At 34.0% G+C, this 67,276-nt stretch overlaps 1 long non-coding RNA gene across 1 annotated transcript; it reads right to left on the bottom strand.

Annotated features, from left to right (window-relative positions):
- Window positions 1-10,330: 10,330 nt before the first annotated feature.
- On the bottom strand, window positions 10,331-53,593 carry LOC141559405 (uncharacterized). The gene is made up of 3 exons (XR_012487385.1): window positions 53,512-53,593; window positions 51,716-51,798; window positions 10,331-10,650 (listed from the first exon to the last, which is right to left on the bottom strand). It is a non-coding gene; the product is annotated as an uncharacterized LOC141559405 (long non-coding RNA).
- Between the last annotated feature and the right edge of the window lie 13,683 nt (window positions 53,594-67,276).

Raw genomic sequence — 67,276 nt, 5'->3', positions numbered from 1 at the left:
TCACTCTGATCAAGCTTTTGGTAAACACATCTTTAAGGTATTTCATGGTTAATCTGCCACAACTCTGTAAACGGTATATGTTTACTTCTTCGGGTTTTCTTTCCTCTCAAAACTTTCTTTCATAGATTACTGCCTTCATTTGCTTTTCCTTTTTAAATGTTACATCTCATTTAATAAAAACTGACAAGGACAGAACAGTATGTTCTAAGTGGAACCCTACCAGAAAATTCTGTTACAACATAACTCCCATCATTATCACCTCCATGGTCTTATGGAGTTCCTGGTGGTTGTGTTTGACAAATGATTGTTTAACCCTTTGCCAGAGTTGGGAGTACTACAAAAGAAAGCACACTTTTCTTCTTGTGTTCCTTTGAATGAATGGAGATTCAAATATTCAATGTAAACACATATAATTCACATCAGAACACCAAATACATTAATTTCAATGCAATGTTGCATAATTCTTCCCTTTTGCCTAGGGCAATTCAGTTGCCAAGAGTTTGGCAATAATGTTAACAGAATATCTATATTTCTGAACTTTGCAAGCATGTGTTGCTCATGACAAATTTTACCCAGGCCTAAAGGTTCATTGTTATCCAGGGACTGGCATATTCATTAATATATTTTTACTAAGAATAGCTGTTACTAGGAAATTAACTCAGGTAGAAGTATATTAAAGGCAAGTCAGTATATAACTCCAAAATGTTCTGCAACCATCCTTGTTTTCAGTGAGGTCAGATTAGCTCCTAAATAGAAAAAGTGTTTCTCTAAGTTATATGATTGGAGTAAGAAGCCACAGAAACAAAAGGAGCTTTTAGCCACACAGAATAGAAAAGACCAGCTCTAATATATATATTTTTGCACATAATCTTTATTTTACAATAATGAACATTATACTCTAATAATGTATTATTAATGTTTACAAATTTATCTTCCCCTTTTGGTTGGTAAAATGGTAGCCTTTCCTGTTTATAAAAAAATGTAAGTTGACAAAATAAATTTCTACTTCATGTCTTTGATTAGAACTTTAGAATCTACTTCAGAGATTCTTAATTGTTTATATTAATATAGGTTATTTTAGGGCTATATCTATGTGAGTAATCAAGATAGATCATTTTATTAAGAAGTAGTATTTGGGAGAAAAAAGAGAGAAGACAGGACAGATAGAGAAAAACAAAGGGAAGAGAAGGAAAGAAGGGGGAGAGAAGGAAAGAAGAGGAAAAGGAAAGGAAGAATGGAAAGATGGGAGGGGAAAGGAACTGAAAGGAAAGGAAGAAATTAAACATTTGAAAAAACAGAAAGGAAGGAAAAGAGAGAGAATGAAGAAATGAGATAAGTAAGGAAAGGAAAGAAGTGAGGAAGGCAGGCATGCAGGAAAGAAGAGAGAAAAGAATAAAAAGAAGAATGAAGGAAATAAAGAAGGATGGTTTTTTTATGCCATGATTCTTTCCCCATTTGCTATGTCTCCATTTTTCCTAATAAATTCATTTAAGGATCAGGCATACAGCAGTTCTCTCTTGTGTTCTAATCCTATGCCATTTTCTTTGTGAAGACTAACTTGGTAGAATATTAACACCTCCCCTCCCCCCCAAAGCGATATCATGTGATCTCTCCATGGAATTTTGAAATTTGCCATTTCCTATCTGGCTGTACCCCTGGGATCACGGGACCCTTCCATCTGCCCTGCAGATGCACCCTTTCTTCAAACAAAATTTGAGCTAAAAAAAAAAATTGAGCTAAAGAGATAAAAATGTCTTAATTTTTGTCTCTCTGTTCTTCATTACTTGGCACAATGCTTGTCCTGTAGAACTCTCCCAATGCTTTTAAATTCATTCATTCACACTTACTAAAGAAAGCAGACAAAACACACACAGTTTTTCCTATGATATGTTCCCTCTAAGCTTAAAGCTTTATTCTACTTGGTTGTTGGTTTAGATATTTGGTCTCTAAACTAAGTCACTACAGTACAAAGACACAAAGAAGCACAGCACTATTATAGTTTTGAGTAGGGAAAGGTCATTGGGTGTGGGGAGTTCAAGGAAGACTTCACAGAGAATGTGGCAATTGAATTACACTGTGTATAGGACTTTAATAGAGTAGAGATGTAAGGATAAGCCTTCTTGGCATAAGAAATACCATGAGAAGAAACAAAAAAGTAGGAAAGTATAAATTGTCAATATTTAAAGAATCATAGAAAATGCATTAGTACAGTTTGGCTCCAGTGTAAGGTATTTCAAGGGATCAGTAGGGTAACCTGATTAGAAACATGACCATAGTTGAGTTGCAGAAGAGTCTGAATGCCAAGATAATGAAAATAAAAAGTATACTGTTATCAATGGAGAAGATTGAAGGTTTTGAGTACAGAGGTGGAATAATGGTATCTAGATTTATTTAATTAGTAAAATTACTTGTTCATATCTACTTTCACAAAGTCTCACTTTTCATGTCTCATTGTAGCATAGATATGACTCTGAGTCTTTGAAGGTTAGTCAACAGAACATGAGTTTTACATGTTTCCAGAATAGCCCTGGCAATAACAACAACAAAATTTTTTTTTAAGTTCAGGTTAGCTAAGCTTGACCCATAAACTGACCATTGTTAATCTTTGGTCACAGAACGATGAAATGACAATAAAAAAATAGTAGAAAATAGTTTTCAGTTCTCTAAGGGCTTTCTCTACTTCTTTGGTAATTGAAGAATGAAGGGAAAAAAGAGGAGAGGGTACTAACAAAGACAAAGTCTTCCGATTATCTTTAAATTCTCACTTAATTGCTATATAATGACTGTAAGATCTTTGTTCAATGGCCAACAAGTAAGCATACTGTTAGAGGTACAGAATTGTATCCATCTTGACCTCACTATAAATGAAAGCAGGATAATGATATCAGTAGCAAAAACATTAATAGTTAGCATTTATACTTTAAAGTCTGAAAAGGTATTTTTATGTATGACATCTCACTTGATCTTCACTACAATCCTGGAAAATAAGTGCTCTATTATCTCCATATGGACAGATGAGGAAACTGAGGCACGGTAGTGACTTATCCAGGGACACATAGCTTGCAAATCTTTAAGGAAGGAAGAACTTCCTCCCTAACTTATGTGCTCTATCCACTGTGCCATTTAGTTTTTAAACCTCATAAGACTGAATAAAGTTACAACTAAACAGAAATACAGCTCACTGCTTGTCTGAGGGGAGACAAATTAAAAAAAAAAAAGTTGGATCTATTTTTCATTCAAAAGGAACAAAAAATTATATTTAATGGAACATTTGGTCATTGCATTTTACAATGCTTATTACAAGTATTTGCACAATGATCACCATGAAAATCAATTTAAGAAGTTTAATACTTAATACTTTATGAAAACTCCTTCGGAAAAGAATAAGAAGTTCTTAAACATAGTAAATGAGAAACATCACAAAAACAAAATTGATTCCCTTTTGATAGATTGCTTCTGTTATTTACTACCTATGTGACCCTTGACAAGTCACTTAACTCTCCTAAGTTCAATTCTTTCTTGTAAAATGAAAAGGCTGGACTAGATGACTTCTGAAGTCCCTTGTAGCATTGATCATATAATTCTTATATATATTTTATATATAGGATAAGGAAGATGCCAAGGCTTAAAAATATTGAGAAAATAACTATGAGAAATGTATTTTTTTGTTCAGAAAAAGTTTAGAGATGAAGGTAGGAGATTGGATAGGTTTATCCCAGATGTTAGACATTTGGTTGTCTTGAAATAGCAGTTATGGGGATGGGAGCAAGAATGGATGGAGTCCTGGCTCTAAGCCCTGGAATCTCATGTGTCATATTGAAGACTTGGAGAAGCAGATCTGTTTGAGGATCTGTGAATGACAGTTCTTACTAATCACAATTTCATAGTCATGAGTTTTATTTTATTTTTTCAATTTCATGTAAAAACAAATTTTAACATTAAAAAATTTTTTTGAGTTCCAAAATCTTTCCCTTCTCTCTTCTTCTCCCTAATTGAGAAGACAAGCAATTTGATATGGTTTACATATATGCAATCATGTAAAACATATCCATATTACTCATTCTATAAAAGAAAACACAGACCTTCATTTCCCCTCCCCCCCAAAATCAAGAAAAATAAAATGCAAAAAAAGTATGCTTCAATATGCATTCAGACTCCATCAGGAAGTACATTTTCTAGAGATGGATATCTTTTTTTTTTCTTATCATAAGTCCTTCAGAGTTGTCTCAGATCATTGTTTCTGAGAATTTTGCTAAGTCACTTACAGTTGATCATCTAATAATATTGCTGTTACTGTGTAAATTGTTCTTCTGGTTCTAATTAATTCACTTAAAAAATTTTGTTGGCATGGTCCAGATATTAAAATTTTATTTATTTAAAGGAGAATTTTGTAATTGAATTTATATAAGCATTGCTTGTGCTTTTGTAGATTGACACCTAAATATTTTAAGTATTTGGTAATTATTTTATGTAGGATTTCCATTTTTAGTAATATCTTAGATTTTATTATTACATAGAAATGCTAATGGTTTTTGTGGATTTCTTTCATAGCCTGCAATTTTGCTGAATCTATTGTCTCAATTACCTTCTTTTCTGATTTGCAAAGATTTTCTAAGTAAGCCATCATATAATTCAAACTATCAAAAATAGTTTTGCCTGTACTTAGATCTTAATTGTCTTTCTCATCACTACTTATAGCATTATCCAATTGATGGACATTCCCTCTATTTCCAATATTGTGCCATGACAAAAAGAGCTACTACAAATATTTTTATTACTATAAATACTTTCCCCTTTTTATTTATTCCTTTTGGGATACAAATTTATGAGTGGTATTGTTGGATCAAGGAGTGTACACAGTTTTATAGCCCTTTGGGCCTAGATCCACATTATTCTCCAGAATGGTTGGATAAGTTTACAACTCTATGAAAAATGCACGAGTGTACCAATTTTTCACATTCCCTCCTGTCATTTTTGTTTTCTGTTTTGTTAGTGGAACTGATAGTTGTAAAATAATACCTCATGGTTAGTTTACTTTTCATTTCACTGATCAATAGTAATTTAGAATATTTTTATATGACTATAGTTTTAATTTTTTCATCTGAAAACTATTCATAAATTTTGATCTTTTATCAACTGAGGAATGACCTGTATTCTTAGAATGTGTGTGTGTGTGTGTGTGTGTGTGTGTGTGTGTGTGTGTGTGTGTCTGTATGACTTGGTAAGAGAAGCCATTCTCTTCTGCAAGATCAGGAAAGGGTCCCTTGTAAAGTATTTCTGATAAATTGATTGATTCCATTACCTGGAGGCTGAGATATCCAGAAGCTGCTGTCACCATTTCAGTCATCCACAAGACCTGCTGCTGACTTGCTGGGCATGGCTTGGACTGGACTGTGCTATATTCTCCTTGCAGTGAGATAAACTTTTCTTGTTGAAAAGTTTCTTTTAAGTTGTCTTGCATTGGAAAATTCTTCTATTCATTCTGGTACTCTAGAATCCATTTTGAGATACTATTTTAATATTGTTTGGAGGGAAATTTGTAAGAGCCTTGGCAAATCCTTGTCTCTATTCCACCATCTTGATTCTACCTCCTCCTATAGCTTTGGGTTTTGAGGAAGCGTTTGACTTGGCACTTGATGTTTGAATTGGGTTTGCTTTAAAATGGAATGATCTGTTTTAGTAGTAAGTAAATTCTCCCTTGATGGTAACATACAAACAGAAGGTAGATTTTTTTATGTGTGTGTCTTGGATTTATGTGCAGGTATGAGTTAGAAGAGATGACCTATGAGATCCTTTCCTACTTAGAGCTTTTGTGACTTCATAGCAAAGCTCAGACCAAGAACAATACCATTAAGCTAAAGCGAATAGGTAAATGTGCTATAGGGAGTATGGAAAACCAGAGTTAATTTATAAAAACCTTTATAAATTTTGAACCATTAACCTTTTCTCCCTAAGGTGTCATTTTAATTACTATGATAAGTTGTAGTATTTCATAGTGAAGGAATAAATGGAAAGATTGGGTAGATGACTACCTGAGAATTAGGAAATTTCAATAAATGAGAGAAAATAATGGTTTCTTGGCTTTTGTAGAAGCCACTGATGATCTATGGCCTGGGCTGCTTGCAGGAAAAAAGGAATGGGGTTATGAGGATCAAGAGGCCTATTGCCTCACGTGATACCACATATGGATATAAACAGTTTTGCTCTGATCTGCTTTCACACACCAGCAAAAAACCAATCTGGTCTCTGAGCCTTATTAATTTGGATTTAGACTGGGTTAATGCTTTTATGCTGCCAGAATCTGGAAAGGGTCCAAGATCATAGAAAAACATACTGTACAAAGCTACAGAATTTCAAGGACAATTTCCCCCCTCATAAATTCTTTAAGAAAGCATTCATTTCATACTGCATCTTTAATCTTCCTCTATATAAATAATTTAAAAAATAATTTACTGTCCCTAGGTAAGGTTTTGTTTTTGTTTTTGTTTGGCACATCTATGATACCACTTATACTTTTATGGGCTAATTGTCACCCAACTATTTTCTTTATTTTCTTTTTAATATGATATACATACATGCATACATACATACACACACATTAACAATTGGGAATTGTAGATAAAAATTCATTTCACTATCTTCAATTCATGATAATTAATTTAGATAAACTTTCCTAAATCTGAGAGGTAATCTCTTATCTATTCAGATTTATGGAAGTGTTTTGGCTTTTGGACCCAGTTAGATGGGCTTAAACCCTGAAGAAATCATGGAAGATTTTTTCACTCAGTACAATTGGATTTCTCATGTGAAGGTTGAGGCCATTGTTTCCAAACAAACCCAGTTCCCCAATTTCTGTAGAGAAAGACCTACAGTGTCTAGAAAGCTCTTTAAAGATTAAGTTTTTCTTATGAAATAGGAATCTTGGCTTTTCCTTTTGGAACTTCTTAAATAGAGGGGCCTCTTTAGTGGGAATGAATAAGGGGACAGGATTCTCAGTTTCTCTTGGATGCAATGCTGTTTTAGTAATGCTTAGAAACTGAACTTAGAGTATAGGTGCCCCTCTATGAGAGAAAGACAAAAAAACCCCTCTAGGGATAGTGGACCAGTGTGTCTGCACAAGTGCAAAGGCAGATCAGCTTGGGTGTTCACCAGAGGGAGGAGGGAGTAACATCTATTCTGGTTTATGTCTTGAATCTGTGAGGAAAATATCTAAATTCAAGAGATTCTTTAAGCAACTGGGCTCTTCCTCTTACAATTTGTTTTCCTTGTTAAAACAAAACAAAACAAAACAAAACATTGTTTTTGGTTCAGAAAGGCTTCTGCAATCCCTAAGACAGGCAACAACTTCTTAGAACTTTGTAAAATACTATTATCTTGTTAAAATTTAAAATCATGCATTTGGAAGTGTGAAAGAATCTTTATTACTAGCTTTTAATATAAAAAGTGCCTTTTTTCCCCTGACAGTCTAGAGTAAAAAGCAATGGAAAGATATTTGAAATGCATATTCAGGACCTCCTCAAGTCACTTTAGAATTTAGGACTTTGAATGTATCAATCATGCTTCATTAGATTTTCCAGGAACCATAAATATCAAAATGGGGGGGGGGGTGGGGAAATTTTAAGGGTGGTCATCTACTGAGTAATTCAATCAAATTACCTCATCCCACCTAAAGTAAGTGATAAAATACCCCATTATGCTAACCAATTTGGAATACTGTCTCAATGAAAACAAAAAACGGCATTCCAACTAAGTATGAAAAGGTTTTTTATCAATTTTGATGTCTCTAAGGAGCAATTACATGAACTGGAAGTGCTCTTAAGTTATTACATAGGAAGAGTGTTCAGATTGGCTGGTCAGGGACTGTGGACAATATTTTGAGGTTATTTTGGTCCAAGAGATATTCAAGATCAAGTAAAAGTCTGGAAAGAAGGGGACCTTGAGAATTTGGGCACTCCAAAGAACTTCCCAAATCCCCATCACATCATGGTCTCTGGAAAAACCAATTGTGATAGATTCATACTTCCAAATAAGTGAACATAAGCCACACCATATCTAAGAGGAATATTTTAAGGATTTCATCAAAAGAACTTCCAGGAGCTGTGTTACCCTGTTCCCACATAGGCTATCTAAACTCTCTTGCTATCTAACTTTCTCTTGCATTTTATGGGTATTTATAAGAGATTGTGCCATAGATTTTTTAGGGTAAAGTTTTGTATTAACTGTTCTTTATATCAACTTAATAAATACTTCTTTAAAAGCTACTAAAATCTAGCTGATTAAATGATATCAAATAATTATATTGGATAGAGCAGAGTAGAATGGAGGTTCAAGTCTTTAGCATTTTAATCAATGTACCCTAAGTCCTTAGAGGCTCTCTTAGAACCCTATAGAACTAGCTACCCTTTCTATATGACTCAAAGAATAAGAGCTAATGTTAAGATAGTAATTTTACATCATGTGCTGTATAAAGATCACAAGAGATAACATAATGTATATGAAATGTTTTTATAACTATAAAGTGATAGATAAATCTAAGCTATTATTTACAATTTCCATTAAAGGGCAGTGAATGTAAAAACTTAACAGTTGAAAATGACTAGTACATCTTTGTGTCTTTCTAGATTTTGCTTTTTTCTAGAACATTTTCCAAAATATTGACATCTTTTCATGGCTTTGCTTAATATTACATATGACTTGTGATATATGACATATTGGAAAGAGTGTTGGACTTTTTCAGAAAACTCAAATATTTAGTAATTCTGCAATCTTAGACAAGTTTCTTGATTTCTTTTAAGCCTCAATTTGTTCATATATAAAATAAGATAATAACATCTACTCTAACTTTTTCATGTTATTCATAACTTTTTTGTTATTGGAAGTAAAACCAATAATATATAATGGCAAATTATAGAAATGTCAACATTACTCTTCCTTCCCCTCCTATCATCATGTCATCATGGAGGCTTGCCCTAATATAAAATTTAGCCAAAAATGTATTTCCATTTCTTCTTCTTGCATGATTTACCCAGTCATAAGTGCCTACTTTCCAATCACTTGGCATTTATTTTACATAGACTTATATGTGTATGAATTGTCTAAGCCTATGTAATTCAAGTTCATTGAGGGCAAAGACTGTTTAATTTTTATGTTTTTATTTCCAGGCCTAGAAAAGTGTCATCCAAAAAGTTATTGCTTAAAAGATTTATTATTTGTTGATTTAAGTGCAGTCATATTTTTTTTCCTTGAAACAGGACATGATATCACCTTGCTTCATCTTATTTATTCATCAGCTTATATGCATCTAAATATGCATACAGGTGGATTTATTCATATGCTAATTCATTTGTTTATGTATTTTAATCTGAAAATTTTTAATAAGCTGTGTAGCCCCCCTGACCTTCTTGGAAATAATAGTATTTGTTAAACTGTGTGCTCTAAATGAAAGTACAGTACCTCCTTATTTATCTACTGTGAACTTTCTGAATAAACTGAAGCATACTATTGAATCATGAAAAAAGATTTCTGAATAAACTAAAGCATATTATTGAATCATGAAAAAAAATATCTTTTTCTACATCTTGTATGTGAAATCTTTCAGAAACGTATGATATAATTCTTTGGCTTCTTTAAAACAAGATTTTTAGTTTTCCTAATTTAGTTTTCATTGGTCCAAACTTAATGTCATTCAGACTTTAAGCTTCTTGGGACTCTATTCCCAATTCTATCATGATGGTGCCATGTGATCTCCAAAAAGTCATTTAACATCTATAATTATGATGGAATAATTTCTATAGGAAATGATGAAATCAATGATCTTAGAAAAATATGGAAAGGCTTGCATGAAATAATTAAAAAGGAAATGAACAAAACCAAGAGAATGCTATATACAGTAATAGCAATATTGTTTTAAGAATGTCTTTTAGGAAAAAAAAATCATTTTGATAATTATACTCAAATTAATTATAAATATATGACAAAAGATGCTATTGGCGGCCAGAAAAATACTTATAAACAGAAGTATATATAGAATAATTTTATATCTATCTATCTCTATCTCTATCTATCTATTTGTGTTTGATAGTCATTTGTAAGGCAGGGGAGGGGACAGGGGAGACAAAAAAAGAAATCTGAATAATTTTATTATAAATTTAAAAGGAATAGCAAGTTATACAAAATAGATTTTGCAGTTTCACATACAATCTTTTTAAAAATTATTATTATTATACTGTGTTATGGAAATGGTTGTTTTTTTATTCCATATATTAAAAATAGCATTTTTAAAAAGGAGAGTTATTCTAGGGAACAATGTGGCAAGGGGCTATAGGTAAACAAGACCAATGTGTATAGACTAGAGAACATCCAGTTTGGCATCATATTAGAATATAAGGAGAAAAATAAAAGAGAATACCTGAAAGGGAAGTTACTATCCAGATGGAAGAGAGGCATGGATGTCTGGCAAAGGCATCTGTCTGGGGCAACTGGGAACCAAGGCAGATTTTTGAACAGAGGAGTAATCTAATCTGATATATATTGGGAGGCTATGGGAAAGCCCACAGTGCTCAAGAAATACCCTTACCAATGTCGTCATCGTCATCACCATCATCATCATTAATGTCTGATTCAGATATTCTGCACAATAAATAAGCAATGCTAAGTTGGAAACAAAAACAAACAAAAACAAAAACAAAAAGTCAACATGAATGCACTCATATATAAGATGCAACAGTATTAGATCAGGGTTTATTAAAGGTTTTCCACTCATGACCTCTTTTCATTTGAAAAATTTTTACATGACCCTGGATATATTGATATATAAAATAGGTATACAAATCAAACATTTACTGATAAAAAAAATCATAATTTTTTAACCCCCACATTCATTATGAGATCCGGTTGTGAACCACAATTTTTAAGAAGCTGTGCCTTGGATGACCTTCCAAAGAATCTTTTATGAGTCTATGATTGTAAGATATTGTGCATGACAATGATGCTTTAAGGAGCTAATGACTACATGTAACTTTATTTGTTGGTAAACTAAATAATCCCTATATATATATATATATATATATATATATATATATATATATATATATATACTTTTGTGTTAATGGCTACAGGACTTAGAGCTATAAGGTACCTTATTCAGTCTCTCACTTCAAAAATGAGGAATATGTATAAGGAAAGATTTTTCTGACACAAAGTCCACTATTCTTTTCATTATATCATGCTGCCTCTGACCCTTGGATTTGTTTTTTTGTATTTTATTTGTCTTGTCCCACCCTGCCAAGATGTCAGCTGTCACTTCTGGCAACTGTGTGTGTCATCTGCCATCTCTTACTTCCTAAATTATTGTTCATAATCCCTTGTGGTCTGGAAAGTCAATAAATAAATTAGAATTGTCTAAATTATTGTAAGTTAGCCTTTGTGACAGATTCTGAATTGCTATGAATAATTACATAAAGTTTATTATCCATGGATTTTGTAACCTTAAAATTTGTGACTTAGGAATCTTTGGGGTCTCCTTTTTTGTGGATATAGCTAAAGATCTCAAATGAAGGACCTCAGAATAAGTAAAGCATTATTATATCCTAGTCCCAAAGATGGGAGAAGATAGACTTTTTTAAAATACATCAAGAGATTCATGGTCTCAGTGGACTAGGTATCCCAATTATCTTTTCTACACTGCAACTTTCCCCATCACGGTTTCCATATATTGTGGGTAGCGTTAAGAAATTAAATGGGTACTTTTGGGGAATTTTGTGGAAGCTAGAGATGACATATGAAGGCTAGCAGATGTCACAGAAAATGTTTAGAAACTCAGAAATGCATAAAATATATTTGTAATATTACAATTAATATGTTTTATCTTTCAATACCATAGTAATTCAGACATCTTCTCTGATGCAAAATTTTATACAGATTTTCCAGATCATGGAAAAGGCACCATATCTCTAAAAGAGGGAAAAGGACCCACATGTACAACAATGTTTCTAGCAGCTTTTTTTGTGTGTGGAGGCCAAGGATTGGAAAATGAGTAGATGCTCATCAATTGGGGAATGGCTGAATAATTTCTGGTATATGAAGGTAATGAAATATTATTACTTTATAAAAAATGTTGAACAGGCTAATATTAAAAGGTCCTGGAAAGATGTACATGAATTGATACTGAGTGAAACAAGCAGAACCAGGAAAACATTATATACAGCAACAACAAGAATGTGTGTTAATCATCTAAGATGGATTTGGTTCTTCTCAGTGGTTATGTGATTCAAGGCAATCCCAATAAACTTTAAATAGAAAACACTGTCTGTCCAGAAAGAGAACTGTGGAGAATGAATGTAAGTCAACACATGCTATGTTCACTTTTTTTCTTTTTTTTTTCTCTTGTGGTTTTTTTCCCTTTGTTCTGATGTTTGTCTGCCACATAATTCATAAGAAAATATGTAAAAAAAAAAATGAATGTACATGTATAGCAAAAAAAAAATGTTGTTTTTACATGTAATTGGGGAAAACAAAAATTAAAACAAACAAAAAAGAGGGATATGCAACTGAGGGATAGGATTGATAGCTCTTCTAACTACTCTTCTTTCCCTTGTACAACTCTACCCCAGCTTCTTTAGACAAAATGTTCTAAGGTATAGAACTTCTGTGGTTCTTCTTTTTTTTTTTTTTATGGAAAACTTTATTTTATTTATTTACTACATCCAATCATCTACTCCCAAATCTAAATCTTTCAATATAATGAATTTATTACAAGGTTACATATTTTTTTCAACTCATGCCCTAGCAGATTAGTATATATATTAGTATATATGCTTCTCAAAAAATTTTTTTTAATTATTATTTTTTTGTTAATTTTATAATTACAACATTTTTTGACAGTACATATGCATAGGTAATTTTTTCCAATATTATCCCTTGTACTTCCTTCTGTTCCGAATTTTTCCTCTCCTTCCCTCCACCCCCTCTCCTAGCTGGCAGGCGAACATACATATTAAATATGTTATAGTATATCCTAGGTACAATATATATGTGCAGAACCAAATTTTGTTGTTGTTGTTGTTGTTGCAAAGGAAGAATTGGATTTAGAAGGTAAAAATAAGCTGAGGACAAAAACAAAAAAATGCTAAGTTTACACTCATTTCCCAGTGTTCCTTCTCTGGGTATAGATGGTTCTGTCCATCATTGATCAATTGGAATTGGGTTAGCTCTTCTCTATGTTGAAAATATCCACTTCCATCAGAATATATCCTCATATAGTATTGTTGTTGAAGTGTAAAATGATCTCCTAGTTCTGCTCATTTCACTCAGCATCAATTGATGTAAATCTCTCCAAGACTCTCTGTATTTATCCTGCTGGTCATTTATTACAGAACAATAATATTCCATAACCTTCATATACCATAATTTACTCAACCATTCTCCAATTGATGGGCATCCGTTCATTTTCCAGTTTCTAGCCACTACAAAAAGGGCTGCCACAAACATTTTGGCACACACAGGTCCCTTTCCCTTCTTTAGTATTTCCTTGGGATATAAGCCCAGTAGTAGCACTGCTAGATCAAAGGGTATGCACAGTTTGATAACTTTTTGGGCATAATTCCAGATTGCTCTCCAGAATGGTTGGATTCTTTCACAACTCCACCAACAATGCATCAGTGTCCCAGTTTTCCCACAGCCCCTCCAACATTCATCATTATTTGTTCCTGTCATCTTAGCCAATCTGACAGGTGTGTAGTGGTATCTCAGAGTTGTCTTAGTTTGCATTTATCTGATCAATAGTGATTTGAAACACTCATATGAGTGGAAATAGTTTTAATTTCATCATCTGAAAATTGTCTGTTCATACCCTTTGACCATTTATCAATTGGAGAATGGCTTGATTTCTTATAAATTAGAGTCAGTTCTCTGTATATTTTGTAAATGAGGTCTTTATCAGAACCTTTAACTGTAAAAATGTTTTCCCAATTTGTTACTTCCCTTCTAATCTTGTTTGTACAAAAACTTCTTAATTTAATGTAATCAAAATTTTCTATTTTGTGATCAATAATGATCTCTAGTTCTCCTTTGGTCACAAATTCCTTCTTCCTCCACAAGTCTGAGAGGTAAACTATCCTATGTTCCTCTAATTTATTTATGATCTTGTTTTTTATGCCTAAATCATGGACCCATTTTGATCTTATCTTAGTATGTGGTGTTAAGTGTGGGTCCATGCCTAGTTTCTGCCATACTAATTTCCAGTTTTCCCAGCAGTTTTTGTCAAATAATGAATTCTTATTCCCAAAATTGGGATCTTTGGGTTTGTCAAACACTAGATTGCTATTTTTATTCACTAGCTTGTCCAGTGAACCTGACCTATTCCAATGATAACTTCTGTGGTTCTTGTCTCCAATATCTTTGGTTTTGGGTTCTTTCAGGGTTAGTGGGATGCCTGTCATCTTTTGTAGTTGCCTTGAATTAGAGATTCTCCTCTTTACTTTGAGATTCCTGTTCTGCTCCAAACTTTCTAATCTAATCCCTAGTCTCTGACTTTTTTTTTTAATCTGTGTGATATTGGTAAATCAGTCCACCTCTCTGACTTTCAGTTTTCTCATTTCTGAAAATGAGAAAATTCTATTTTTTAGATGGCCTCTGAAGTCCCTCCTAGGCTATGATGATAGATTGAATCAACTCCTTTTCTAATCCTACATGTACTAAATGATGTATTTTCCTCTACTTACACACATAATCATTGGTTGCATATTGCAAACTACTCATGCTTGTCATGTGCATTGCTTGGTATATAATAGGGAAGTAATTAATGCTAGACATCATCCTTGACATCTTTTACTATCTATCATTCTTCCCACATCCAATTGCTGTTAAAGTATATTGATTTTTTTCTTCGCAAAATAAACATAATCCCTTCTTTCTTCTGATACTGTCACCACTCTGTTGAAGGCCTTCAGAATTTCAAATCTGCACTCTTGCACTAGCCTGATAATAGGTCTCCCTGTAAGGAGTCTCTTCCTACTGCAAACCATGCTCAATTCAGACACCAAAGTGATTTTCCTAAAATGCAAGTTCAACCATGTCAAGCTCCTGCTCAATAAACTCATTTTGTTGTTGTTCAGTTGTTTTTCAATTGTGTCTGACTTTTCAGAATTCCGTTTAGGATTTTCTTGGCATGGATATTTGAATAGTTTGCCATTTCCTCATTTTATAGATGAGGCAAACAAATTTAAGTAGCATGCAAGGGCACACAACTAGTAAGTGTCTGAAGTCAGATTTGTATTTAGGAAGAAGAATCTTCCTGACTCCAGACTTGACATAGTATTCACTGAACCACCTAACCACCCCCAGCAAATACCAGTGATTCCCTATTTTCTCCAGAATCAAATGCAAAATTTTCTATTTGTCATTCAAAGTCCTTGTAACCTAGTTTTTCCCTATCTTTCCAGTCTTTTTACAAATTACTTCCTGCCACATACTCTGATCCAGTGACAATGACCTCCTTACAATTCAATGAATCAGTCACTCCACCTCTTATTTAAGTTTGTTGAAAATTCTGCTCAATTATGAAGAATCCAGGTTATCTCATCCTATTCAATCCTAAATCAAGCTCATTGTTCAGACATAGCACTCAGCCCAAGATATATGATCAAGAAGTCTAACTCACTGTACAACCACAGATCTCTCCCATTCATGTGGATATATATTGAAAATAAAAATCAACATGTATCATTTAGAATGAAGAATTTTTAAAGGCAAATAATAGCTAGTCCCAATTCTATGTCAATTCCATTCTGGAGATCTTTTAAGATATTGTTCTTGAATTTTCTTATCGTCAAATAAAGAGGATGGTCAACTTAAGTGTTTTCTTCATCTTCCATCCTTTTATGAAGAAAATGGAGCCCAGAGAGGCTAAACAATTAGCTTTTGATCACACAGCTAGTAAATAACAAGAGTTAGGACTTGAAAGGAGTTTCTTGAATCTAAGTCCAGTGTTCATTCTACTCAATTTCTGGTGCCAAGGTAATTTGTCTTCATACTTAAAGAATTGGGCTAACGTGAAATAACTAGAAAAAGAAAAACACACACACATATATACACAATGATTAAAATTAAGTAAATAGAAAAAGCAAGGGGAAAAGAAACTGAATTATTATATAATTGTATTGACACTGAACAACAGAGAAAATAAGCATTTATTGACTAGTATGTGCCAGGCATTGTCCCACACAATTTAAAAATATTATCTCATTTGATTCTTACCAAGAACTCTTGTGTTTTTTTTTAATTACATCATACAACCTCTGAATTGATTTGTGTATTCCTTTTAATGAATAAATTGAAATCTCCTCTATCTGCTTTTCTTATATAACTCCTCTATATCCTTCTAAATATTTGCTACAGTGAGGTGCACCTGAGTTAATATTTAGGATTCTCCTCACATTCAGGGACTACCAATGAAATTACTGAAATGTTTATCAGATGTCTCCCATTTTTTCTTTATGTTTGATGTTTTTCTGATAATATCTTTTCTCCTGATTCTTCATAATTTTTAATGTGTAAGCCTATCTACCATAGGTTTCTCCATTGCCCACTGTTTGATCCTCAAATTCAAATTTTCAGTAACTATAGTGATCCATTAGTTATATTTTCCCTAACCATGTAATATTTTCTCTTCCCTTTTCTCATCTATAATATAGAATTTCCCAATCATGAATGAAAAGTCACTTACTTTAACCATAACCTACATCCCTAAGAATGAAACAATCACAAGGAAATCAAAGAAAAAGTGGAATCGTATGCCTTGAGAACAAATTGCCCATTGTGTTTAATTCATCAACCTGATTTAAATTGTATCCATTTTTGGAGTATTAGTTCCATCATTCATGTGGTTACCTTTCTTAGATTATTTTTTTGAGAGGTGTGCTATTCATTCAGAGATGGGTGTGTATTTGAATTTTAAAGTAATTGTTCATGTTCTTTACATGATTCTTATACCATGGTTATTATGTTGTCTTTCAAGTGTTGAGGTTAACATTTTAAAATTTGAAATACGTGTATGTATATGTATATATGTATCAGTAGATATATACATATATTAAATATTATGTATATGTATGTAAGTACATACACACATACATATACACATATATATGTAATATATCAACATGATCTAGTGAATAGAGGGGAGGCAAAGTTGAAAGCCAAAAGGACCTGGATTCAAGTTCACTTCCGACAAATACTAGCTATATGATTCTGGGTAAGTAACTTCACTTCTCAGTATTCTAGGCAACTCTCTAAACTATTGACCTTTCTAGGTAGATTGAGCTTTTTCCATCTGAGAGTTCCCATTATCAATGAATCATAAGTCCAGGCCCTATTACTACATATGTAGATAGGTATATAAGTATTTTATTGAATTGTTCGCTTACATCTGGTTTCACTGTCTGAGACTTTTCTACTTAGTTTCTGAGTCTCTCTTCTACTCTTATAAACATTTTTTTTGGTAAAGGAATATTTATAAATTAGGGCATTCTATAAAATACCCCTTTCCCTTTGGTTTCTCTTAGTTCATTAATGCATTCAACAAAATTCACTTGAAAAGATTTATTATGGCATAGAAATTCATTCTCATACAAGGCAGTGAGAATTTCTCAAGGATTCCAAAGGTGTGGTTTGAGGCAAATTTTTTTTTTTGAAAGTACACAATACTAAGAAGGGATTTCTAAGAAAATTCTCCCACTCCTAAGTAATTTGATTCTGCTTCCTGCTTGGCTTGCTTATATGGGATTGTTCCTGCTGGGAACCACACAAGTTTCTCTAGACTCACATTCTCTAAGGAAATGGGAGAACTTATATGCATTAAAAAAAAAAAAAAAGGGAGAAGGAATTATACCTTGGTATTGTGGGAGAATGAGCTGACAATAAATATGACTGAATTTGCTTACCAGTCCCAAAACGTAGAAGGTGATCCTAGGCTTACAAACGGGGTCTAGATATCTTAATACTCTGAAATTTAAGTTGATTCATTATTGTATGTGTTGGTTCCAAATTATATAAATACATTTCCTAATCATCCTTAAACACAGTAAAGGACATTACTCAAGTACTTATCAAAAGTTATGAAAATTTGATTATATTGAATTGAGTAGATAAAGATTTAATTTAATTTAATATTTTCTGAACTAGTTATTGTGAGCAAAGTACTGTATTAGGTCCATGAGGATTATGAAGAGGGTTCCTGCCCTTAAGGAGCTTACTCTCTGATGATCCTAGATAAAATATAGAAAAGTGGAATAAAGATAAAATATAGGCTATTATAATTGAAAGGATGAAGAAATCATTTTTGATTGGATTGAGGAGGTACAGGTAGCATTGAGTAAGCCTTCATGGCAAATATTGCATATGAGCTGGACATTGAAAAACTCAAAGGATTTCAGTAGGATTGCATATAAAAAGACTGCCCTGGATGCCAAAAAATGAAATGAGTCTAGGGAATGTGCAGCTGTATGATTGCTAGGAAGAAGTGAAAAAGAAATCACCATTCCTATCTAGTTTCTTTGATTCTTATGTATCATAAATAGTAATACGAGAATGGAAAGAAATTAAAAGGAATGATCTCACTTTATTGAGAGGTTCTAGTATCACATGGAGAGAAAAGCAATTCAAAAGACAAATTAAATGCCTGAAGGCTTTTCTAGTGGCTGGCTAGAGTTTTCATTGCAAAAGAAATGAAATGGCCCCAGGCAATGGGATTGTCAGCCCTGAAACTTTTACATATATAGCCACAACCAAGAAAAAAGCTTCCCCCTAGCTGAAGACTAGCAGAGAAGAGCAGTGTGAGAAAGAAGCCACTTCACAGTTGAAGATCAGTCAATAGCAGCAGCAAATGACCAACTGTAGCTCGGCAGAAATTCCCAGCAAGTAGCAACCAAGAGGAGTGAAGTGTTCCCATCAGACTTCCTATGTCCTTCTATTGCATTGAAAGCATTGATGGCACTAAACAGGAATACCTTTATATTTCTGCCCCATCATGCATGTTTCCCCTACACATGTCTTTTACATAGATAGTTTAGTAACTGGTGTGAGAATATATTATTGTGTGTAAGGAAGTTCATTTTAATCACTCATCTTACTATGGCATTTAAATCAAATGGCTCTTCTTTTAAATAAATACATCTTTTGCTTGGCTAGTAACAAAGAATAACAAAGAATTTTGTAGCTATTGTTTTGAGTGGATACTTGTATGTATAATGCTTTTAACTTGAAGCAGCTTTCTGATGATCCAGATGCAAAAGGTACTCTAGGTTCTACCTAAGTAAAGACAGGTCTTGGGAAGTGGGAATGTATCAAATAGATTAAGAAATGAAAATAGACAGTTTTGCTAAAGCAGAGGGCTCTGAGAAAACATTAGCATAAGGTAAGGCCAGAAAGATTGGTAGAGATTCTGGAATATCTGACTATAGAACCTGGAATTTATTTGCTTAACCTTGTGGAGACACTAAAGGGTTTTATGGGCAGAATGATGTGACTTTAAAAAAAAAATTGTGTCAAGTTATGGATTATATTAGAAACACTAGTTGAGAGGTTATTACAAAATTAAAGGCAAGAGGAAATGAGGCTTTAAATTAAGGTGGGGGCAGTAGAGTTGAAAGGAAAGTGTAGAGGTAAAAAATAATTGGAGGTTACTCAATAATACTTTTCAAATAATTGAATCTATGAGGCAATGTCAAATATATTCCAATGTTTAAGCCTGGGGGCTAGTAATGTCATTCACAGAATTAGAGAAATAAAGACAAGAACTAGGGTTTTTTTTAGGGAAAGATAGCTTTGTTTTAGAAAAGTTGAATTTTTTTGAATTCTAAAGCATTTAAATATAAGTGCCTGTTTATCTAATCATCTACAATCTAACTCTATTCATATCCATATCTCTATTTATGGGGGGGGGGAATTTGATGGTACAGTGGATAAAACACTGAATCTAAAATCAGGATAGACTTGAGTTCAAATGTGGTCTCAGATATTTATTAGCTATGTGACCCTGTGCAAGTCATTTAACCCAGCTTACTTTAGTTTCCTTCCTCATCTGTAAAATGAGCTGGAGAAGGATATGGCAAACCACTCTAGTATATTTGCCAAAAAACTCCAAAAAAGCAAAAGCAAAAACAAACGAAGTCACAAAGAGTCAGACAAGACTGAAAGAATTGAACAAAAAATTTTAGTATTGATCTAGAAAGCCTAGACATATTGCTTTTCTTTTTTTTTCTTTCATTTTTTTCTACTTTTATTTTTCTCTTGAGAACCTATGTGTTTCTATCTATCTATGTACCTATAGATATATAAGAACAGGTACATATACACACACATGTATATATTTTGGGCATGTGTAATTAATAATTGAAAATGTGAGAATAGATAAATAACACTAAGGGAAAAGCTGTAAAAGAAAAAGATTGACTCCCTATTTTAGATCTCTCAATGATCGTTCCAAAACTTTGCTTCTTTTCTTAAGATACCAATGTTTCCCTATTTTACCCTCAAAAACAAAGACACTTAAATAAGTGATTCAACCTTATATTTCCTTGAGGAGATTGTTTAACAGACTTAAATCTTTAACTATTTTCTTCCATTCTTCATAAATTCTCAGCAATGTCATTCATCCATTTTTTACTCTTCTTTGGTCCCAGGAAAACTATTCCTTCACTATACTAAACTAATCTCTCTTTTTGATTCAATTCCCACTTTCTTCCTCTAAGACCTGCTCCTGTTTCTCCTTAATCTTACTTTTCCAAACAATGATTCCATCTATCTTCTCTCTTTCATTGCTAGACTTACTGATTCAGAGATTTGCCCGTATCTCCTGCCTTTACTTTCTTAGGGACCATTTTTTCTTCAACCCATATGGTTAGGCTTCTGCCTACTTAATTTATTCCTTCACTTTTTACATGTGGGCCATCATTAATAGTCTCTTGTAGCTTATGTATGCCTCCTTTGTCTTTCTGTCAATAAAAATAATTTAAGTTCTTTGTTTAGTCTTGATTGGAATGACTCAGTGGTAGATCTTTTGAACATTGGGTCTTGTCTTATTTAAATTTTGTAATAGTCAATATGCCACCCACATTTAAAGTTTGATTGACTCAAGTGAATCTTGTCACTTCTTGGCTCAATTTCATGTTTCCAGTATTTTTTCCCTCCAATCCAGTCTTTAGTTACCAAAGTAATTTTCTTAATATAAAGGTCAGACCATATCTTTTCACTGATCAGAAACATTCACGGTCTCCCTATTGTACTCAAGATAAAAATATGTACTCAGCTTAGTATGTAAAACTCTTCAACATCTAGCTACAAGCTACATTTCCAGACTTTGTTTTATGTCACCATCCCCATCTTCCAAGCAATTTATATTTTAGACAAACTGAAGTTTATTCTTTTAGCCTTCTCCCCAAGCCTAGGATTTACCATTTCATCTGTATTTATTGAAATCTGTCTTTTCCTTGAAAACCCAACTCAGGTACTATCTCCTCAGGATCTCTCATTTGCTTCTGTTGAATTAGATGATGAATTCTTACCTGTGCAGGCTATAACTCCCAAGTCAATTTTAAAGACCTTCAAGTCTTACACATATTATCTCTTGCTCATTACTTCAGATATATGATTTCACAGGATATGATTTCACAGGTATAAGATACTCCATATAAGAAAAATTTCCCCATTAATGCAAATTGACAACTAGTCTATAATTTAGAGTCTTAGAGATTTTATTGTAGTGACTAAGGAGGAAAATGACTCATTAAGATCATTCAGCAAGTATATTAGAAGTAGAAACTAGAATTCAGCTGAAGTACAAGTGATTTCCAGATCAGCTTTTTCTCTAGACCTGGCTACTTCTTGTCTTTCACATAGAGCTGGCATTTTTCATCCAATGTACTTATATTCTAAATGACGTGTTTGAAGACAATGTTTAAAAACTGTGAATTGATTGATGATCAATAACTTTGACAAATTGAATCCATGTCCATGTCTAGATCTTCATCAATCTGAAATTTTTCTCATCTAGATGCTTACTGATCAGCTAGTTTAATTTTTAATTGAACATTTACAATGTTCCTAGGACTGAGTTTATCCAATTGATACACATTTTTGCTGTTTCCCTCAGTCACATGATTAACCATAGGCTGGTTTCTGAAGTACTTGTATATTCACAATTCACTCATCTCTGTAAGGGTTGACTTAACTTGAAATTAAATATTCTAAAAAGTATAAGAGAACCAAAATATGGGAGTCAGGCTTATTTTTTGTTTGCCAAATTTGATTTTCTTAATGCCATTATCTCTGCCAATAGAGGATACAGTCAAATTGCTGGAACTAAGCAATACAGTGGACTATGTTAGGAAAGAAAAAAAAAAATTGACTTGGGCTTTGGAACACTCAGAGCAGCCCTGGAACTCTGTTTAGTAGAGGGCAGACATGGGTTACCACACCGCATAGCTCACAGTTCTAACTTCTACAGTGGGTTCCTCACTACTGCCAAACATTCTGGTGGTGCACAAAAACCTCTCTGGAGTCATGGCAGGTGAAGTACTGGTTGGGGAAATGATTTCATTAGGATACCTCCTCTTGGGAGCTAGTCTCTCAGAGCCAACAAGCCACAGATGGAAGGATTTAGATTTTATCTTGCTCATTTGTGGTGTTAATTCAGTGCAGAGCTTTAGGTATGGTAGAACTTTCCCTTAATTCCAAAATGGGAGTGAACTTTAGAGTTTATTACTGGAACATGTATGACCTCCATAGTTTTCAGGAAATATTCAGATATAAATTTTATACTTTCTTTTGAACATGTTTCCAGTGACAGCCGTATGATAGGTTAGCATTCTCCTATTTTTCCAGCTGAGTATAATCCTTTGGACTGGACTCCATCATGCTCTCAGGAAATTTCTTATTCTCTGAGATTGTATCAATTTTGATATACTTCTGCAATACCCTCAGTTTTCTCTGTCCCACTGTTGGAGGACTGATGGGGGGAGCAAGGAAATGTTTCCAAAGGCATCTCTTCGTTTCCCACCCAAATATGCTCCTTTGCACTAAACTACTTCATGCCCCCACATTAGTACTTTTCTTCCTTCTCTTCCCCTCATTTTCAAATTTTTTTTTGTGTTTTTTTTTCTTTCTTATATGTGTTTTTTCTCTTCATAGGATGTGCACTTCTTGAGGGCAAGAACTGTATTTCTTTTTCATATCTGTATCCCTAGTATTAGCAAACTACCTGGCACAAAAACAGGCACTTAAAGGTTTATTGTATGATTGGCATTGTGTCCCCTTTTAAAAGTCAGTGCCAAATGCTCCAGATTGGGGATATCAATCAAAGATAGGGTTGGAATGATGGTTTGGGTATTTACTAGGAAAATGTTGTATTATTGACAAGGATGATTTCCTTGTAGAAAAGTCTAAGTTGATATCTAAATGACCTATATTCTTCATTCAAAACAAAACAAAACAAAACATAACTGAGCATACTTTGGGGCAAGTCATTTGAATTATATTGAAATACTTCAATGAGTCATCATGGCATAAAGGTGATACTGGGTTCTTAAAGATTGTGCCAGTGGAACACAAGTGTTGGCAAGTCTTACTGAGTTGGAAGGGCTTCAAGTATGGGTCTTGTGATGGATTGTATGAGTGTGGTTGGAGGACTGGTCTAGCCAAATTAGAAACTCAACAACAGTTGGCTTTCTTCTGATGAATTTTTCAGGTTTAACAACTCAAGTCTCTTGTGTCAGTGTAGAAAGAACTCACACTAATGACATCAATACACTCTGAAATATAGTCTAATAAGAATATCAAGTATTTATCTTCATTTCTTAATTTATCACTCTTAATTCCTTAAGTTCCCTTAGCTAACACCAAAATAAAATAAGAAGAATCAGGGACAATAGACTGAAAATCAAGGTTCCTACATCTCACCTTCTCCATATATTTTCCCATGGAATATCTACTCCAAGACTAACTCTTTGGGTCTGAATTGGAAATCATCGTTCACAAATCCCCTTCTGATGCATCTACTATAATAATCAGCCAAAGGACACAATTATTCCAAAGAAAGAGGATTTAACAAAATGTCAGGATCAGAAAAGTAGCAAAACAAAAAACAAAACTCTCTTTAAAAAATCCCAAACAAACAAGCTTCCATAAACATGTGGAAAAAAAATGAACTCAAATAGGGAATACACATGAAGAGGCACACACATAGGAAACAGCCTGAGCACAAATGTGGATGGGCACCTCATGCCTTAGACTGGAGGGCTGCTTTTGTCTTCACATGGTTGTTCTTATAGAATCTGATCCACATTCATCTCATTGTCTCTACTAGGCTGGTTGTATAATCTCCAGTGGCTACTGTTCAGTAAGATGGAGGGCCTTGGCCAGCTGCTGTTCTGATCTAGTCTCTCAGGGTACAGCTCTGGTGAATATTGTCAAACTCCATTTCTTACTGGATGCCACTCAGCTATAACCTCTTGTTTCCAGCCAGCTTTTGACTCAGTTGAAGTTCTTGGTTATTTCTTCCTCTTAAAGTCCCTATGATGCCAGAGTGAGCTGGCTTTAAGTCAGAAAGACCTGGATTAAGTACTGCCTCTGACACATATTTACTATGTGACCCAGGACAAGTTAATTAACCTCTCAAGGTATACTCTCTCTGTCTCTGTCTCTCTGTCTTTCTCTGTCTCTCTCTGTCTCTCTGTCTCTCTGTCCTCTCTCAGTTGTAGTGAAGGTGCTGACCTTCTTTGGTAGTAGATATTTCTTCACATAAGTGTTTCCTATACTAATGAAATCACAGATATAAGTCTCTGTCCCTAGTGTTTCCCTGGGAAAAAGTGGGGACTGGCCTTTTTCTATTTTTTAGCTCTAGTCCCATAGACTTTTTCTAATTCTTTTTAAAAAGTCATAAAATATTTTCTAATGTACAAAACAAAATGATTCCATTAGCTTCTCATTTTCCCTCCTAGACTCTTGGTTCTGAAGTGTCTCATTTCTGAAAAATTGGATCTTTCTCACTAGATGATGTCATTAGTTATAATCATTTCTTGAAACATCTCTTCTTAACCTAGGTCTCTGGGTTAGAGGCCACACCTTTGCTTATAGTGAACATTTCATATACTTCCCAATTTTAACTTCTGAAGGCTAGACTGTGAACTAGGCAATGGTTATTTACATAATTCCTACTATGTAATGGAGGGTTTGAGATCCCTTTGTTTTGAACTCTCCATCGATATATTTTGTGCTCCTATATAAACAAGTGAATGGGGGAAAATGATAAAGAAATAACTAATCCCAGGGGAAAAGCTCATTTATCTTTTAGCTTCTCTAAATCTCAGTTTTTTCATCTGTAAATAGGAATAGGATCTATCTCATAGGGTTATTGTGAGAATCAATGAAATAACATGTAAAGAACTTTGTAAGCTTTAAAATGCTATAGTTGTTATTATTAGTGTTGTTCCATTTGCCTAACTGCATTTCTAACTGCTTAACAGCTTTCTTGTTTGATATGTTTATAATACAAAGCCTCAGAGGGACTTTGAGATATCTTTTATATTACTAAAATGAAATGCAATAGAGATAAATGTTAAATTCTATCATTGGGTCCAAAAAATCAATTATGCAAGAAGAGGATAGCTTAAGTACAGTTAGACAATATTTTATCTGTAAAGTCCTAGGAAATTTGAAGACTACAATCTCAAGTCAGCAATGTGGAATAATTATTAGAAAGATATAATTATAGGTTGTATCAATAAAAATGTGGTGGCTACAATAAGGATGATAATAGATCTTCGTTAACTTACGTTTTGGAACTACACCGGACACGAGACTTTAGGAACATGTTGATGGTTTTGAATACAACTGGAGTAGGTTGACAAAGATAGCAAAAATACTTGAAACTGTGTCATACAAAGATCAGTTTAAGGAACTTGGCTATTTATTCTGGAGAAGAGAAGCATCATGAGGGAATTGTTTCAAGTATCTAAAGGTCTGTCACATGGAAGAGAAATTAATTATACTTAATCTGTTTGTGTCCAGATGGCACAAATAGTACTGGTGGGTGGAAGTAGACAAAAGGCAAAACATTTTTTCAAAATGAGAATTGCCTGAGAATGGGGTAGTCTGTTTTAGGAAATAATAAATTCCCTATCACTAAATCTCTTCAAACAGTGGTTTGATATTACTTAAGCTTTATTAACTTAAAACTTCACTAAGACCTTTGAGCCATCCTGATACTACTTCAGACTACATTACCAACTGAATTCTAGGAAGGAAATAATTTATAAATATAGACATTTAGCTACCTTTTTCATTTATGGGATTACAAAATACATTATTTCATGTGATTTTCATATAATTTCTGTAGAGTAAATGTCAGGAGGTTCATTTTATTAATGAGGAGATAGAAGCTAATAGAAGTTAAGAGATGTCTTAAGATCTCATTGCTAATAAATATATGACTTGGGATTCAAAATCTAGTTTTCCTGACTCCAAGGCCAATCCTCTATGTAGCACAGCACCTAACTTGTCTTATAAAGCAAGTATGCTTATCATAGAAACATCATGGACTTTTTGTTCCAGAGTATGTTCATTATTTGGGGGTAAATCTTGATTTTCAATTTCTCTTCCTTGTAAAAATAATATCATTTACTGCTCCTTTTTAAGAGGAGGTAGGGAATGACTCACATTCTCATACTTTAAGTTTTACAAAGTATTATATCCACAATTATCCTTTGAGGTAGATAGTGCAAATATCATTTTGCAAATGAAGAAACTCAGTTTCAGGTAGATCAAGTGACTTCCCCAAAGCTCACAAGGTAGTTAGATTCTGAGTTGAGATTCAAATTCAGGTTTCATTATCTAGTCTAATCTCTTTACATTATGAACAAGGAAACTGAATTCCACATTCAGAATTCTTTCCTTCAAAGGGTGCCTCATAGTTCCATTGTTACGTAGTAAGCTAGGGAAGAAGGGGACTTATTGAGGTATAATTGTATAGCTGGATCAAAAGAGCTACACTTTTTGTAACTAATTAATATGAATAATGAGGCTGCATGTATAGTGGTTAGATATATTAGAATTTTCACTATTTGAAGATATATTGGTGTAAAATACAGTAATTAGTTCTATCCCAATGGAAATATGTGGTGGAAACTTGAATAATGCAACAACTTCATAAGATTCATATTAATCTGGAACCATCTGTAATTCCAAATTGTTTTTCACAATGATTTGAATCATTTTTAGTTTCACCAATAATACAAGGTGCTTATTTCCCATAGCACTTCTAATATTTGTCATTTTCTCTTTCTCATCTTTGCTAATCTAATGGATCTAAACTGGAACCTCATAAATCCTTTCATTTTCATTTTTCTAATTATTATTGAGTCAAAGAATTATTTCATAAGATTATATCTTTAGAACTGTCTATTTACATCCTTAGACTGTTTGTTGATTAGGGAATGGCTTACATTCTTCTAAATTTAAATTCATTCTTTTATATCTTGGAAACAAGATTTATATTAGAGAAACCTGTTTCAAAGATATTCTAAATTTATTCCTAACTCTAAAATCCTGTGAGTGTATGATTTGTACAAGACAAAAAAGGAAAAAAAATTACCAATAATCATGAATTTATTTACTCTAGTAAAGTATTGGCTTAGGAAAATATTGATTAAGCCAAACCTTGATGCATTACAGATTATTTTACCTTTACTGAAACTGGTTCATTTTAGTAGTAAAAATACAAAATGTGTTGCCAAGCATCAACTGGTACCTTTGTATGACATAGTGCAGACATTTTGACAAGGCAATTGTCTTTCTGGGGCAATTATTTTCCATCTATAATGCAATGCTTTATGTTTTACCATTATCTCAAACACTGGAAAGACTCTTGTTTTGCTAAACTGGATGTGATGAATCAGATTCTGAATAGGCTTAATACAGTTTCCTAGGTAGAGTTTGAAATGAATAAACAAATTAAGTAAGCTAATAGAGCTTCTATAAATGTTTTATACAAGTTTTGTTTATGTGATGAAAATCACATTTATAAATTCTTAAGTCTGCTTTTGTGAGGCATTAGAGTGTGAGAGAGTACAGAACCAGGGAGCAGGAGATCTAGGTTCTAGTTTAGGCTTTGACTACAACCAGTTCTCTGTGCTCTGGGGAAAATAATTTTCCCCTCTGGAATTCAGTTTCCTTGTTCATAATGTAAAGAGATTAGACTAGATAATGATAACATCTGTCATTTGCACCATTCTTTAAAGCTTGCATAACATCTAATATAAACAATCTCATTTGAGCCTCACTTCATTTGGAGTGGCAGAGGTAAGATACCTAGGGATATAAAAGAAGAAGAAAGAAGTAAATGGTCATGCTCTCAAGGAGATTACAGTCAAATGGGTGAGAGACAACAGAAGTATTTAGCATTGCTTGGGTGTAGTTTCTGAGAGTAGGGAGTAAGATTAAAGAGGATTGATAATTTTTTTTTGAACAAGGTGAGACTTAAGCTGAGACGTAAAAGAAGCCAAGAGGTAAAGATGAAGAGGAAGAACATTTCAGACATAAGTGACAACTAGTGAAATTTTGTGCAGAGAACATCAAGGAAGCTTGTGTCAGTTGGCTAAAGGAGATGAAGACCGGAAGGCTTGAAAAATAGGAGGGGAAAAGCTTATTAAAGTCATTAAAAGTCAAATAGAATTTGATACTGGGGGTTATGGGAGTTTATTCAAAGGAATATGGTTAGTGATATAGTTAGACTTGCATTTTAGGAAAATCAATGTGACAACTAAGTAGAGGATGAAACTAGAGGAAGGGGAGGCTTGAGCAAGGGCAACAAACCGGTAGGCTATTGAGATAGTTCAGGTATGAGGTGATAAGCCCCTGCCCCATGACTTGGCAATATCAGATTAGAGAAAGGAGCATGTTAATACCCTCAAGAGCAACTGGGAAAAGAGGAAGAGAGGAATATTTTTTGGGGAAAGATAATACATCAGTTTTGGATATGTTAAGGGACATCCAATTTGAGATTTCTAAAAGACATTTGGAAATGTAAGTCTAAAGGTAAGGAGAGATATTAGGGCTACACAAGTAGATCTGAGAAACATCAGTATACAGACAATAATAATTGAAACCATGGGAGTTCATAAAAGACCAACTGAAATAGTCAAGAAGGAGAAAGAAATAGATAGAGACGTGGGGGAACTCCCATTGAATAGAACTTTCCCATTAAAAACAACTAAAAACCAGAACCCAACACAATTTAATTTAGTTAATTCATCTGTCAGTATTTATTGAGTACCCATTATGTGCCAAGTACCCCTAAACTAAAGTACTACTAAGCTACAAAGTTACAAAGAAAGGCAAAACCAAACAAAAACCAGCCCTTACTCTCATAATATCATGGTCTGTGTACACTTAGGCTTATTCCTGGTGAGCCTTATTATATTGAGCCAAAAAAAAAAAAAAAGCTATAGGGGGAAAGGAAAAAAAAAAAAAAAAGGAATTCACCAAAATGATGAAGAGGGGGTGAGAAATGATGACTTTATAAGAGAAAGGTGTTTTTGTAGCACCTCTTATCAAATCAGGACAGGAAATGTTGCCTTCTTTGATGTGTTTTAGGCACTGGTAATAAGAAATGGAATCTGGGACAGATTGATAACATCTGTTCCTCTATTTCTGAACAGCACATCATACTCACTTATGACTGAAATGAGTTAATTGAACAGAAATCAATCTGTCAATATGCTCTTATTTTTTTTCGCCAGCAAGAAGCTCGGATTCTGTCACAAAGTCAGAAACAACAATGGCTGCCTCTTGAAATCAAGCCCCCAAAAGAAGTATAGAATTTGGAAGTGACACCTTCTTAGGACATAAGAATAACTGGTTAGCTTTGTCTGACCTTGGGATGTCGGAGAAGGAAATATCACTTTGATCAGAACTCTTATTCATATCCTTTTGCTCACATCCAATAGCCTACTACTCTGGAGGTAAGGTCAAGCAATGAAATCCCTTCAACTTTATACTGTTTAGAAGAACATGAACTTTTTTTTTTTTTTAATGAGAAACTACAGATGACAGGTCAGCAGCCTACAGGGTTACCTTCTCAGAGTTCTCTCGACAGTTCTTAGTGTACTTGACAGTTAGCCTACCTAGACAAATATATCATTCAATAATTATCTAGTCTCCTGAGGGTTTGGAAAGCAGAGGAGACACACGAGTAATGACTCAAATGCAAAGTTTTATAAAGGCAAAAGGGTGCCTAAATCCTATATTCCTTTTTTATTTTCCTTACCTTCTGGCTTTTCCTAATTTTTCTAAAAAAGAGGATAAGAGAAGTATATATTTTAGACAATTAGATTTCCTGGCTAAATCTAATAAACTGAATTGTTTAAAGCTTGTAGATTTATAGAAATCAAACATTTAGGGGAAAATCCATAAAAATGTGATGATAATGATATTAAAGAACATTTTAAATGGAGGGAGGGGGAAAGAGAAGTGAGGATTTGTGATCATTCAAGATCATGTTATTTTTTTAAAATTTGGGATGATAAATTTACCTCACTGTTTTACTGTTAATGATTGAGCTAGAAAAAAGCTCTGTTACTATGGCAAGTGTAATATCTCTGAGGAGAAACATCTAAATTGGTGTGACTTAGAGAAAACATGGCACTAACTCATGAACACATGGACAAAACTGCCACTTGGTATAAAGTAGGAAATGACATAGTAAATCAATTCCATATTCATTGAGTTAAATCACTTAGGTGGCTAGGCTCTATGAAGAATACAAAGGAGTTTAAAGCCCAGTCTCAGCTTACAATCACAGAGACTAGACAAGGACGCTTCAGAAAAATAACAACAAAATTTTTAAATAGAAGGCAAAGATATCAGTAGAAGAATTGTGATAACAAAAACTGAAGCATAGGGATAAAAATTAACAGAGCATTATACATACATAGATGTTTAATACACACATGCACATATATATATTATATATATACATATATAAAATACATACATATCCTATATGAATCTCACAACAATTCTAGTGAGATATAGTTATAATGTTATATAGTATCATGGAACATACTTGTGGGTATACACACATGTACACATGTGTATATATTGCATGCACATGTAGTGTGTATCTGTGTGTGAGTGCACATATGAATGTAATGTTATACCATTTTACAGGAGAAGATGCTTAGAGAATATAAGTGACTTTCAAATAATCACATAGCTTCTTGTTCTTTGCTCTCAAAGAGGAACAAAATGACATCAGAATATTAGAGTCAAGTTAGTGTGTCTTACTGTGGCCAATTAGACCAAGATGAGCTAAAATGCTCTGTCACAATCTAGACTAATAGTCCCTATGAACATTTGCGGTAGATTCTCTAAGTTTGTGCATCTTGAATTTCTTCTGAGCTAATACAATTCTATTTTGCTCATAGAACACAGCACCTTCTCTCATGAGGGCATGCTATGCTGAGTGGTCCTGTGACAGTGTCTCCCATTTCTCCAATTCTAAAATTCTGAAGATAGACCTTGAGAGTGTCCTTGTATTGCTTTTTCTGACCATCTTGTTAGCACTTGTTTTTTGTGAATTCTCCATAAAATAGTCTTTATGGCAAGTGTACATTACATTTGGCATTCAAACTATATATATATATATATATATATATATATATATATATATATATATTTTTTTTTTTTTTTTTTTCTTTTTGGGTTTATTTTATCCTTTTGATCTGTTTCTTCTCTTACTGTTATGACTAATCTGGAAATATAGCACCATGTAATCTATATCAAATTTCTTAGCATTTTAGGAAGAGGGAAAAGGAGAGAGAGTAATTTGGAACTCAAAATCTTGTAAAAATGAGTACTAAAAATTGTCTTCAAATGCAATTGTGAAAAAATATATTAACAATAAATTGTCTCAAGTGCTGTCTTTCATTGTTTAGTCTTTTCAAATATTTATGTATGTTCTCCTTAACAAGATTGAAAACCAAGAATGGGCTTTCAAGGTATTTCTGGACCTTTTTAAATAGTAACAATTATTTCATTTATTTATTCATTCATTGATTTGTTAGTTCCTTCCTTCATTTATTTGCTGATTGGTGGTCTGTCTTAGAGACAGAGTTTCTCTATCTCATGCAGGATGAAAGGCCATCCATGGGCCCCATTCTGTTGATGATGTACATAAAAACTTGGACCTATACTGATGGAACTCTTCCCAGAAATCAGCCAGGGTCAAGATACTCAAAAGTCTTTCTTCTTGGTCTTTTGAGGTCGCTGTCAGGAGATTAGATCTAGCAATCTCCGCACCTCCTCCACTCTCTCCACCACCAGGAGAATGCCCCATTTTCCTCCTTCTACTCCACCCACACAAGTCACTTCCCCTTTTTTGTCCCACCAATCAAGTCAGAACAGAATAGTTGGGGAAGGTCATCCTTCAAACATGTTAATAGAGAATTGTCCAATTGGCAATTAGTCTCATGTGCTCCATTATCCAAGTGCATTCGCTCAGTTCTAGCCCTTCACACTATATTGTTTCAGAACTCTTTTTTAATTTAATATTTTTATTTTTCCCAATTACATGTAAAATTTTTTTACATTTTTATTTGTTTTTAAAATTTTGAGTTCCAGATTCTCTCCTGTTCTTCTCTTCCCTCACTGAGAAAGCACATGTGAAGTTATGCAAAACATTTACATGTCATCTTGAAAAGGAAACATAGATCTCAGCCCCCCCCAAAAAAAAAAAAATCCTCAAGAAAAATAAAGTTAAAAAAAGGTATGTTTCAGTCTGTATTTTCTTTGGGTATAGATAGATTTTTTTTAAACTATGTTTTTCAGAGTAGTCTTGAATCACATTGTATTGCTGAGAATAGCAAAATCATTGACAGCTGATATTTCTACAATGTTACACAGTACATTTCACTTTGCTTGAATTCATAAAGGACTTTGCAGGTTTTTCTGAGACCATCTTACTTATCATTTTCCACAGAACAACAATATTCCATCATGACCACATACCACAGTCCATTCAGCCATTCCCCTAATTGATGGGCATCCCCTCAATTTCCAATTCTTTGCCCTGAGAAAAGAGCTGCTATAAACATATTTATACATATAGAAAACACTTTTGGAATATATATCAAGTAGTGGTATTGTTAGATCAAAGGATATTTATCATTTTATATCTGTTTAGGCATTTTGATCATTTATCAATTAGGGAATGGCTCTTATTTATTTATTTTTTAATTTAAATTCCCTACTTGTTTGAGTTAAGAGCCCTTCATCTGAGAAACTTGTTTCAAAATTATTTTCATAGTTACTATTGCTAACCGTATTCCCCCCCTATCTATCTTCTTGCTGATTTTCCTGGGCTGAGAGGTCTGGAAACCACAACTGCTGTCACTGATTCAGAGGTCCCAAACATAATCCTGGTTTTCTGGGGCTGGGGCTGTGGTGGTACAAAACACATGGGATTTCACTGGATTCTCACCCTGATGCAACAGACCTTTTTTGTTGTCTTCAGCTAGAAAAATTTTCTACTACATCTTTTTGTTTGAAGTCATTGTTTAAAGGTATTTGCAGTGCTTTAGGAGAGAGCTTGATGAATGCCTATCTTTGAGACAGATTGAACTGTTCAAAAAAGCATAAGCAACAACTTTGAGCAAAAATGATAATGAGGATAAAAGAGCTCAGAAATAATAAAAATAAAAGTATCCTTGATTTATTGCTTAAGAAATAATGATGATCAAGGCATTGATTCAAACAAGAGAAAAAATTGCTTAAACCCATAGATATTTACAACATATGGAATCTCTTTGAGAGGGAGAAAAATTGCCCAACATCTCTGAAGCAATTAAATATTGATGATGTGAACAATGGTCTTCCCTTTGAAATCTCTGGTGAAAATGCCTGGAAGCACAGGGTAGTGACAGTTTCTAGTTAGTTCCTGACTAAATGAGCCTGAGAGCATTGAAAACAGCAATTCTTGCTAATCTAGGACTTTCCTCTATTTATTATAAATACTCACCCTCTGTTATTCTCTTATAATGTGCTGTTGAAATTCAAAGACTTTGGCTCCTTCAAGTAATGAGATGCAAAAGATGTGTATATAAATATATTGACTTAAATTATAAAATCAAACTATATCCATATCTATGAAATTGGATGGAAGCATGGTGGGTCAAGTTCACTTAGGTTGTTCAGTGTGGTTGATCTAGTTGTGATGAATTTAAGGGAGACTGGGCAGATTAAACAGGCCATCCTGCTGTCTGATTTTGCTGCTCAAGATAGATATGGCCTAAATCTAAAATTACATTAAACTAAACAGTTCTCCAGTATTTATTAAGAAGGGTTAAGTGGAGGCAGCATTGTGGAGGCACAGTGGATAGTTCACTGCCCCTGACAGGTTCAGAATCTGAGAATCAAATTCAACATCAGTTACTAGATATGGAACCTTGAGTAAGTTGTTTAGTCTCTGTTTGCCTTACTCTAACAGAGAAGGAAATGGCAAAGAACTCCTGGACTTTTTTTTTTTTAAGTTTGATAATGAAATTTCATTGTAATTGGATTTCTTTGTAATCCCATTCAATCAATTTAATTTATTTTAAAACATTATTCTGAAAAAAGATCCAGAGATTTCACTATACCAACAAAAATCTGGAGAAATTAGAAATTTGTGATCTACTCCATCATCATCCCAGAATGCATCTTTAAATAAAGGGGTTCGAGCCCCAAATAAGATTAAGGGCCTCTGAATTAGAGAAGTCAGGATGAGGTGGTTCTGGGGACACAAATGCAAAAGTCTCTGCCCTCGAGGAATTTAGAGACTACAGGGGACATTCATTCATTCAATCAATTACCAGTTATTTATTTATTCAGTACCTATTAGTCAGGCACTGTCCTAGTCCCTAGGGATGCAAAGACATATATTAATTAACTTTTTTACCTTAAGAAGTTTCTACAGAAGGGAGAAAAGATGTATATTTGCAAATTTATACTCAATACACACACACACACACACACACACACACACACACACACACACACACAAGATCACCACACACAAAAATCCAACATGATTTTGGAGAGAGAAAGGAGACAATAACAACTAGGAGCTTAAACTATGATCCATAATATTAAAAAACTCATATACATTAGGAGACTAACTAAAAACAGTTATACAAACTTGTCCCTAGATTCTTATGAATTGCTTATGGCTAGATGATTGAGAAATGTGAACTGATGTTATGAGGAGTCATTCACTAAAGGCTATCACTGCCTAAAAGAGTCTGAAAACTGGTAATTACTAATAGGAGTTGGGGTGGGGGGAGATAGTGCTAAGCTCTGGGACTCTTATTATTCAGAGTTTTTTGCTCTGATCTTTCATTCCTGAAAGGTTATCCTATGTAGAAGATGGAAAAACCCTATCATTCAAGGAAAGGTAGAGATTGGATTCTTCTGTTATATTACTCAATGTGATGAGAATAACAATTTCCCCTGAGAAAATTTCCTCAGATTTGAAGACAGGAAGCTCTGGATGGAGGTTCAAGCCAGTTGCAGATATTTTAAAAAATAATGGGGCCCTCACATTTCCCATTGGGAGCATGTGGTAAAGGAAAAAAAGAATTATTATACAACAATTATTAGTGCAAAGAAAAAAAAAAGATGTTTCTGAGTCAAGATCAATAATTCACAGACTGGTGGTCTGAAGTTGTTTAGAAATTACATCAAAACCTCAGGAAAAACAAGTTATAAGAATGCAATTAATATAAATCACATACATTAAATTTGATGATATAGAGTACGGGAAAATGCTAAGTGGCATAATATTTTGGAGAAATTAAACATTAGAGAAATATTGATAAGGAGCATGATTTCATTTACAAAGATTAAGTATGGAAAAACTTTTATGCCTCTGAGTAGTAATATGCCATTTATCTTGAAAACTTAAAAAAATGTGCTCAGGAATCCCAGATAATAGAATAATTATATTATTCGAGAATCATACCACAAAAAAGAATGAAGGAATAAGAATTATGAAAAAACATAATCAATTAATAAATAAACACACATTTATCAAGAGCCTACTGTTGTTAGGCAACTAGATGGCTAAGTGAATGGAGAGCTGAGCTTATAGTCAGTAAGACGAGTTCAAATTTGGCCTTAGACATTTATGAGCTGTGTAACCCTGGCAAGTTGCTTAATTTCTGTTTATCTTAATCAACTGAAGAAGAAAATGGCATGGTCTTTGCCAAGAAAACACCTTGGACTATATGGTTCACAGGGTCATGAAGAGTTGGATATGATTGAACAATAAAAAACTAGTTATTTCTTGGAACTAGGAATTAAAAATACAATAATGAAAGCTAAATGGCAAGACACTAAATAGTAGTAACCAAGTTAACTTACAATTATATGGAAAATGTTGATTATTTTTTCCCTTTTATCCACTGAATAAAAAACAAGTAAGAAATAGAATTGTATGGAATGTCACAGAATTTTAAAGCTAGAAGGAACTTTAGAAATCATCAAGTACAAATGGTGCTTTCATTTCAATGACAACAAATTGAGGTCCAGAAAGATAAAAAGATTTTCTCAAGAAAATTCAGCTAGGTTGTGGAAGAGTTAGAATTATCATCCTAGTTTCATGATGTCTGGTCAGCATTTTTACTACTTTAACTCAAATCCTTCATTGCATTCCTGGCTCTACACTAAAGTAGGTAAGAAGTAAAAGTTAAGAATCTCTTTGGATTTTTAAATATTAGCTAGAAATTTGTCTAGCTTATCATCCATTCAGAATGATTTAAATCTAGGTATGTTTGGCCTGAACACTATGGCATTGACTCAAGGCCCTCTCAAGGTCCCTTTTAGGCCTAACTTTTAAACTTCATAACATCCCTCAAAGATATCTAGAAAACAGGTGTAAAGTGAGACAAAGACATGTAAATTATGTTCTTCAGGCAAATAATGAAAAAGAGGATGAAACTTCTCTTGCCTCACCTCTCAGGCTTTCAGACTATATTGATTAATCTATCTTTTAAACTAGGATTACATTGTTGCTTTATTGGTGTCTATTTCTGAACTGTTAATTTTATGACTCAAATGAGTTTAATGTATGCTTACTGTAACCACAAAGGTCTTATTGGTTATTTTATCATAATATAGTATCAGGGAAGAAATGTACTATTGTGGTAGAGAAAAAAAACAAAAGGGAATACGGTATTTTATTGAGAGTGCTCCCTTGCCTAGAAATCTTTGCCCATTTCAGGATCATGAATTTTAGAGGCTTGTTTCTCAGGCAACTCTAATGGTAATCAAGAATAAGATTGCATTATTTAATACTATTAAGAATATTTGGTAGGTAAATGATGAAAGTATTCTTTTTTAAAAAAATTAATTTATGTGTTAAAACAAGCATTTATGATATAGCACAATAAAAGATGGTTGTCCATGAAACTGCAAATCATCTATGGACAACTAGTTTTTTCTTTCAAATATATATCAAAATTTATCTTATACAATTCTTTTTCTTCTTTTTTTTTCTTTCCTTCTCCCTAGAGATGGCTACCATTATATATATATATATATATATATATATATATAATATATGTAAAATTATTCTGTACATACTTCTATTTATCAGTTCTTTCTCAATGCTGATAGCACCTTCATATGTTCTTTATAGTTAATTTGGGTATTTACAATAGACAAAATAAATTGTTCACTCAAAGTCATTCTTATAACAATATTGTTACTGCATACAATGTTTTCTTGGTTCTGCTCATTTTTTTCTTCATTGATTTATATAAGTTTTTTCATGTTTTTCTAAGATCATTGAGCTCATCTTTTCTTATAGCACACTAGTATTGCATCACAATCGGCCATTCCCCTGTTGTTGGGCCCTGCAATTTCCAATTCTTTGCCATTACAAAGAGAGCTGCTATAAATATTTTAGAATTTCTAGGTTCTTCTAATTTCCCTCTAATCATCTCTGGATGAAACAGTGGTATAGCTCTTTGAACATAATTCCAGAAGGCTTTCCAAAATGATTGGATCAGTCAGTAAGTGTTCTTTAGAGCAAAATGGCAATTCAAAGACTCACCTCTGACAATGTATCTCATATAGGTGTGGTAAAGCAACTCATGCATTTGGTGTAAGTCACCTAGTGCCAGAAATAGCAATTCTGCGCATGCACAACAAATATTTAACCAGGGAAAGCAAGTAATAGACATTGAATGTGAACCTAGAGCTTTTCTGTAAACTTCTGAGGACTCGCTGCCATGATGACTCAGCATTTTGGCTTGTCAGAGAAGACTATGTCCCAGTCAAGGTTACATTGTGAGTTAATAGTTACTTCAAGGCACATCTTATGAGACTTCACTGATATGATTACTTTCACCTATCAGTCAGAAAACAAAATCAATTCAAAGGTAATAATAATAATAATAACAATAATAATAATAATAAGATGTTGCCATAGATACAAAATTAACAAAACGTTTAATCTTTACTAGTCCGCGCCCCCCAAAAAAACCTGAAAAAAAACTCTTCTCTATTATATGACAAGGAAGAGACTTGGCTATTTCTTTCTTTCTTTCTTTTTTTTTTTTTAAATCTTAAAACATTTTAAAACACATTTCTTTTAGAAAACAAAGCCCTAACAAAGTTAGTGATCTCAGGATAGGGGGAAAAACAAACCCTTAAGAGGTTTTTGCATTGCAAAAAAGATTGAGAAAGGACATGAATTTTCAAATATTTTTCTAAATTAGAGGATTCCTCTCTAGATTGAGATTTTTTGCTTCAAGAGCCAAGCTAAACAGCTTGGAATGCAGAAAAGTCTCAGTTTCTACTAGTAGGAACTGCTATTAAATAGCTTTCAGGCTCAAGTGTATAAGGCAGGTTCTCTATCTGAGGCGTCACCTTGATTTCAGGTCAGATTTTTTCCTTCCTTCCTTCCTTCCTTCCTTCCTTCCTTCCTTCCTTCCTTCCTTCCTTCCTTCCTTCCTTCCTTCCTTCCTTCCTTCCTTCCTTCCTTCCTTCCTTCCTTCCTTCCTTCCTTCCTTCCTTCCTTCCTTCCTTCCTTCCTTCCTTCCTTCCTTCCTTCCTTCCTTCCTTCCTTCCTTCCTTCCTTCCTTCCTTCCTTCCTTCTTCCTTTTCTTCCTTCCTCCTTCCCTTCCTTCCTCCTTCCCTTCCTCCCTCTCTCTCTTTTCTTCCCTCCCTACTTCTCTCTCTCTCTTTCTTTCTTTCACTCTCTTTTTTTCCTTCCTTGTTTAATTTCATTTGAACCCAATTAACTTTTGTTTTTCAGACAGTTAATGAGTTTTATTAAAGACTTTGTATCAGGCACTGTACTAAACATAGGGGATGCAAAAAAAAATGTAAAAGAAAAATCAACAACAAATGAATAAAAAAACCTTAATCATATTCTTTGTCCTCAAGAAACCCACATACAAATGGCAGAGACAACATGCAAAACATGTATGGGGAAAATATACTTATATATAAAGCTTAATTTCAGAAATAAGGCCTCAAAACAGTGGATAAGTGGATCTAGATATATTTCTGCAGAAAGTGGAATTTGATTTGAGTGTGGGAAGAAGCCAGGAAAGCCTCTGAATACTGCACAGTATCTAAATGAGATATAAATCATTTAAAAGAGTTTGGTCTAAGTAGCCATATACTAAAAACCAAATGAATGAAGGTATATTTTACTAAATATGATATATTGTTGTATGTATATCCTAGCACTGAATGGTTCTTTCAGAATGTACATATATATATATGTGTGTGTGTGTGTGTGTGTGTGTGTGTGTGTGTGTGTGTGTATAATAGGTACTGCATATCCACAAAGAACTTAGCCCATAATTGAATAGATGAGCAATATTTTGGAAATTGCAATATTCCATTTTGGAAATTGCAATATTCTTAATTATTCCAAACTTTTTCTCGACATAAAAACAAAACCAAAATTATGTTTTGAACATTATTTTCTGATGATATTATATGTGTCAGAACCATGTTAATCAAAAATAAAATTAAAGATCAACCAAAGGTAACTGAGAGAAACATTGTGGGCATAAATGAAGTGCTACATATTACAAATGATGAAATTCATACATGAAACATGTAAACAATATAATCTGGAAAATAATGATCACCACTTGTTCCATGTTTGTTCCCTTGTAATACTAACATGTGTAAAATAATCACCAACATATTGAATGAGTTCTCTCCCCAAATAGCTTCCTCTCCCTGACCTTAAAGGGAGCATGTGAATTATGGCACAGGATTATAAAGTATGGATGAATTGTGATTTGCATTAGAGGGAGTACCATATGGATGAAACCATATATTCCTTGATGTATTTTGTCTCAAAGGATTGGAGTTATTAAATACTAGAAGTGAATTAAATGAGTAAGAAAGAATCCAGGAAAAGATCTGCAATGTCACTCTACATAGATGTGCTAACTCTAGCTGAGCCAAGTGTTTGGAGATAGGGAAATAACAGATATAAAATTGCATTATCTGTTGTTGGCCCTTTCTATGAATATTAAATATAGTTTTTATCCTTTGTATTATTACCCTGAACAATCACTAAATCTTGGCTTTAGACACAGTTTTCTCAAAATCAGATCATGTTTTTGTATTCTGATTGTGGGATTTGATATTTCCTGGCTCTTTCCTTTAAATTTTTCTATTGTGATTTGGATCCACCAAAACAATGGAATTCAAGAAGAATGCCTAAACAGAACTATAAAGAGGTTGTGATAAGTGATGTGTGATCATACTGAAGCCAGGAATGTGGGTTCATTCATGAAGTTTCTTTCCAACTCAATCACATCTACCATTATTTCCCAGTACTCCTTTCATTAGACTCCTTCTTTCTAATATGTATGTCCTCAGCATCACTCAATATTGGCTTCTAAGGATCCAGGTGTAATTGGGAATTTCATTCTGCATCTCCTACGCACATATAACAGCATACCCACATTCTGGTTTTAGGTTACCCTATAACTGTAATGTGTACTGTGGAAGACTGGCTCTGAGCTCAGGGGTAGTTATCAGAGCATTATCTCTTCCTCCCTTCCTTTTTAATTTTGACTGGGATAGATGAGTAGACATAGGTGAGTTGCAATCTACATCCAGATTTTTCCATTAACATCATGTTTTGTATCAGACTCATTCATTGTATTCACACAGCCCCAACCCCAGTTTAGGCCTTCTTTATTTCTTACCTAGACTGTCATTTTCATCCTTACATTTAAAATCTATTCTCTGGAATAGTAGGTATCTAATAAATCCTTCTTGTATCAAATTAAACAAGATATCCAAAATACACTAATGCTTATGGATATATACATTCATTTTCATAAAAATTGCAGACTTAATAAGAGTAAAAATTTCCTTTATAAATGATGATTTTGTGTTCTATTGGTAGAAGCATTAGAAACTATACAAATGTAAGACAAATCTGGATCTTGAGTATGAAGACCAATGCAGATTCTAGTTTCTATAATTTGCTACCTAGCTATGTAATAACTCATTTAACCTCTCTGAGTAAAAATTTCTACAAAAGAGGAATAATTATGCTAATAATTATCTTACAGGTTTGCTATGAGGGTTAAACAGCATAATGAACCTAAAGCATTTTGTCATTAAAAATATTGTGAAATGACTATAAATTAGAAATCTTTTTCTTAATAACCACATACTTTCAGATTCACAGACTACAACTATTTCTATTCAGTCCTCCAAATGAAGGCTTAATAACTCAGTTATATCAATTTCAGTTTTATTCGATCTTAAAAATGTCAGTGCAGCTAAAACTATAAAATTAAGTCAATATATAAACATGAACAAACCAGTAGGTCAAAAAAGTGTAGCAGATGTAGTAGATCTATATTCAATATACAAGTCAATTCTATCTTACATTGCTAATGACAAATTATATTTTGATATAGAATAGTTTTTGCCATTAGAAATGAAATCAATGGAGTCAAACATGATTCTGTAGCACAAAAATTATATGGCAAGCACAAAGCATCCAATTTTAGGCTTCCCAACATGTATGGAAGAAGAATTCAATTATTTCCATCAATGGAAAGGACCTGACCTTGACAGAACCCCAGATACTATGATCTAGGTATAGAACTCATGAAGGAAGGAAGGAGAATGTCTTGGATATCTATAAATAACAGCTACTAGAATCATGATTAGAGGAAAAAATGGATTGAATGAATGCTAAATGAAGAGAGATTACTAAATGGTACTAATAGAGAGAAATAATCTAATCTCTTCCCCATGACTAGTGAGTACTAGGGCAAGAGTGGAAGTCTAGCTACTGCTGGAAAATGTAAGTAGGGAAATTTTGTATTATTATTAGGAGGATTCTAGCACTCAGTGAATGGAGGACAATTGAGTAATTAAGAAAGTCAAAAAGGTTTAAGATGAAATCTAGAGAATTCAGTGAAAAGGTTGAATGGTTTTTGAGTGGGAGTCAGGAGTGGAAGTCAGGATGTAGAAAGGAGTAGTAAAGAGAGCATAGAAAATGAGGGGTTCAGGATCACTGAAATAGGGGAGGTATGAGAGAATATTAATCATTAAAAATGAATTCAGGTAGGATATCATTGTTTACAGTGATTAAGTTATGTCACAATGTGATAGAATGGTCTGAACAAGTTCTCTAGAGCATTAAGGGGAAGGACCATATATCAAGTTGGTGGATTTCTACCCATTATTTTATAAATAATAAGTGTTTGTGTTTGCCCCAGAAGTTTTCTGCTTCTAAGAAGAAATAGAAAAACTCAAAGAGAAGTCAATTTTATTATATTTCTGTGGATTCATAATTGAATTTTCATGTCTTTATCATTGGCCAAAATATCTTCTTACATAAGCTTGGATATACATGAATTCCTCAAAAACATGGATAGCAGCATGGGAATTTGGGCCATCTTTTGTATTAGTTCTTATCTAGCCCTTACTCTTTGAATAGGTGTGGCTTCAAACAAACTGAGAACTGGGAAAAACCTTAATTTAGAAAGGCCAAAGTTACCCGTTGCATGCTGGGCCATCACCAGTTGTCTCAACTCAAATTTGTCTTGTCACTGGACTCTAATCAATCTTGAGGAGAGGGCAAGGCTGATGACTTTGTGTAGTTCTGTTTCACTTAAATCCATTTCACAAATAAGTTGCTCATATCATTGGTCCTTTGAGACCAAAGGTAGAACAACAACATTCTCAGTATTTAGCATAGTGCCTGGTACATAGGAGATGATTAATAAATTTTTACTGACCAACTCACTTTTTTTCTCATCAAATTATTATTCAAGAATGCTAACATGGTCAACCTTACTTGTTTGTACACAGCTTAGAAAAGCCTGTATAGCAATCTTTTGTCAAACCATGCTTAATTCCCATGCTCAACCCTTGCCTATTCTTTTGCCAGATCAGTATCTAGTATAATGCTTTTCACATGGTATCACTTAATTTTTTTTTTATTGAAATATAATTCCTATGATCAACCTACAGGTACCATTGTATTGCTTTTGCTTGGTGAATCTATATTCTTGGAGCCTCTGAAATAAAAGACCTTCCATGTTTATTTCTGCCTTTTTTGTTGTTGCCAGAATTTACACATCAATTGGAGAAAAGTTTAGCTGCCATTCAACCCTGACAGGTATGTAACTTGAGGATATCTGTTTGTCCTTTCACTGGCTGCTTCAGAGATCAAATAGAAATTTATTCTGTGGTTAAATTAAAATGATAATGTATTGGTCTGGAGATTCCTTTTTTGAGATTAGCTTTGAAATGTTACATATTTTCATGCCTGGAAACTTGCATACCTGGAAACTCTCTTTGGGTAATGTATCATGACAGCACGGTGGATGGAGCTCTGTCACTGAGAGTCAGAAGATCCTGATTCAAAATTGAGCAGTGCTTCTTAATATTTATATGACCTTGAGGAGAAGTCACTCAACATCACTGTGTCTCATGTATCTATAAATTAAGAGGATTTGGACCAGATGACTTATAAGACTTCTGTCAAATCTAAATCTTAGTAAGGACAAGAAACTCTATTCTTTGTTCTGGAAATTTTCTAATAGTCTTTGGCAAAAAACAAAAAAAAAACACACAAAAAACCCCCCTAAAATAATATAGTTATAATCAGGCTATTTGTTAATTTGAAAATCATATGTAAACTTAAAGCTTAGTAGCTCTTGGAAAACTATCAATTAACCAGGCAACATTTTAGGTATTGGAGATAAAAGTTTGAAGAATAGAACAATTTCTATGAGGAAGAACTTTAGAGGGGAAAAATAAGTACATATAAACATGCATGTATATTTATAGACATATACATGTAACATGAAAATAAAGTTAACATATATGCATATTTTAAAGTTAAATATACATTAGTTTGAGTGAATGAGCACTGGTAAAGTAGCAGGGAATTAAAAAGACTAGTGAAATCCTTTCATTTTATAGATCAGAAAAAGAACCCAGAGAGGTTAAGTTACTGCTTATGGGTACCCAATTAATAAGTTGCAGAACCTGAATTAGAAATCTCAGATCTTCTCATCTCTTTCGACATGAGAGTAAACTTTTCCCATCCTAATTCATTTGCCTCTCTTCTGACTGGGAAAAACAACAGTGTTTATTTAGACTACAGACTGCTCCTGTTTCTTTCAGTTAATCACACTTGTGGAGATTCTTTCCACTGGGCTTGGCCTCCATGACCAGGCATTACTGTTCTCCTGACGTAACTACTAGAATTGTAGGGTAAGTGCCTGAGAGGAAATACTCAGCCTCTATAAGGATGCCCTTGAATTTCTAAATCTACAAAATGACCTATTAAATGATGCCAAACATCACAGGAAACATGAAAGACAGTCTTGCTGTTACACAACCTACATTATTCACACCTATCACTTCTCTAGCCCTTGAAATTCCAAAAGGGTTAGGAAACACTTCAGGCTTAGCTTCCTAAAATTGTTTGATGTTAAACCTTGAGTGGGGCATATAAGAGTTTGGACTTCCCAGAGGTGGAGTTTTAAAATGATTTATTCCATGCTATAATTAAATTCACTTTGGAGCAAGTTGCTTAGACAAGGAAACCTAAAGTTATCTGGTTGAATGATTAAATCTCGGGACTGTGTTTTGTATAATTTTCACACGTGACTCAGCACTGTATACTGGCCATTTCAACTCTGCTCCAGTTTCTCATTATACAATAAAGATTAGAAGAGCTATCCTGTCTGCATGATACTTTTTTGATCAGCATTAGTCAAATTGTTATTTGTCCTTTGTTCTCAAAGAGGAACATGACATCGGGAAGGTGATGCTATGACACACAAGTGACTTGGATTTAAGGAAGGATGGGCTGCACAAAGCCACCAGCCTCACTTTTTTCTCTGGAGCCATTTGGGTCTAGTGGCAAGACATAGATCAGAATGACTGGACATGGCTCTGGATGTAGAATAAGACTTTGACTTCTTTTTTTACACTAAGGTCTTTCCTAGGTCTCAGCTGAATTGAGGCAATTGGCCCAGTGATTAATGTTAGATAAGAAATGTGGCAAAGAGTGGGGGAGAGCTCTGGTGAGTCCCCTCCTCCATCTTGGCTCTGTCTCTACAATATATCTTTAATAGACTAGATTGTTCACAACGGTGACAATTTGGAAAATAGTGTGGCTTAGTGGAGAGAGAGAGCCATTCTCAAAACTAGGAAGATCTGAATTAAAGTTTGTCTCTGACACATATTGGACAAGTCACTTAATTCTCAGTGCTGCAGGCAATACTCTAAGACAATCTCTACCTCAAACAGTGAGTCTAGTAATAAATGAGTGAATGAATGAAAAAAAAATTTATTAAAGATTATCTATATAGCAGGCACTGTGCTAAATATTAGGAAAGCAAATACAAAAAACAGGATTGTTCTTGTCTGTAACGAGCTGTCGTCTCCAGAAGCTGCTGGATCGCTCTCTGGGAAGAGATCTGCTGTGTCTACTCAAATCTCTCAGACAGATTCTTCTTCCTGTAGCGAACCGTTGTCTCCAGGCAGTTGCTGTTAACTCTTGTCCAAAGAAGTGACTTCCCTTCCTGCAGAGAGCCCCGTCAAGCCTGATGCAATGCAGAGTCTTTCTTCTTGAATCCTGGCTCTGAATCTCCTCCAGCTCTTATCCTTCTCCAGGCCGATCTGCCCTCTGCGCCCATTGCTGTCTCTTTTTATCCTCCCAGAGAATGGGCGTGGGATAATGCAAGGGCTTCTGGGAAGAACCACCCCAGCCAATGAGCTTGCCCCCTCTATCAAGTCAACCTGAGTTCTCACCTTGTAATTGTCCAGAAAACCTGAATTCTCACCTTGTCACTGTCCAGACAACCTCAGTTCTCACTTAGTAATCCTAACATCTCCCCCTTTCTTTTGATTTAGAACATAAGACAGTCATGACCTTGAAACATAAATCCATCAATATGGGAAGTATTACAGATAATTACATAAATTACATAAGCACATAGTAACATAGTAACATAACACATGCTAGAAGTATATAACATAATCATAAATTGAAAATTTATAAATGTCCATAAGTCCATTGTCCATTAGTCTCATCTTGTGTGAGGAAGTCCAATGATTCCTGCTGGTTTTTAAAGTTCTTTAACAGTCTTCTTATTATCCATGCTCTTTCAGTGTCAGATGTTTCTTAGATCTTCTCCTTTATTTTGAGGTCTTTCTCTTTTTCTGTCTCTCTCTGATGGACAAGGCGAATATGACTTGTTGGCACCCATCTGATTCCTTCTCCAGCTGAAGAAATACAAGCAAACCCTCTCTCCCAGGCAGTTAACCTATCTAATTACCTTCTATTTACGACTTTCTAAATCTCTTCTCATCATCTGGCAATTACATTGGAATTGTTTGCACTGGACACAGCCATGTTGGTTTAAAAGGCCTGTATTCTCCCCAAGTGTAATCCATTTTTGCAATCTGATTGCCTTTTGGCTCACTTATCAGGTAATCCCTTTCTGCCATGTGATTACTTTTCTGCTGATTGATTAAATCAGAGTCCTGGCCTTCTAAAAGTTCTTTGGGTGTAACATCAGCTGCCATCATGCCCCAAGTCTTTTTTGCCTGGGGCCCTGGATCTGGGCCCCTCATCCTATTTCCCTGAATTAGTTTACACTCTGATGCCCAATGGAGTCCTCTGTTGCATTTTGGACATGGGGTTTTAGGTCTTCTCTCACCCTGTCTTCTCACTGTATCTCCATACCTACACTGAGCTCTTAGATGTCCAATTTTTCCACATTGAAAACATCTCCGAGTTTCTCTAGAAGTCCCTTGCCAGGAGGGACCCTGTCTTTCCATGTTCATCATTGTCCGGGTGTAAAAAGCATTTGTTCCCACTGTAGCACAGCGTCTTATGATCTCCTCTAAAGGAGCATCTTTGTCTAATCCCCATATAATTCTTTTGCAAATCTCATTGGCATTTTCCTTAGCCAGAAGTCTGGTCATTATTTCTGTAGCTGAATTTTCTCCAATAGTTCTTTTGACAGCAGTTTGCAAACGTCCCACAAAATCTGCAAAAGGTTCATTGGGACCTTGCTGTATTTTAGTGAAAGCCTCTCCACGATCTTTCTGTCCAGGAAGGACACCCCAAGCTTTTATTGCAGCCTTAGCAATTTGTTCATATATTGTCATGGTATAATTAATCTGTTCCGAATTCTCTCCATATTGACCTTCACCAGCTAAGTGCTCAAAAGTGAATTGTGTGTTAACTCCTATTTCCAAATTGCATCTGACTTGAATTTTACATAATTCATGAAATTCCGAAAGCCATAATAAATTTTCTCCAGGTTCCAGGCATATCCTTGCTATGGATTTCCAATCATTCGGGGTTAGGACTTCATAAGACAAACCATCTAGTAACATTTTGACATAAGCTGATGTAGCCCCATAAAGGGTACAACCTTTTTTCAAATCCTTAATTTTATTCAAATCTAAAGGTGCATATCTTCTCCTTTTTTTACCTACAGAGTCAGTATTTTCAATCACAGGATATGCATGTATAAAATCACTTATATCCTGTCCTTCTCTCTTAGCTTTAACCAATGCTTTTTCTAATCTTGTCATAGGCTTAGGCTGCATCACAGGCAATTCTGTTTGTGTTTCTGCCTCTTCCTCTCCTCCTTCTTGCTCCACCCATGAAGGGTTAATTGAGGGAGGAGATGGGAGGTGCTCCTGTTGCTGTTGCTCAGAATTGTACTTAACTTCATTGTTATCTGATTCATCCTTTTCACCTAGTTTAGTTGACACCTCCCCATTTTGCTCCTTCATCTCTTCCTTTAGAATAACATTTTTTAAAGCCATTTGGATTAAATTGTAGGTATGAATTGTATCTTTGGAAACTGAGTTTGGTCTGGAACCAAAGGGTAAGATGTCACAAAGACAATTGTAGTGTTCACCTAATTGCTCTCCTACTAATTTCCACTCATCTGGATCCAATTCTTTTTCCAGAGAGAAACAAGGACATATAACCTTCACAGTTCTTAAAAGTTCAGTAATCTCTTCCAAAATTATAATCAATCCTTGGCTTTTCATAACCTTGATGATGCTCTCTAAACATTTTCCTTGAACAGAAGGTGTTTGCCCCATTTCACTATAAGAGATTCCTGGTTTAGCCCTTAACAAGTTACTTATTTATCTATTAGCACACTCACTTAATCTTTAACAAAGTTTCCTCGTTACTCACGGTTCTGGGTCAGAGAGACTGAGATCTAGATCGGAAGCTTTTCCACTGGAATCAGGACTGTATCTGTCCCTGTTCGGGCGCCAAATTGCAAAGGTCTGGTCTAGCTCCTCTTGTCAGGATAAGCAAAAGTCCTTGCCCCACGTGTGGACGCCAATTGTAACGAGCTGTCGTCTCCAGAAGCTGCTGGATCGCTCTCTGGGAAGAGATCTGCTGTGTCTACTCAAATCTCTCAGACAGATTCTTCTTCCTGTAGCGAACCGTTGTCTCCAGGCAGTTGCTGTTAACTCTTGTCCAAAGAAGTGACTTCCCTTCCTGCAGAGAGCCCCGTCAAGCCTGATGCAATGCAGAGTCTTTCTTCTTGAATCCTGGCTCTGAATCTCCTCCAGCTCTTATCCTTCTCCAGGCCGATCTGCCCTCTGCGCCCATTGCTGTCTCTTTTTATCCTCCCAGAGAATGGGCGTGGGATAATGCAAGGGCTTCTGGGAAGAACCACCCCAGCCAATGAGCTTGCCCCCTCTATCAAGTCAACCTGAGTTCTCACCTTGTAATTGTCCAGAAAACCTGAATTCTCACCTTGTCACTGTCCAGACAACCTCAGTTCTCACTTAGTAATCCTAACACTTGTCCTCAAGGAGTTTATATTCTAAAAGACAACACAGATGTTGGAATGGTCCAGGAATGGTTATTTTGGACTTGGAAGTAAAAATGATAGTGACTCTCGCCATAGAGCAATTAGTAAGAATGCAATATATAAACACCTTTTCTACCTTTGCAGTCTCATTGAACCTTGTGTGGACTTCTTAATATAATCCATTTTTCTATGTGTCTAATTTTTCTGACTAGATTGTTAACCCTTTGAAGCCAGGCACTGAGTCTTATTTATCTCTGAATCCCAACCGTAGTTCATAAGAACCTTCCTCTAGTAAGCACTTGATAAATGTGAAATGCATTTGAGTTTGAATATCACAGTGAGATAATATAAGATAATTCCAATATAGAATGAGAAAGGAAGAAAAGAGTTACATGTAAATCTAAATATAATTACTATTTCTATTAACTTTGCAACTTGAGACGTACCTCTGCTATCTAAAAATCAACTTATCAGCCATTTCCTAATATAGGATGTGTAATACTTTTCTCTTTGTAGGGAGTTCCAATGGTAGATCTTCACTTTTAGTTGAAGATATTCTTGACTTTTATATTTTATTCTTAGTCTTTTGAGAAGAGAACCCAAGAATATTAAACTATTTATTTTAAGATTTAGGATTATTAGATTTTTAATTTTTTTTTAAATCTGTAATCTCTCTAGTAATACTAAGTCTACCAATGCTAGTAGATGTCCTTGAGTTTTGGTCACATCTTTCACGTTAAAAAGAAAAATAATGCATATTACAGATCATCAATGCCTCACCAAAGGTTTCTTGGTCTTCAAAAAGTTAGAGCAAAATTCCATCTCTATATAATATTTACAAACCTACCAAATAAAATTAAGAATAAGAAATTTATATGATTTCATTGTATATTTTAAAAGGATAGCAAATTGTACATAGTAGATTTAGTTTCATATGCAATCATCTTTTTGTTGTTTTATGTTATAAAAATGATTGTTTTATTCCATAAATTAAAAAGAAAATAAAAAAAGAAAATGAAAATATCACGCATTTTAAATGTTCTTTTCTATTATATGAGATATAAATATTCACAAAGAATTTATAAGTTGAAATCATAGCATAATAAGTTTAGAGTTATAAGGGACCCTAAATTAAATTTAATTTAAAACTCTAGTTTCTCATTATGTAAACAGAAGAAAAGAAGTAACTGAAGCCCAAAGAAGTTGAATTCTTTAAGATCACATAAATAATAAAAGTAGGATTCAATTCCCCAGTTTTTAACTCCAAAGCCATTGGTTTTCCCATTTTACCCTTTATGCAACATAATAAAAATTAGGGTCATGGTATCACCAAACTTCACTTTTTAAAAAAATTTTCATCATATCTTTAATTCATGACAATCATAATATTAGTTTGACTTAGCTCTGAAATCAAATGATTGATGGTTTCAGTACTAAACAGAAAATATAGTTCATGGTATATATTAGAAACATAAGCAAACTAGATCTAAGGTTCATGAAAGAATACCCTAGACCCATTTACTTCTGACAAATCAGCTCAGAGTTTGCATCATTAGATGTTCAAGGCTGTGAGAGAATCTGAATTTTACATGAGAGAAACATTGATGTGACATTATCAATTTTTGTGATAGAAATGGTAAGACTCTTGAAGGTAGGGAATACTTCTTTTTACATTTGTATCTCTACTGCCTGATACAATTTTGACATTTTTTGTTTATTTTTATTAATTGATTAATACAATGAGGAATTGAAAGCATGATTAGGAGAGGAGAACTTTGAAAAGAAAATGAGCAGCTGTCTGAAACATTTTATGGTAGGAGCCAATACTAAAAGATGGGTTTATTCATGAAGATCTCTAGATTCTGTCTTCTAAAAGGTAAGGATATACTGTATTTTATTCATGGGTAACAGCAAATCAGAGAAACATGCTACAGGTAGATAAAATGTGTGAGTATTCTGATTCCATGGCAAGTATTTGTACTCTGAACTTTTCCAAAAGCTCATAAAAAGTATCCTGTGTGACTTTAACCTTTACAGTCTCTTTGTAGTTCTAAGCTTCCTATAATAACAACAGGGGTTCAGTAGTTTTCAATATGGTTTATGGTGTAACCAATATGCACAACATGTAACATTTGGGTTTTCTGTCTTCTTGAAAAATACAGGTGCATCTGGTATTAATTCTATTTCTTGGGAACATACCATTTAGATTTCCAAGAGCAGAGTCCACTATCCTTCATTCATTTATACCATAAAGATGACTACTGAGCATGAGGAAAATAAATATAAAGAAAAGTGATACTTACACACTGTGAAATGATTTTCTTGCTGGGGAAATCACTTGCTTTGGATGTCAGTCCAGGATGAGTGCAGCTCTTTCACCTTTGTGCTTACATTATGGGAAAAAAAAGAGTCTATATGTAAGAGATATCAGAAGCTTGAAAATTCTTAGAGGACAAATGCTGGAAGAAAGGACTGCAAAAATTCCTTATGGATTTTTAATAATTCAAAAGCATCTTCATCATCATCATACTTTGATGATACAATATTATTGCTATGCAGAAAGAACTACTGGAGAAGTCTAGAAGATAGGTACAATGGAATTTGGTAAAGAAAGTAACAATGGCACATGGGAAATACTGAATAGGATAGTGTAGTGAGATCAAACACAAATAGAAATGGGGCCCACTAAATTGTACATAAGGATCTCTGTGGGACACATATTGATTTATATTTATTGGGTTTCCCTGTTAACATTTAATCCAGGTCAAGCTGCATGGGAGAATATTGTGGTCTACATGGTTAAAACATCTGGTATAGTTGTCAGTGTCCCAGATTTGGAGTCAGAAGATGTGGCTTAGACTAGGTCTCCTACTTACTACCACTATGACCTTAGGTAAGTCAATTAACAAGTTTCATCATTTTTAAATTGGTGATAATGACATTACCACATTTAACTTGCAAGATGCTGAGAGAAAAGTAATTCATCAAGCTTGAAGGGTTATATGAAAATAAAATGTTGCGTTCACATTTAATTTTCTTTTTTTTCGAGTTTGACTTGTTTGGACTAAAGGTAAACAAAATGTTAATTTATTAAGAATCCATTTTCTCGTGAATTATAGACCCAGAGCTAGTTATCACAACATGTTTTCCTTAATGTAATAAGTATTTATTGTTAGGCTAGAGTCTGTTATCTAGAGATCTTTTGCTTTCTTTCAATTCTTAGTCAAATTGTAGAAAACCTTAGGGAAATGGTTTGTGAGCACTTAAAAAGGAAAGGGATAACCATGTAGTATCATTAAAAATAACTAATGTCAAACTAACTTCTTTTCCATAATTAACAGAGTAACTTGACTGATATATCAGATGATTTAGAATCTATAATATATTTACCTTTAGATTATATTACAGTAAAATAGATTTGACACTATTTGAAAGATTCAACATATTAACAGTGGTTCCCTATCATCTCAAGGATCAAATATAAAATCTACAGGCATTTAAAGCTCTTCATAATTTCCATCCTACTCCCCACCCCCAGAAATATACCTTAAACCTTATACCTCACTATGTTTTCTGAAATTCAGTGATATGTATTTCCTGTTCTATTCCCATCTTTGACAATTTTCCATAGTTATTTCTCATGGCTGAAGTGCTCTACCATCTCATCTTTGCCTCCTGGAATTCCCAGTTAAAATTCTATTGTCTAAAGAAAACCTTTCCTGATCCCTCTTAATTCTAACACCTTCCTGCTGTTGATTTTTTTTTTCAAATGTATCTAACCTATAGCTTGTCAGAACATAACTGATTGTATGTAGTCTACCCCTTTAGAATATAAGTTACTTGAAGGCAGGGACTATCCTTTGCCTTTCTTTGTATCCCTAGCACTTAGTTCAGTATCTGGAAAAGAGAAAGTGCTTAATAAATATTTGTCAATTAACTGGCCACCTTAGAAGAAATTCTCTGGTAGAATGGCATCAGAAATCCTTCTTTAGCCCTATGCTGTTCAATGTTGTCAGCACAATTTGGAATAGGGTTGAGTTATCAAAATTGAGCATTATGGTGTTATATAGAGATTATTAAATATGGAATAATAAGGTACCTGAGAATAAATCCTGCCTCTGGAACTTAGTGATATAGTATGCTCATATGAAAATTATTTCCCCTTCTCTGAGTCTTCGTTACTCCAACTGTAAAATATGTATAAAAAACAAAACTCATTTCAAAGATTTGTGATGATACTTAAATGAGACAATATTTATATAAATTATTTTTAAAACTCTAAAGCAGGATATAAATGTTGATGATTATTATTGTCAAACTGGCATGTGACACAAAGCTGAGACATTGGATGACATATTCTGGATGCAAAATGATCTTGAGAGCTTAGAAGAATAGCCTGTATTAAAAAGATGAAAATTTAATAAAGATTAATGTAAGTGTTACATTTCACAAATACAAGATGGGCAGAAAAGAATGGGTCAAATATGACATGGCAGCCAAAATACCTAATAGAATGTATAAAGAAAGGAATAACTTCCAAAATGATGAAGATAATAGAACCAACATATTCTGATTTGGCCGTATTTATAGTATTCTGCTTTAACTCTGAACATTACATTTTATAAAAAACCAAACCAAACCAAACAAAAAAAATAGACAATTGGAATTATATTTAGAAGAAAACAAATAGGATGATGAGCAGACTGGAAATGTGAAAATTAGAAACATGCTTTGAAATATCTGAAGGAATTTGGAGATATTTTATTTGTTCTTCTAGCCACAGAGGACCAGAACATTGGGAAATCCAAATGATAGCTCAAGGTCAACATGTCTAAAACAAAGCTTGTTATCTTCCCCTCTAAATCTGCCCATTAGCATAATTTTTAAGTATCTTTGAGCAGTGGTGTCAAAATCAAATAGAAATAGGAGTCTAAGGATCCATGTGGCTGGAATATTGATTTGGAAAACCACATATTCTATTTTATTTTTTAATTTAGTTTGTTAGGGGGCAGCTAGGTGGTACAGTAGATGGAGCACCAGTCCTGAATTCAGGAGGACCCGAGTTCAAATCTGGTCTCAGACACTTAACACTTCCTGGCTGTGTGACCCTGGGCTTAACTTAACCCCAGCCTCAGGGAAAAAAAATTAAAAATTTAGTTTGTTAAATATTTTTCAATTATTCAGTTGTGTCCATAGTATTCCAGACTCTTCTATTTTTTATTATCTCCTAAACTTTGCTTAAGCTCATCTTTATTGTTTCCATAATATTAGCTATCACATCTTCTGCTGTCCCCTTCTGCTTATGCCTTTTATCTTTTCCAATATTAGGGTCTCTTCCAAAGATTTCTGTCTTCTCATTAGGTGGCCAATGTATTTAAAATTTACCTTCAGTATTTGTCCTTATAATGAATACTGAATTAATTTATTTAAATATTGAATGATTTGATCTTTTTGCTGTTGTTGTTCAAGACTTTCAAAAATATCTTCTAGCACCACAATTAGAAAGCATAGATTTTTCAGCCCTCAGTTTTACTTATGGTCCAACTCTCACAGCCATACATTTTTATTGGAAAAACCATAAAAAGTCTTGACCATATGGACTTTTGTTGGCAAGGTGAAAATGATGTCTCTGTTTTTTAGTATGGTTTCCAGATTTGCTATAGCTTTTCCTCTGAGGAACAAGTGCATTTTAATTTCAAGAATATAATTATTATGTGCAGTATTCTTTGATTCTAAGAATATAAACTATCACACTTCTACCATTTCTTCTCCATCTATTTGCCAGAAAGTTATGGGAGCAGTTGCCCTGATCTTAGGTTTTTTTTTTTTTTTTAATATATATTGTTTCAAGCTAACTTTTACACTCTCCTCTTTCACCCTCATCAAGTGGTTTCCTAATTATTCTTTATTTTCTGTCATTAGAGTGATACTGTCTGCATATCTGAGATTGCTGATATTTCTCCCAGTGATGTTAATTTCATTTTCTTATTTGTCCAATGTAGTATTTCTCATGATGTACTCTTCATATAAGTTAAATAAATAAGGTGACAATATACAGCCTTGTCATCTTCCTTTTCCTATCTTAAACTAATAAGTTGTTTCATGTTGGTTCTAACTATTGCTTCTCAATCTGCATTAACAGTTAAAGATGATCTTTCAGGACTTGCTACATTTTGTTGCGATCCATGCAGCCAAAGACTTTTGCATAGTCAATGAAATAGAAATAGATTTCTTTTGGAACTCCTTGGCTTTCTCTATAATCAGTGGAAGTTGGTAATTTGGTCTTAGACCCTCTGTGTCTTTGAAAACCAGCCTGCTGTAATATTCAGCTCACATATTGCTAAAGCCTAGCTTGCAGACTCTCAAGAATAACCTTTCTGATATGTGAAGTTATTATAATTATTCAGTAATTTGGGCATTCTTAGGCTTTGCCCTTCTTTAGGATTAGGACATAAAAATTGAGACACAAACTCATTTTTTTTCCCACAACCTAATGGCCTTGTTGAGTTTTCCAAATTTGTTAGCATGTTGAGTGCAGCACTTTAACAGCGTCATCTTTTAGGATTTTAAATAGCTCAGCTAGAATTATGTTACTTGCACTAGCCTTATTGTTAGCAATGATTCCTAATTTTCCTTAGAACTTCATTCTCTAGGATATATGGTTCTAGGTAAAAAAACAAAAAAACAAACAAAAAAACCCTCACACCATTGTAGTTATAGTGATATTAAAATCTTTTATACTTCTGTACATTTTTGTCATCTTTTCTCAGTTTTTTCTACTTCTGTGTCTTTACCACTTTTGTCTTTTATCATGCCCATTTTTTTTTTTTGCATGAAATGTTTTCTAATTTTCTTGAAGAAATCTCTTATCATTCTGATTTGGTCTGTTATTTAAAAGAATTTCCTTATCTCTGCTGTTCTCTGAAATTCTGCATTCAGTTGAGTAGAACTTTCCCTTTCTCTTTTTCTTTTTTGCTTTTCTTCTTTCCTCAGCTACTTGTAAAATTTCATCAGACATCCATTTTGCTGTCTTGTTCTTTTTTTTTTTTTTTTTTTTTTTTTTTTTGATTTTTTTGTAGCTGTCTCCTATACAGTTTTACAAATTCTTTCCATAGTTCTTCAGGCATTCTATAGTGAATAAATATTTATAGTATTTAATCCCTTAAGTCTATTCATCACTTACATTTCATATTCATAAAGGATATTATTTAGGTTATACTTATATGTTCTGATGCTTTTCCCAGTTTTCTTTAATTTAGCTCTGAATTTTGCAAAAAGAAGTTCATGATTTGAGCTACAATTAGCTCCGGAACTTGTTTTAACTAACTGTATAGAACTTTTCTACATATGGCTGCAACATATATAATCAATCTGTTTTGATACTGATGTTCTGGTAATATTAATACATAGTCACCTTTGGTTGTTGGTTTGTTAGGCCCAATGAATTATCTTTTTTTAAAAAAAAAACTCTTTTTGTCTCTGCCCTGCTTCATTTTGTACTTCAAAGTCAAAATTGCCTTTTATTCCAGATGTCTTTGGATTTCCTGCTTTAGCATTTCAATTTCCCATGATGAATATGATATCTTTTTCTGTATGTATTATTTCTAGCAGATGTTGAGGTCTTTATAGAATTAATCAACTTGGCCTTTTCAATATTAATGGTTGGAGCATTGACTTGTATTATTATGGTGTTGAAAGGCTTGCCTTGGATTCAAAAAATTTCATTCCACCTGGAGATTATACTTCTGTACTGCTTTTCTCACCTTTTTTATTGACTATGAGAACTACTCCATTTCTTCTATGGGCTTCTTTTCCACAGTAATATATATTATATATATGTATATATTATACACATATTATATGTATTTTTACATAAAAATGATATAATATTGTAATGTATATTACATCTATATTGAACACATATATAATATAATATACATTGTATACATATACATTGTGATATTTATACACATATAATACATGTAATATCTATTTTGTATATATTATATGCATATAACATACATTACATATATGTATAATAAAATGCATATATGTATATATATATATATATATATATATATATACACACACACACATACACACACATATATAAAATCATTTGAATTAAATTCACCCATTCCTGTTCTTTTAAATTCATTGACCCTGAAGATGTTGATGTTTAATCTTTCCATTTCCTGTTTGACCATATCCAGCTTACCTTAGTTTGATATTGCATTCCAGATTCCTATGTATTATTGATCTCAACAGCATCAGGCTTTCCTTTTATCAATAGACGACTTAGTTTCTTTTTTATTTTGATCCATCTGCTTCATTTTTTTTTCTGGAGCTACTTGTAGTTTCCCAGTAGCACGTTGGACACCTCCAGAGGTGAAGCATGTCATTTTCCTGTGTCATGTCTTTTATTATTTTAATACTGCCCATAGGTTTTCTTGGTAAAGATAATGAAGTGGTCTGTCACTTCCTTCTCACTCAATGGATCATCTTTTGTCAGAACTCTCACTATGACTTATTCATTTTGTGTAACCATGTACAGCATAGTTCATAGTTTCATTGACCTCCACAAGGCCCTCTGTCACAAGAAGGTATTGATACAGAAGGGAATTTAAAGTTCATAACTTTAAGGATAAGAAGACAGCTCTGACAGAGCCAGAAAGTTCATGTTGGAAATTCATGAGAGAAAAGTTTAAATGAATGATGTAGGAATGACTGATATTGTTTGATTTATAGCTGTTGAATCTTTTCAGGGGTCAGTAGGAAAAATTAGTCATCATAGGACTTTGAGCGAAGAAACAAAGAGATATAAGGAAGTCAATGTGGTGTAATGAAACCTGAGTTCAGATACTATCTCTATGTTTATATTATATGACTTGGTGAGAACACATAACCTTTCTTGATCTCAGTTTCATGATCTGTATGATGAGGGATAGGAACTAGACATACTATGAAGTCTCTACTATCTCTAGTTCTATGATATTAAGTAGGCCAATATAGAATATACGATGTAGACATTTTTTACCTCTTTCCTCCTTTCTTTCTTAAACACTTTTAGACAGGTGAGACTGGCTAAAATGATTACCAAAGGCAACAGAAAAGGTATCATCTATTGAAATTATGTCAATGTGGAGATTTTTTTTTAAATTTATCTCAGACATGGGATATGGCAAGTCTTGAACAAAGGCAAGGTTCTCTGAAATTATTTTACTAACCAGCAACTTTACTCTATTACTTAATAAATTGTTCTCATATTGAATTTGCTGAATTGGCATTGTAGTAAAACTGCTATCCTAAATTCTTTCTGTGGATTCTTGATTGAAAGACTGGCTAGAGATGTTAACCCTTAAGAAAGTTCTATCTATTAGCTAGCTTTTAAAAAAGAAAATAAATTTTAAAAAATAGATTACTGTAAATAATAAAAGCATTACAGATAACATTATCATGGATTCAATGGCAAAATAATATAAAATAGTTCAAAAATAATGAAAAATGATTTTTTCCCCAGAAAAATAGAGGTTTTATAGAAGGAGTAGTATTTTGACAAACAGATTTTTGACGTGATCCAGCATGCGTACCAATCACAGAAAGTGTTTTTTTGGCATGAAATACAAATTGCTATGATTTTATGGAACTGCAAATATGACCTTGAGCACCTTTAGACATTACATGTCTTTAGTGCATTGAAGTGCAAGCTTTTACTGGCTTCAGAGACCAGGAGGTGACACAGCTTCTAAAGCGTCTTAGCTTTTCCCCAGGCCTTGAACTATTCTCTGAAGTTATTAGTTCAGTGCATCCTTTTCCTATAACAGTATAAGTCACTTGGGGAAGATCAGTTGATATTAGCTAAATAGGATTTACCTATCTTAGCCAAGGATAACAGATATGTATCACCTTTTCTTCCTCCCTCCCTCCCATCTTCCTTCCCTCCTTTTCTCTGTCCCTTCCTCTCTTTTTCCTTCTTTCCTCCCTCCTTTCCTCTGTTCCTTCTTCCTTCCTTCCCTCCTTCCTTCCATTAAGGAATAGGATAAAGGACACAAAGTAGCAGAGACAAAGATTGAATGCAAGCTGTTTGGTTTCAAATTCAGCACTCTTTTCTCATTGTACTATTTAGACTACCTCCAATAGAAGCTTGACTTAGATCCCTGAGATCTGGGTTAGCACCCTTAATTTCCATAAGGTCAAAGACTCCCCAGCAATGTCCTCTTTTATATATTTCCTTCCTCTCAAAGAAAAAAGGTAGGTGGTACAATGGATAGGGTATGTGGCCTTTAGTCAAGGAAGACTCCTCTTCTTGAGTTTACTTTTGGTCCCACACACTTACTAGCTGTGCAACTCTGGGTAAGATCCTGTTTGTCACAATTTTTCATCTGTAAAAATGACTTGGAGAAGAAAATGGTAAATTACTTTAGTATCTTTGCAAAGAAAACCCTAAATGGCGCCATGAAGAAATGGGCATAACTTGGCAACATCAACAATAACTAAAAAATCTTCTGAAAAAGCATGCTATATACATAATTACTTAGAATAAGTAGGATTTATTTCTAATTCACGTCTAGTTAGAATCTTGTTTGTTCCCCAAAGGGAATGTCATTTCCATGAGGACAGGGATTAATTTTGATTTATTTTTCTTTGTATCACAAGTATCTAGCGTGTAGCAGGTGGTAAATATTTTTTCAACTGATTGATTGAATGACTAAAGCTTTGCAAAATCCGAGGACAATTCTCCTAAGTCTACTTAAAGGGAAAGAATTTTCACTATGATACAGATGTGCTTCCTTCTTCACTATCAATGTCACTAATTATTTCAAATATTACTAGATAATACTTGTTTCCCCTTCATAGTTTACTTTAGTGTTCAAACTGGTTCAAAGTTTGGAAGGAACTGAAACACCAGGATCAAGATCATGGTTAAAATTTTAAAAAATGAGATCATGATTAAAGTCTAAAATCATTCCAGGAAAGATGGATCCACACAATGGAATTTGCCTTAAGTCCTCTAGGGGTGACTCTGCTCGGTCAATCAACCCCTTTTTATATATTATCAGTTCTTCATCCTCATTTTTCTCACATTTGTCTAGCCCATTCATTGTGTTTCTCCCCAAGATCATAGTTTATCACTTCATTGCATATTGTAGTATTCTTTTAATTGGTCTTCCTTTCTCTAGTTTTTCTCTCTTCAAACTCAGCCTACATTCTGAGATTATTCAGAACCTTAAATCCTTCTTTGACTATACTACTCTTCATAGAATCATACAATCATATGTCTATTGAATATAGATTATTGAATCCAACTCCTCATTTTAGATGAAGAAACTGAGGCTCAGAGAGGATAACTGACTTGTGACTCTTCAAACATTTAGGATCGGAGGTGGAATTTGAATCCAGTGTTTCTGATTCCTAGTCCAGGAACTATATAATATTGCTTCAAGGACTATTGCCTAAAGCAAGAGAAAGCTAGAATTTATAGTTTGATATCAAACAATCTCTTTTATCTTATCTATCTGTATTTCATGAATTAATCTACATTGTCTACCAGTTATCTTATGTGCAGATCATGCGATTCCATCTTTACTCATGTTATTTCTAGAGCCTGAAATATGTCTGCTTATCTAAAGGCAGCACTTTCTTCTGAGCTCAAAGCTCAACTCTTCTGTGAAGTTTTCCCAGACAACTCTATTTCAAAGTAATGTCTTCCTCCTCTGAATTCCTCTATTATTTGTCCATAGTATTTAACTGACATATCATATGTGCCCCTTTGTACTTTTGATTGCCTTTATATACATCTCTTCTGTTTCTTCAACTTAGGGCACATTTCAGTCCTCTTTGTATCACTAGGACCCAGCACAGCATCTGGCATATAGTCTTTGATAAATGTTTACTGATTTATTGACTCATTCTTCTAACTTAAACCATCCACTGGAAAAGTGAGATGGAATGCTTTTTTTTTTCCTCTGGAATATTTTGACACTTAGAAAATGTTGACTCCAGACACATAACCAAATGCTGTGCTCTGACACTTAAAGTAATTACTGCCTTAAACTTCAAGTCAAAGAGAATTTTCTTCAACCTGGTTACATGTTTGGCCTTAGGAAAGATAGCATCTTTTGGCCCTGTCTCTCTTTTTGCTTTTCTTCATTGATTTGATTCCATGTGACCATCCTAGCATCCAAACCCACATAAAGATGTTTTGCAAGTGAAATTTTGTGCCACACTGTATCAAATGGATTACAGTCATCATGCTAGACATATTCCATCAACTATACTTCTTTCATCTGTAAATCTTGTAATTCTATCAAAAAAGCAATCAAGTTGTCTCTGGAATGATTTGTTCCTCATGAACACCTGGTGATTATAGCTCATGCTTCCATTATCCTGTAGATGTTTTCAGATTTCCATCTTCCCCCACTCCATTATTTACCAGGGATTGAAGATATGTACTGATATTTCACATTTTCCATGTTTTGCTGATTATATTACAATGACATTAAGACAGAACACTGCATTGTATTTCACAAATGAAGAAATTAAAAAGAAGAAATGCCATGAACTCAACTACCTGTGTTATAATTTTGGGTTGAAAAATTCCTACACTATTTTAGAATTTTAGGTTTAGTTTCGGCAGAAGAAATCTTGTCTATCTCTCTTTCTACATGGTCTCCCACTTCCTTTTCCCTGAGAAGAGATCTATTAACCATAATAATTAACCTTTCTGGACACAAAATATAAACCATTAAGTATGGCCTTTATTCACTTTAATTTATAGCCAGATTTTTGTATGCTTGTTTTTTTCCCCCACTTTTACTACATTTTCTATCCTTAAAAATAAATTTGACACACCTAGAAGGTTTTAAATCCTTACTTTGACATGTAGTAGTGATATGACCATGGTATGTCATATAATCTCAGTGTCATAAGCTACTCTCTAAGACAATATGCTACAAATGAGATGCAATATGTATTCAAAGGAAGGAATTGAAATAAGTATTTATTACATTCCTACTTTTGTGCCAGAAATATCATCTTATTTGCTCCTATGCTATATGTGACTATGTCAGTTAGATGTCATTATTATCTTCATTTTATAGCTGAAAAAAAAACTGAAGCAGACAGAAATTAAGAGATTGGGTGTTTGCTATTATCATTTAGAAAGTCTAGCCTTTTGTTCAAATGGCAGAGGAATTCCCTATAGATGGTAAGGTCCTCCAGATTTTCCCATTCATAGATGACATTGGATTGATTATATCAAGATGTGGAAGAATAGGTAGTCTCTCAAATAAGATTTCTAGTCAATCAAGATATTTTACTAACCTACCCACACAGGAAAGACCCAGAGAATGAAAGTTGGTTGTCTAGAATATGATATATAGTTATAAAGACACTCCCCTTACCCCCTATGGTTGGAATATCAGAACATACATCTTGGAAAGACATTGCTTACAAGTGATGAACAGAACTGAGATTTGAATAGGAGGGGAAAGACAAGAATAAGCAAATTGCATGCAACTTGGAAAATTGTGTAATTTGTTCAGTGATTCCAATCTATTCCTTGACAGACAAATGTTTCTTTTTAACAGAATATTCTTTTGGTGTTGTTATATGACTATGAAACATGTACTAACACAATTTCTGAAAAATCAAAATTGCATGTCACTACAAGAGCAATGGAGAATGAGTGTGAATGGGTTATAACATTTTGCCAAAAGAAAATTGCACAAAAAGCATCTCAAAATTATCAGAGAATAACAGGACCAGAAGAAGAGATGGAGTAAGCTTGAGGAAAAACAACTTGCAGTCTCTTGTTACCAGAAGATTTAGAAGTCAAAGGAATCTCAAAAACCATTAATGGCAACCATGCCCTCATTTTACAGATGAGGAAATTGAGGTCCAGTTAAGTGAATTAATTTAACCAGCTAGTGTCTGAAGTGGGAATTGTTTCCTGACTCCGAGTTTAGTGCCTTCTCTAGTGGCTCTAATTGGCTTTGCTGTGGACATGGACATCTGTGGACATGGACATGAGTCACATTGAATAGGAAGATGTAGATATTGTAATCTGTATAATTCTAGAGAATAGTCCAGTTCTGTGGAAGTATTCAAACATTTGCATAATTACAGGGAGCAACAGAGGAAGATTTGGAAGGTTCATATTGGGGATATTAGTAAGCATACTAGCTTAATTTATAAGTTGAATGTAAATTTCATTTAAAAAATTTTAGAAACCAACTTTAAGACTTCTTAAAACTTTTTTTTCTTTTCCAGTTTAACAGTTTAAAATGGCATTGATGTGGCTGTGGTTCCAAGTGATGTGAGAAGTCTTTTCTTTGTACTTGCTTCCAAAAGTGATTTTTCTCAACTCTTACCTTTCAGAGAACCTGGCTTTCCAGTATTATCATAATTTATCTATGAGTCTTATTTTTTTCTACTTGACAACAAATTCCTTGAGGCAGAGATTATTTATTATCCATTGGTAGCACAACGAATAGAATGTTGATCTTGTAGTCAGAAATACCCTGAATTCAAACCAGGATTCAGACACCTATTGTCTGTATAACTCAGTCTCCATAAGTCCCTTAACCTCTCTCAGGTTCCTCATTTGTAAAATGGGAATAATAGTAACATCTACATCACTGGGGAATTAAGAGAATCCTTTTATTTTTTTTTTGCAAACCTTACAGTCCTATACAAATGTTAATTGCTGAGGCAGATGGTCAGAAAAAAGTTGATTTCAAATCCAACCTCAGTTATTTAATAGTTGTGTGATCCTGAGTAAGTCCCTTTACCTCTGTCTGCTTCAGTTTCCTGTGCTATAAAATGGGAACCACAATTGTACCTATCTCACAGGGTTGTTGTGAGGATCAAATGAGATATATATAGAAAGTACTAAATACCAGAACATAATAGGTATTTAATAAATGTTTATTCCCTTCCCTTCTTAATCTCTCAGCACACAAGAAGAGGTTTGTTTATTCATGCAAGGACAGTTAGGGTACCTTGGAGAGAGTGATGGACCAGGAGTTGTGAAAACCTGAGTTCAATCTGGCCTCAGATACTTATTAGCTGAGTGATCCTTTGTAAATTACTTAACCATAGTTGCCTCTGTAAAATGAGCTGGAGAAGGAAATAGCAAACCATTCCAGTATCTTTACCAAGAAAACTGCAAATGAAGTTATGAAGAATAGGACATGACTAAACATATTTAAACAGTTTTGAAGGAGAAAGAACATTTTAGTCAAGCAGTAAAGAGCTGTATCTATAAGGAGAGATGAATTTTGGAATCATGGCCTTTGGTTGTTGGACTTCTTTTTTTGTAACAGGAATGAAGTAAGTACCTTGCAAACAGAAACACAAAGCCTCCTATGGCTTTAACATGTATCCTCAAGTGGAAATGATGGGGGGAACCCTGATGCTGTCTCTCTTTGACTTGGGGGGGGGCATGAGGTAGAAACTCTTTGAAGGAGAAATTTTCCTTGAACCCTTTGCTCTGCAAAAGACCCACCCCAGGTTATCAAGATTTTATTCATTTCAACTCTATTGAGTTGGAGATTAGTCTAGGCCTACTCATTCAATTGGAATTCTCTATTCAATTCTCGTAGATTTTTATCTAATTTCAACTCAAACTGCACCCAGACTCTAGCTAAAGTTTCAAATTATAAAAAGGGACAACTTGGGGCTTATTTCTTGCAGAGGGCCAAAAGCAAGAATCAGAACAAGGAACCTCTCTCTCTCTCTCTCTCTCTCTCTCTCTCTCTCTCTCTCTCTCTCTCTTCTTGGTGTAGCTGCCTTTGAGGACCCTCTGCCCTCTGAGAAGACATTCTCTTTTCAGCATTAACCCCTCTTTATCTCTCTCACCTATTTCCCTAACAGGACCACACCCCTGTCTAACTCTCTGCCAGGATTCCTCTGCTAGGCTTTTACTTCTCTGTTGGAACCTTGCCACTTAGGAAGTCCTAGCAAAGGCTGGCTTCTCAGTTCCAACAATAAACTTCTTTTTGCCAGTCTAATTTTTCAGGTTTGTAAATTCTTTTATGAAGTACCTGTGCAGACCAGAAGGGGTTCCCACAACTCGCTGCCCTGCTCCAGACCTCATCAGAAAACAAGGCAAAAGAATATAGCAGCCTCATTTTGCAAGTTGTATTTTTGCATGTAGTGGAGCATATTTGGTTACAAATCAAATATTTAGCAAGATTTTGGGGGCCACCTGATATTAAAAGACCACATCCATGCAATTCCCATTTACTTTTATTCCACTTCATTTCCTTTTCCAATTTGTGATACATCCCATTCAGCTGGAGCATACATTAACCCAGGTACACATTAGAAATTACTTGAATTTGAGACTAAGAAAATCTACTAAAACAAAGGAAACTGAAATTAAACAGCGAAGCATAACAAAGAACTATTTAATTAGGTAATCATTTTTAGGGTGGGGGGATGTGCAAAGAGAAGGCAAGAGAGGAAATGTTTTAGGCCTCAGCCATATTTTTCCCTTTAGCATTTCTTTGGCATTATGTATGAGAGGGATTGTAACTAACAGAGAGATTGTATAGTAATGTGTAATAGAAATGCTCTGAGCCACATGGGTTATATTTACCATAGTGTAAAATATTTCCAGCTATATGCATTCCATTGCTTGAGTCCTTCACATAACTCAAGCCATATGTACTGTCCTGCATACACTTAATCTGGAAAACAAGTAAGACTGGCTTCTATTTACTACAATTCCAGTCAGCTACAAGTTACAAGTCGTGAAACTGGTTGTACCTGATTTTTTTTCTGTCTAGGAGGCCACTAGCAATAAGTAGTTTCCATTATGGGGAGAAAGAAATTTTTACTTTGACCTTGTCCTTGAAAGTGACCTTTTCTTCTCATCTTTTAGAGCACTTTCAAAAAATCTTATAATTGTAATTATTTGAATTTCTATCATCATAATTTGGTTATTTGTCTGATCTCTTCAATTAGAGGGTAATAGAATTTTACTAAAAGAATAGTAAAATTCCTAGAGAGAAGAAACTTGTCTTTTTCAACTTTTTTTTTTAAATCCTTCTAGCATTTAGATTAGTGCCTTTTATATTGAGGGATCATAAAAGGTGCCAAATTAATGCTTGTAGAGTACACAGATGAATGAATGAGTTCTTCCCTGGAGGTCAGGGCAATTTCTATTTGTTTCTATAATCAGTGGAGGTGGAAGACTCCTCTACCCTTGCAAAATAATTCTCTTGTTAGCATAGCAAATGACTATTTGGCAAAAACATCTTACAATTCTTAATAGCATATGTATTTGGTGAGCCAATTTGTTTTGTTCTGTGCTAGTGCTGAGCTAAGCTATCACAAATTTTGTAGGTTTATAAAATATCTATAAAAATAAGTCAAGTTAAATTTGCCTTTTTTTGTGCACCAAATTTAAAAACCTACATAAGCCTTCATTAGTGAATATGTTAGAAGTTCTGCCTTTTTTCCTCAGGCCCAGCACTGATCATACATTCTCCTGAAAGCAAAACCTACAAATAAAAGAATGACTGCAAAGAACAACCAATTCTGGTTTGACCTGAACGACCTCAGCAACAGCATAGCTATAAGGTCATTTATTATCAAACCTCTGACACTCAAAATCAATACGAGAAGAGGAGAGTTTTCTTTTTCATAGGTGATATTAAGTTTAGAGGTCAAGGTTAAGTTTGCCAAGGAGAATCTAAAAACAGAAAAAAGTCTCAACTCAGTCTGTTTACCTATTCCATTTTCTATAATACAATAAAAATACAAGGGCTAGATTTAGGGTACTTGAAGTGAATGAGTGAATGAAGGTACACAATTTATTAAGTGCTTAATCCAAGAATTTAGATGATAAATGCAAA

This window comes from Sminthopsis crassicaudata, chromosome 3, assembly GCF_048593235.1.
Source record: "Sminthopsis crassicaudata isolate SCR6 chromosome 3, ASM4859323v1, whole genome shotgun sequence".
Taxonomy (NCBI): Eukaryota; Metazoa; Chordata; class Mammalia; order Dasyuromorphia; family Dasyuridae; genus Sminthopsis; species Sminthopsis crassicaudata.
Note: the sequence above shows the minus strand (reverse complement) of the source record. Positions and strands in the feature narration are given on the sequence as shown.